General features: G+C 43.9%; 2 protein-coding genes across 2 annotated transcripts; one reads left to right on the top strand and one right to left on the bottom strand.

Moving 5' to 3' along the window:
• Positions 1-42,574: 42,574 nt before the first annotated feature.
• TMEM11 (transmembrane protein 11) lies at positions 42,575-45,155 on the bottom strand. The gene is made up of 2 exons (XM_063428831.1): positions 45,056-45,155; positions 42,575-43,211 (listed from the first exon to the last, which is right to left on the bottom strand). Exons 1-2 carry the CDS (start codon positions 45,100-45,102, stop codon positions 42,695-42,697), a joined length of 564 nt encoding a protein of 187 aa, XP_063284901.1. The 5' UTR covers positions 45,103-45,155; the 3' UTR covers positions 42,575-42,694.
• Positions 45,156-45,302: 147 nt separating this feature from the next.
• On the top strand, positions 45,303-53,583 carry NATD1 (N-acetyltransferase domain containing 1). The gene is made up of 4 exons (XM_063428829.1): positions 45,303-45,553; positions 46,330-46,648; positions 52,311-52,429; positions 52,960-53,583. Exons 2-4 carry the CDS (start codon positions 46,369-46,371, stop codon positions 53,074-53,076), a joined length of 516 nt encoding a protein of 171 aa, XP_063284899.1. The 5' UTR covers positions 45,303-45,553; positions 46,330-46,368; the 3' UTR covers positions 53,077-53,583.
• Positions 53,584-72,089: the final 18,506 nt, after the last annotated feature.

Below are 72,089 nucleotides of genomic sequence, written 5' to 3'. Positions count from 1 at the left end.
TCTGCCAGTGCACAGTGCCACTCATATCTGGTGTCGCAATAGATTGCATTTAAAAACCCCAAAACTTTTTTCACTGTTATAGATTGAACAGCAGTTAGTTGTCTTCAAGCGGGTGTGTCAGGCCTACAGCGTCTACTCTGCCAACCTCTGCCAGTGCACAGTGCCACTCATATCTGGTGTCACAATAGCGTGCATTTAAAAACCCAAAAACTTTTTTCACTGTTATAGATTGAATAGCAGTTAATTGTCTTCAAGCGGGTGTGTCAGGCCTACAGCGTGTACTCTGCCAACCTCTGCCAGTGCACATTGCGACTCATATCTGGTGTCACAATAGCGTGCATTTAAAAACAAAAAAGTTTTTGACTGTAATATAATAGCAGTCAGTGTCCTTCATAAGTGTGTGTCAGGCCTACAGCGTCTACTCTGCAAACCTCTGCCAGTGTACAGTGCCACTCATATCTGGTGTCACAATAGCGTGCATTTATAAACAAAAGAAGTTTTTGACTGTAATCGAATAGCAGTCAGTGTCCTTCATAAGTGTGTGTCAGGCCCACAGCGTGTACTCTGCCAACCTCTGCCAGTGCACAGTGCCACTCATATCTGTTGTCACAATAGCGTGCATTTAAAAACAAAAAAAGTTTTTGACTGTAATATAATAGCAGTCAGTGTCCTTCATAAGTGTGTGTCAGGCCTACAGCGTCTACTCTGCAAACCTCTGCCAGTGTACAGTGCCACTCATATCTGGTGTCACAATAGCGTGCATTTATAAACAAAAGAAGTTTTTGACTGTAATCGAATAGCAGTCAGTGTCCTTCAAGCGGGTATCAGGCCTACAGCATGTTCTCTGCCAACTTCTGCCAGTGCACAGTGCCACTCATATCTGGTGTCAAAATAGCTTGCATTTAAAAACAAAAAAAGTTTTTGACTGTAATATAATAGCAGTCAGTGTCCTTCATAAGTGTGTGTCAGGCCTACAGCGTCTACTCTGCAAACCTCTGCCAGTGTACAGTGCCACTCATATCGGGTGTCACAATAGCGTGCATTTATAAACAAAATAAGTTTTTGACTGTAATCGAATAGCAGTCAGTGTCCTTCAAGCGGGTATCAGGCCTACAGCGTGTACTCTGCCAACTTCTGCCAGTGCACAGTGCCACTCATATCTGGTGTCACAATAGCTTGCATGTAAAAACAAATAAAGTTTTTGACTGTAATATAATAGCAGTCAGTGTCCTTCATAAGTGTGTGTCAGGCCTACAGCGTGTACTCTGCCAAACTCTGCCAGTGCACAGTGCCACTCATATCTGGTGTCACAATAGCTTGCATTTAAAAAAAAAACTTTTTTCACTGTTATAGATTGAATAGCAGTTAGTTGTCTTCAAGCGGATGTCAGGCCTACAGCGTGTACTCTGCCAACCTCTGCCAGTGCACAGTGCCACTCATATCTGGTGTCACAATAGCGTGCATTTAAAAACCCAAAAACTTTTTGACTGTTATAGATTGAATAGCAGTTAGTTGTCTTCAAGCGGGTGTGTCAGGCCTACAGCGTCTACTCTGCCAACCTCTGCCAGTGCACATTACCACTCTTATCTGGTGTCACAATAGCATGCATTTAAAAACCCAAAAACTTTTTTCACTGTTATAGATTGAATAGCAGTTAGTTGTCTTCAAGCGGGTGTGTCAGGCCTACAGCGTGTACTCTGCCAGCCTCTGCCAGTGCACAGTGCCACTCTTATCTGGTGTCGCAATAGATTGTATTTAAAAACCCAAAAACTTTTTTCACTGTTATAGATTGAATAGCAGTTAGTTGTCTTCAAGCGGGTGTGTCAGGCCTACAGTGTCTACTCTGCCAACCTCTGCCAGTGCACAGTGCCACTCTTATCTGGTGTCACAATAGCATGCATTTAAAAACCAAAAAAATTTTTTCACTGTTATAGATTGAATAGCAGTTAGTTGTCTTCAAGCGGGTGTGTCAGGCCTACAGCGTGTACTCTGCCAGCCTCTGCCAGTGCACAGTGCCACTCTTATCTGGTGACGCAATAGATTGTATTTAAAAACCCCAAAACTTTTTTCACTGTTATAGATTGAATAGCAGTTAGTTGTCTTCAAGCGGGTGTGTCAGGCCTACAGTGTCTACTCTGCCAACCTCTGCAAGTGCACAGTGCCACTCATATCTGGTGTCGCAATAGATTGCATTTAAAAAAAAAACTTTTTTCACTGTTATAGATTGAATAGCAGTTAGTTGTCTTCAAGCGGGTGTGTCAGGCCTACAGCGTGTACTCTGCCAGCCTCTGCCAGTGCACAGTGCCACTCTTATCTGGTGTCGCAATAGATTGTATTTAAAAACCCAAAAACTTTTTTCACTGTTATAGATTGAATAGCAGTTAGTTGTCTTCAAGCGGGTGTGTCAGGAATACAGTGTCTACTCTGCCAACCTCTGCCAGTGCACAGTGCCACTCATATCTGGTGTCGCAATAGATTGCATTTAAAAAAAAAAACTTTTTTCACTGTTATAGATTGAATAGCAGTTAGTTGTCTTCAAGCGGGTGTGTCAGGCCTACAGCGTCTACTCTGCCAACCTCTGCCAGTGCACAGTGCCACCACTCATATCTGGTGTCACAATAGTGTGCATTTAAAAACCCCAAAACTTTTTTCACTGTTATAGATTGAATAGCAGTTAGATGTCTTCAAGCGGGTGTGTCAGGCCTACAGCGTCTACTCTGCCAACCTCTGCCAGTGCACAGTGCCACTCATATCTGGTGTCACAATAGCGTGCATTTAAAAACCCAAAAACTTTTTTCACTGTTATAGATTGAATAGGAGTTAATTGTCTTCAAGCGGGTGTGTCAGGCCTACAGCGTGTACTCTGCCAACCTCTGCCAGTGCACATTGCGACTCATATCTGGTGTCACAATAGCGTGCATTTAAAAACAAAAAAGTTTTTAACTGTAATATAATAGCAGTCAGTGTCCTTCATAAGTGTGTGTCAGGCCCACAGCGTGTACTCTGCCAACCTCTGCCAGTGCACAGTGCTACTCATATCTGGTGTCACAATAGCGTGCATTTAAAAACAAAAAAGTTTTTGACTGTAATATAATAGCAGTCAGTGTCCTTCATAAGTGTGTGTCAGGCCTACAGCGTCTACTCTGCAAACCTCTGCCAGTGTACAGTGCCACTCATATCTGGTGTCACAATAGCGTGCATTTATAAACAAAATAAGTTTTTGACTGTAATCGAATAGCAGTCAGTGTCCTTCAAGCGGGTATCAGGCCTACAGCGTGTTCTCTGCCAACTTCTGCCAGTGCACAGTGCCACTCATATCTGGTGTCACAATAGCTTGCATTTAAAAACAAAAAAGTTTTTGACTGTAATATAATAGCAGTCAGTGTCCTTCATAAGTGTGTGTCAGGCCTACAGCGTGTACTCTGCCAACCTCTGCCAGTGCACAGTGCCACTCATATCTGGTGTCACAATATCGTGCATTTAAAAACAAAAAAAGTTTTTGACTGTAATATAATAGCAGTCAGTGTCCTTCATAAGTGTGTGTCAGGCCTACAGCGTGTACTCTGCCAACCTCTGCCAGTGCACAGTGCCACTCATATCTGGTGTCACAATATCGTGCATTTAAAAACCCAAAAACTTTTTTCACTGTTACAGATTGAATAGCAGTTAATTGTCTGCAAGCGTCTGTGTGTCAGGCCTACAGCGTGTACTCTGCCAACCTCTGCCAGTGCACAGTGCCACTCATATCTGGTGTCATAATAGCGTGCATAAAAAAAAAAAACTTTTTTCACTGTTATAGATTGAATAGCAGTTAGTTGTCTGCAAGCGTCTGTGTGTCAGGCCTACAGCGTGTACTCTGCCAACCTCTGGCAGTGCACAGTGCCACTCATATCTGGTGTCACAATAGCGTGCATTTAAAAACAAAAAATGTTTTTGACTGTAATTTAATAGCAGTCAGTGTCCTTCAAGCGGGTGTCAGGCCTACAGCGTGTACTCTGCCAACCTCTGTCAGTGCACAGTGCCACTCATATCTGGTGTCACAATAGCGTGCATTTAAAAACAAAAAAAGTTTTTGACTGTAATATAATAGCAGTCAGTGTCCTATATAAGTGTGTGTCAGGCCTACAGCGTGTACTCTGCCAACCTCTGCCAGTGCACAGTGCCACTCATATCTGGTGTCACAATAGCGTGCATTTAAAAACAAAAACGTTTTTGACTGTAATATAATAGCAGTCAGTGTCCTATATAAGTGTGTGTCAGGCCTACAGCGTCTACTCTGCAAACCTCTGCCAGTGTACAGTGCCACTCATATCTGGTGTCACAATAGCTTGCATTTAAAAACAAAAAAGTTTTTGACTGTAATATAATAGCAGTCAGTGTCCTTCATAAGTGTGTGTCAGGCCTACAGCGTGTACTCTGCCAACCTCTGCCAGTGCACAGTGCCACTCATATCTGGTGTCACAATATCGTGCATTTAAAAACAAAAAAAGTTTTTGACTGTAATATAATAGCAGTCAGTGTCCTTCATAAGTGTGTGTCAGGCCTACAGCGTGTACTCTGCCAACCTCTGCCAGTGCACAGTGCCACTCATATCTGGTGTCACAATATCGTGCATTTAAAAACCCAAAAACTTTTTTCACTGTTACAGATTGAATAGCAGTTAATTGTCTGCAAGCGTCTGTGTGTCAGGCCTACAGCGTGTACTCTGCCAACCTCTGCCAGTGCACAGTGCCACTCATATCTGGTGTCATAATAGCGTGCATAAAAAAAAAAAACTTTTTTCACTGTTATAGATTGAATAGCAGTTAGTTGTCTGCAAGCGTCTGTGTGTCAGGCCTACAGCGTGTACTCTGCCAACCTCTGGCAGTGCACAGTGCCACTCATATCTGGTGTCACAATAGCGTGCATTTAAAAACAAAAAATGTTTTTGACTGTAATTTAATAGCAGTCAGTGTCCTTCAAGCGGGTGTCAGGCCTACAGCGTGTACTCTGCCAACCTCTGTCAGTGCACAGTGCCACTCATATCTGGTGTCACAATAGCGTGCATTTAAAAACAAAAAAAGTTTTTGACTGTAATATAATAGCAGTCAGTGTCCTATATAAGTGTGTGTCAGGCCTACAGCGTGTACTCTGCCAACCTCTGCCAGTGCACAGTGCCACTCATATCTGGTGTCACAATAGCGTGCATTTAAAAACAAAAACGTTTTTGACTGTAATATAATAGCAGTCAGTGTCCTATATAAGTGTGTGTCAGGCCTACAGCGTCTACTCTGCAAACCTCTGCCAGTGTACAGTGCCACTCATATCTGGTCTCACAATAGCGTGCATTTATAAACAAAAAATGTTTTTGACTGTAATTTAATAGCAGTCAGTGTCCTTCAAGCGGGTGTCAGGCCTACAGCGTGTACTCTGCCAACTTCTGCCAGTGCACAGTGCCACTCATATCTGGTGTCACAATAGCTTGCATTTAAAAACAAAAAAAGTTTTTGACTGTAATATAATAGCAGTCAGTGTCCTTCATAAGTGTGTGTCAGGCCTACAGCGTGTACTCTGCCAACCTCTGCCAGTGCACAGTGCAACTCATATCTGGTGTCACAATAGCTTGCATTTAAAAACAACAAAACTTTTTGACTGTAATCTAATAGCAGTCAGTGTCCTTCAAGCGGGTGTCAGGCCTACAGCGTGTACTCTGCCAACCTCTGCCAGTTCACAGTGCCACTCATATCTGGTGTCACAATAGCGTGAATTTAAAAACAAAAACATTTTTTTCACTGTTATAGATTGAATAGCAGTTAGTTGTCTTCAAGCGGGTGTGTCAGGCCTACAGCGTGTACTCTGCCAACCTCTGCCAGTGCACAGTGCCACTCATATCTGGTGTCACAATAGCGTGCATTTAAAAACAAAAAAAGTTTTTGACTGTAATATAATAGCAGTCAGTGTCCTTCATAAGTGTGTGTCAGGCCTACAGCGTCTACTCTGCAAACCTCTGCCAGTGTACAGTGCCACTCATATCGGGTGTCACAATAGCGTGCATTTATAAACAAAAGAAGTTTTTGACTGTAATATAATAGCAGTCAGTGTCCTTCATAAGTGTGTGTCAGGCCTACAGCGTGTACTCTGCCAAACTCTGCCAGTGCACAGTGCCACTCATATCTGGTGTCACAATAGCTTGCATTTAAAAAAAAAAAACTTTTTTCACTGTTATAGATTGAATAGCAGTTAGTTGTCTTCAAGCGGATGTCAGGCCTACAGCGTGTACTCTGCCAACCTCTGCCAGTGCACAGTGCCACTCATATCTGGTGTCACAATAGCGTGCATTTAAAAACCCAAAAACTTTTTGACTGTTATAGATTGAATAGCAGTTAGTTGTCTTCAAGCGGGTGTGTCAGGCCTACAGCGTCTACTCTGCCAACCTCTGCCAGTGCACATTACCACTCTTATCTGGTGTCACAATAGCATGCATTTAAAAACCCAAAAACTTTGTTCACTGTTATAGATTGAATAGCAGTTAGTTGTCTTCAAGCGGGTGTGTCAGGCCTACAGCGTGTACTCTGCCAGCCTCTGCCAGTGCACAGTGCCACTCTTATCTGGTGTCGCAATAGATTGTATTTAAAAACCCAAAAACTTTTTTCACTGTTATAGATTGAATAGCAGTTAGTTGTCTTCAAGCGGGTGTGTCAGGCCTACAGTGTCTACTCTGCCAACCTCTGCCAGTGCACAGTGCCACTCTTATCTGGTGTCACAATAGCATGCATTTAAAAAACAAAAAACTTTTTTCACTGTTATAGATTGAATAGCAGTTAGTTGTCTTCAAGCGGGTGTGTCAGGCCTACAGCGTGTACTCTGCCAGCCTCTGCCAGTGCACAGTGCCACTCTTATCTGGTGTCGCAATAGCGTGCATTTAAAAACAAAAAATGTTTTTGACTGTAATTTAATAGCAGTCAGTGTCCTTCAAGCGGGTGTCAGGCCTACAGCGTGTACTCTGCCAACCTCTGTCAGTGCACAGTGCCACTCATATCTGGTGTCACAATAGCGTGCATTTAAAAACAGAAAAAGTTTTTGACTGTAATATAATAGCAGTCAGTGTCCTTCATAAGTGTGTGTCAGGCCTACAGCGTGTACTCTGCCAACCTCTGCCAGTGCACAGTGCCACTCATATCTGGTGTCACAATAGCTTGCATTTAAAAACAAAAAAACTTTTTGACTGTAATCTAATAGCAGTCAGTGTCCTTCATAAGTGTGTGTCAGGCCTACAGCGTATACTCTTCCAACCTCTGCCAGTGCACAGTGCCACTCTTATCTTGTGTCGCAATAGATTGCATTTAAAAAACAAAAAACTTTTTTCACTGTTATAGATTGAATAACAGTTAGTTGTCTGCAAGCGGGTGTCAGGCCTACAGCGTGTACTCTGCCAACCTCTGCCAGTGCACAGTGCCACTCATATCTGGTGTCACAATAGCGTGCATTTAAAAACAAAAAAGTTTTTGACTGTAATATAATAGCAGTCAGTGTTCTTCATAAGTGTGTGTCAGGCCTACAGCGTGTACTCTGCCAACCTCTGCCCTTGCACAGTGCCACTCATATCTGGTGTCACAATAGCTTGCATTTAAAAACAAAAAAACGTTTTTGACTCTAATCTACCTTCAAGCGGGTGTCAGGCCTACAGCGTTTAATCTGCCAACCTCTGCCAGTGCACAGTGCCACTCATATCTAGTGTCACAATAGCTTGCATTTAAAAACAAACAACGTTTTTGACTGTAATCTAATAGCAGTCAGTGTCCTTCAAGCGGATGTCAGGCCTACAGCGTTTACTCTGCCAACCTCTGCCAGTGCACAGTGCCACTCATATCTGGTGTCACAATAGCTTGCATTTAAAAACAAAAAAGGTTTTTGACTGTAATATAATAGCATTTAGTGTCCTTCATAAGTGTGTGTCAGGCCTACAGCGTGTACTCTGCCAACCTCTGCCAGTGCACAGGGACACTCTTATCTGGTGTCGCAATAGATTGCATTTAAAAACCCAAAAACTTTTTTCACTGTTATAGATTGAATAGCAGTTAGTTGTCTGCAAGCGGGTGTCAGGCCTACAGCGTGTACTCTGCCAACCTCTGCCAGTGCACAGTGCCACTCATATCTGGTGTCACAATAGTGTGCATTTAAAAACCCAAAAACTTTTTGACTGTTATAGATTGAATACCAGTTAGTTGTCTTCAAGCGGGTGTGTCAGGCCTACAGCGTCTACTCTGCCAACCTCTGCCAGTGCACATTACCACTCTTATCTGGTGTCACAATAGCATGCATTTAAAAAACAAAAAACTTTTTGACTGTTATAGATTGAATACCAGTTAGTTGTCTTCAAGCGGGTGTGTCAGGCCTACAGCGTCTACTCTGCCAACCTCTGCCAGTGCACAGTGCCACCACTCATATCTGGTGTCACAATAGCGTGCATTTAAAAACCCCAAAACTTTTTTCACTGTTATAGATTGAATAGCAGTTAGTTGTCTTCAAGCGGGTGTGTCAGGCCTACAGCGTCTACTCTGCCAACCTCTGCCAGTGCACAGTGCCACTCATATCTGGTGTCACAAAAGCGTGCATTTAAAAACCCAAAAACTTTTTTCACTGTTATAGATTGAATAGCAGTTAATTGTCTTCAAGCGGGTGTGTCAGGCCTACAGCGTGTACTCTGCCAACCTCTGCCAGTGCACATTGCCACTCATATCTGGTGTCACAATAGCGTGCATTTAAAAACAAAAATTTTTTTTTCACTGTTATACATTGAATAGCAGTTAGTTGTCTTCAAGCGGGTGTGTCAGGCCTACAGCGTCTACTCTGCCAACCTCTGCCAGTGCACAGTGCCACTCATATCTGGTGTCACAATAGCGTGCATTTAAAAACAAAATTTTTTTTTCACTGTTATAGATTGAATAGCAGTTAGTTGTCTTCAAGCGGATGTGTCAGGTCTACAGCGTGTACTCTGCCAACCTCTGCCACTGCACAGTGCCACTCATATCTGGTCTCACAGTGGCTTGCACGCATAGTACCACTAATCCCCCAAAAAATGACAGGCAGAGGCAGGCCACCCCGCAGGGGCCGTCGTTGTCGTGGTGCTGTGATTCCCTTTTGCCCTAGAAAAATGCCTAGTTTTCAGAGGCCACGTACCATGAACTTGAAAAGTTCTGGGGACATAGGTAACTGGCTAACACAGGACACCCAATCTTCTACAGCTTCCGCTCGGATCCTTGACGCACCATCCTCCTCCAGCTTAGCTTTGGGCACCTCTCAAGATACCACTCACCCGCCTGCTGCCACCATCAACACTAGCACCACAGCCGCTTCACTTTATCTGTCAGAGGAGTTATTTACACATCCGTTTGAAGAAATGAGTGATGCGCAACCATTATTGCCAGAGGATGTAGATAACAGGGATATGTCTCAGTCAGGCAGCATTACACACATGGACATACGGTGTGATGATGATGATGTTGTACCTGCTGCTGCTTCCTTTGCTGAGTTGTCAGATACAAGTGAAGCGGTTGATGATGACGATGCGTCCATGGATGTCACGTGGGTGCCAGCTTGGCAAGAACAAGAACAGGGCGAAAGTTCAGATGGGGAGACAGAGAGGAGGAGGAGACGAGTTGGAAGCAGGGGGAGGTCGTCGCAAGGAGCTAGTGGCACAGTCAGACAGCATGCATCGGCACCCGGGGTCAGCCCGACAGCACGCCAATCAACGCATGCTGTGTCCACCACCAGAATGCCGTCATTGCAGAGCTCAGCATTGTGGAATTTTTTTTGTGTGTCTGCCTCTGACAACAGCGATGCCATTTGCAACCTGTGCCAAAAGAAACTGAGTTGTGGGAAGTCCAACACCCACCCACAACTGCTTTGCGTAGGCACATGATCGCACATCACAAACGCCTATGGGATCAACACATGAGTACAAGCAGCACACAAACTCAAAGCCGCCATCCTCCTCCTGGTCCAGCATCTTCAGCCACATCAACCACTGCTGTCCTCCTTGCCCCCCTCAACCATCCGCCACTCCGTCTCTCGCCTTGAGCAGTTCCCGCTCATCTGCCCACAGTCAGGTGTCTGTCAAGGACATGTTTGAGCGTAAGAAGCCAATGTCAGAAAGTCACCCCCTTGCCCGGCGTCTGACAGCTGGCTTGTCTGAACTATTAGCCCGCCAGCTTTTACCATACACGCTGGTGGAGTCTGAGGTGTTCAAAAATTTGTAGCTATTGGGACACCACAGTGGAAGGTACCCAGACGAAATTTCTTTTCACAAAAGGCAATCCCCAACCTGTACTCGATTGTGCAAAAGGAAGTAATGGCATGTCTGGCACACAGTGTTGGGGCAAGGGTCCATCTGACCACTGATACCTGGTCTGCAAAGCATGGACAGGGCAGGTATATCACCTACACTGCGCATTGGTTAAACCTGCTGACGGCTGCCAAGCATGGAATGCGTGGCTCTGCAGAGGAGTTGGTGACACCGCCACGACTTGCAGGCAGGCCTGCTGCCACCTCCTCTACTCCCCCTACTCCATCCTCTTTCATAACCTCCTCGGCTGAGTCCTCTTCTGCTGCTGCGTCTTGCTCCACATCAACGGCACCCCCCCCCCCAGCTCCCCAGGTACTATTCCACATCCCGGATACGGCAGTGTCACGCCATCTTGGGTTTGACTTGCTGGAAAGCAGAGAGTCACACCGGACAAGCACTCCTGTCCGCCCTGAACGCACATGTGGAAAAGTGGCTGACGCCGCAGCAACTGGAGATCGGCAAAGTGGTTTGTGACAACGGAACAAATTTGTTGGCGGCATTGAAGTTGGGCAAGTTGACACATGTGCCGTGCATGGCACATGTGTGTAATCTGATCGTACAACGCTTTGTGCATAAGTACCCAGGCTTACAGGACGTCCTGAAGCAGGCCAGGAAGGTGTGTGGCCATTTCAGGCGTTCTTACACGCCCATGGCGCACTTTTCAGATATCCAGCTGCGAAACAACATGCCAGTGAGGCGCTTGATTTGCGACAGCCCGACACGTTGGAATTCAACACTCCTAATGTTTGACCGCCTGCTCCAACAAGAAAAAGCCGTTATCAACTATTTGTATGACCGGGGTGCTAGGACAGCCTCTGCGGAGCTGGGAATTTTTTTGCCACGTTACTGGACGCTCATGTGCAATGCCTGTAGGCTCATGCATCCTTTTGAGGAGGTAACAAACCTAGTCAGTCGCACCGAAGGCACCATCAGCGACATCATACCATTTGTTTTCTTCCTGGAGCGTGCCCTGCGAAGAGTGCTGGATCAGGCCGTAGATGAGCGTGAAGAGGAAGAGTTGTGGTCACCGTCACCACCAGAAACAGCCTTATCAGCATCGCTTGCTGGACCTGCGGCAACGCTGGAAGAGGATTGTGAGGAAGAGGAGTCAGAGGAGGAATGTGGCTTTGTGGAGGAGGAAGACCAACCACAACAGGCATCTCAGGGTGCTCGTTGTAACCTATCTGGTACCCGTGGTGTTGTACGTTGCTGGGGGGAAGAACATACCTTCATTGAGATCACTGAGGACGAGGAACGGGACATGAGTAGCTCGGCATCCAACCTTGTGCAAATGGGGTCTTTCATGCTGTCGTGCCTGTTGAGGGACCCTCGTATAAAAAGGCTGAAAGAGAACGACCTGTACTCGGTGTCCACGCTACTAGACCCCCGGTATAAGCAGAAAGTGCCTGCAATTACCGCAAGTCGGAAAGGATGCAGCAGTTCCAAAATAAATTAAAAAGTATGCTTTACACAGCGTATAAGGGTGATGTCACAGCACAATGGGAATCTAACAGGGGAAGAGGTGAAAGTAATCCTCCTCCTCCCATGACCACGCCGGCAAGGACAGGACACTTTACAGACGTGTTGTTGATGGAGGACATGCGGAGCTTTTTAAGTCCTACGCATCGCCACAGCCCTTCGGGGTCCATCCTCAGAGAACGACTCGACCGACAGGTAGCAGACTACCTCGCCTTAACTGCAGATATCGACACTCTGAGGAGCGATTAACCCCTTGACTACTGGGTGTGCAGGCTTGACCTGTGGCCTGAGCTATCCAAATTTGCGATAGAACTTCTGGCCTGCCCCGCTTTAAGTGTCCTGTCAGAAAGGACCTTCAGTGCAGCAGGAGGTATTGTCACTGAGAAGAGAAGTCGCCTAGGTCAAAAAAGTCTAGATTACCTCACCTTTATTAAGATGAATGAGGGATGGATCCCGAAGGGACTGACAGTGGACAATACATTCGACTAAAAAAGGCCTGATGAGTGGGACGTAACAGGGATTAAACTGATAAGAATAGTACTACTTAACACACCACTCCTATCTGGTGGCACATTAGATTGCACGCGTAGTGCCCCAAATTTGAAGTAGGAGGACCGACCAAGCATCTTTTTCCATCTCCCGGTTCCTAAAATCGATGCCATATACACGTCCACTGATAGGGGACGTAACAGGGATTAAACTGATAGGAATAGTACTACTTAACACACCTTATAATAATGCAGAGAGAGGCAACGCAAAGAGAGGAGTCTGAAGAAGAGGAGTCAGAGGAGGAAGGTGACTTTGAGGAGGTGGAATACCAAACACAGCAGGCATCCCAAGGGGCTTGTTGTCACCTTTTGGGGACCCTTGGTGTTGTACGTGGCTGGGTGGAGGAAGAGACCTTCAATGACATCAGTGAGGACAAGGAAAGGGACATGGCTAGCTTGGTATCCAACCTTGTGCAAATGGGGAGTTTGCGGTTGTGCAAATGGACTGTTTGCGGTTGTTTGCGGTGCGTTAAACGGGGAGTTTGGTCTGTCACTGTGAAGCGGGCATAACCCTTACACTACCTGATCGATACAACATCATACCTGATGTTTTAAAGCACGTTATTCCAAACAATTTAGGAATGTTAGGTGATTTATGCCCTTTATGGATTAAAACCAGACTCTGCATCAACTATGTAATTTTCCATGGGAGTTTTGCCATGGATCCACCTCCGGCATGCCACAGTCCAGGTGTTAGTCCCCTTGAAACAACTTTTCCATCACTATTGTGGCCAGAAAGAGTCCCTGTGGGTTTTAAAATTTGCCTGCCTATTGAAGCCTATGGCGGTTCGCCCGGTTCGCCCGTTCGGGAACATTTACGGAAATTCGCGTTCGCCGTTCGCGAACGGAAAATTTTATGTTCGCGACATCTCTAGCTACGTTGCCTTTGAGACCGTATGGTAGCCCAGGAATGAGAATTATCCACATGATGGCATACTATTTGCAATAGTAGACAACCCAAGGTTTTGCAAATGGGGTATGTTCAGTCTTTTTTAGAAGCCACGTTCAAATTATTTTTTTGCATTTTTCATACACAAACAAATATTAACGCTAACTTTGGCTGGTGTTTGGTCACAAACACTAGCCAAAGTTAGCGTTAATATTTGTTTGTGTATGAAAAATGCAAAAAACTAATTTAAACGCCAATTTTGGCCAGTGTTTGTGACTAAGGGGCTACTAAAAAATACTGGACATATCCCATTTGCAATACCTTGGGTTGTCTACTATTGCAAATGGCATGCCATCATGGGGGTAATTTTCATTCCTGGGCTACCATACGGTCTCAAAGGCAACGTAACCCATCTGGCGAATTTCAATGTGAAAAAACTGAAATGCAAGCCTTATAGTTGACTCTGTAACTTTGGAAAACACCTTAAAACACGTACACGAGGGGTAGTGTTATACTCAGGAGACTTCACTGAGCACAAATATTGCTCAAATATTGCACAAAAGATTAGTGTTCAAACTCAAGGAAATCGGTCTAGATTAAAATGCTTGTTCTTGGGTAGAACATTGCTTAAAAACAGAATACAAAGAGTTGTCGTTAATGGTAAATTTTCAAGCTGGACAGAGGTGGCAAGTGGTGTCCCTCAAGGGTCTGTTCTGGGACCCCTTCTATTTAACATGTTTATAAATGATCTTGAAGACAGCATTGAAAGTCATGTTTCAGTGTTTGCAGATGACACAAAACTTTGTAAAAATAATACAATGTGAGCAAGATATTACTTTGCTGCAGAGGGATTTAGATAGACTGGAGGACTGGGCACTCAAATTGCAGATGAAATTTAATGCACTTCGGCGTAAAGAATACACAAGCAACGTATACCCTTAATGGAAGTGAATTAGGGATAACAACACACGAAAAGGACTTGGGAATTGTTATAGACAACAAACTATGCAACAATGTGCAATGTCAATCAGCAGTGGCCAAGGCCAGTAAGGTATTGTCATGCATGAAAAAGGGCATTCATTCTCGGGACGAGAATATTATTTTGCCTCTTTATAAATCACTGGTAAGACCACATATTGAATATGCTGTGCAATTTTGGGCACCTGTTCTAAAGAAGGATATTATGGCACTAGAAAAAGTGCAGAGGCGGGCTACAAAATTAATAAAAGGAATGTAACATATCAGCTATGAAAAAAGGTTAACAAATTTAAACCTATTTAGTTTAGAAAAACGTTGCCTGAGAGGGGATATGATAACATTATACAAATTTATTCGGGGCCAATACAAACCATTGTGTGGAAATCTATTCACAAACCAGACTTTACATAGGACACGAGGCCATGCGTTTAGACTGGAAGAAAGAAGATTTCGTCTAAGGCAAAGGAAAGGTTTTTTTACTGTAAGAACAATCAGGATGTGGAATTCTCTGCCTGAAGAAGTGGTTTTATTAGAGTCCATACATAGTTACATAGTTAGATAGCTGAAAAGAGACTTGCGTCCATCAAGTTCAGCCTTCCTCACATTTGTTTTTTTGCTGTTGATCCAAAAGGCAAAAAAAAAATTAAAAAAAAAACCCAGTTTGAAGCACAATTTTGCAACAAGCTGGGACAAAAATTCCTTCTTGACCCCAGAATGTCAGTCATATTTATCCTTGAATCAAGCAGTTATTACCCTACATTGAAAGATTATATCCTTGAATATTCTGTCTTTGCAAGTATGCATCTAGTAGCTGTTTGAACATCTGTATGGACTCTGATAAAACCACTTCTTCAGGCAGAGAATTCCACATCCTGATTGTTCTTACAGTAAAAAAACCTTTCCTTTGCCTTAGACGAAATCTTCTTTCTTCCAGTCTAAACATACAGATGTTCAAACAGCTACTAGATGCATACTTGCAAAAATAGAATATTTAAGGATATAATCTTTCAATGTAGGGTAATAACTGCTTGATCCAAGGATAAATCTGACTGCCATTCTGGGGTCAAGAAGACATTTTTTTTCCTAGCTTGTTGCAAAATTGTGCTTCAAACTGGGTTTTTTTGCCTTCTTTTGGATCAAAAAAATAAATGTGAGGAAGGCTGAACTTGATGGACGCAAGTCTCTTTTCAGCTATGTAACTATGTAACTATGTTTCAAAATGTTGAAAAGTATCACAGAAATAATATCGTCAGTGTAAGTGCCGTTTGTGTGTAATGTCACTTTCACTGACAATATCATCGTTCTAATACATTTTACTGTTTTGAAGCACTAATATTTGTGTTCAGCGAAGTCTCCCGTATAAAACATGTACAGGTTTTATGGTGTGTTGGAAAGTTACAGGGTTAAATATAGTGCTAGCCAATTAAATTCTGTATACTTTCTGCCTGGGTTGTCAGGCAGGTCCCAGAAATTGTAATTAATAAAATGACCTAATTATGTAAAAATATTACATAAATATATACGTAGAATTAATATATATGTATATATATATAAAAATGTAACAATTAATATATAGGTATATATATAGTGATATATACTTATGTATATAGATGTATATATTATTTTGTTCTACGTGTATTTTGATATCAATATATATATATATTAATATCAAAATACAGTTATAGTGAAATTAAACACATGTATATATTTTTTAATTATTTATTTTGTATTATTTTCTTTATTTTTTAACGTATTTACTTTTTCTATATTATATATAAATATAATTACATATATTTAATCAATATTATTGTGCGTGTATTTTGATAATAATATATATAATTATATATATATATTAATATTAAAATACACTTATACAGTGTATGTGTATGTATGTATATATACTTAGATCATATATATATATATATATATATATATATAATAAATATATATATATGATCTACGTATATATTTTATTTTAAACTGTGTTTCAACTTTTTTTTTTTTTTTTTTTACCAATTACAGGTAGCAGAGGGAGTACCTGTCATTACAGGCACTCCCCCTGCTGGCATTGCTATGGACGGCTATGCAAGGTCCTTGCGATCACATGGCCCGGGAGGGCCAGATCGGAAGCAGGGGGCCTCCCTGGGATGCTAGGTAAGTCCCCCCACCACGATCGCCGGCAATCCTTAAGGAGTTAAATGGCCTACAGTACATTTTTACAATAAAACATGAATACTATGAAACTCTAACATCAACATTTTAAGCTGTAAAAAGTTTAAGATACCAGTCCTGGAGACTTCTGAAAAACGGGGTTGTTGAGTTTGGGTGGTTTGGTGTGGAGGGTCTTTGTAACAGAACCCTACCTTTTGCCTGGGAATAATTATTGCTACTGGCCCTTTAAAAGCTAACCGGGCACATATGCAGCAACAGAGACCATGGATATAATGGAATATGCTTACCTGGTTCATGGGGATTATTCATCATCACAGTTCGGGACTTTTACCAGCATTCGTTTATTTATGCGACTCATACGGTATGGACTCAGCCTTCATAAATACAAATGCAAACTACCGAACACCGGACCACCCTGATACCCAATTATGTGGTATTTTACCTCCCTGATCGGCACATACAATCCCTGTGAGAAACGCACAAACTCTTTGTTTCAGTTCCTGGGTGGCCACCATTTCGGGACTTTTACACATGTTCGCGGCCATCTTAACTCCCGAACAGTGGTGAATTGCCATTGAGTGTCTGGAACTAAAATCGGACACTCGAGTAGGCGAACACCGCTGTGACCTCCATAACACCGTAAATTTGTGCTGAAACTACCGATCGTCCTGCCGTTCAGTAGAAAGACTATACAACATACAGGGATTCTAGCGACCATCAAGATATCCACGGATGGCAAGCTTTTCGTGACTTTTTACCGCACGAACGAGGCCAAATCTTATGGAACAATTTTCGGCTAGTGTGCCTGTGCAGTCGGTCAAAACTTTAAAGCTCCATAACTCCAGAACCCCTTAACCGAATGGGATGATTTTTCAATATGCTGCTCCCCCAGATTAGGGCTATCTGGGGATACTAGATTTATGAATGTAACCCAAGTATTTGGGGTACATCCAAAAACTAGGATAAAAATGTGTGCTGTTAACTATGTTAAAGGTTTATCTGAGGGGAGGAGATGTGTGGGTTGTACCCTGTCTGTTATTGGTTACTGTACTAATTATGTAGGTGTCTCCCTTGCATGGGCAGAATCACATAAAAGGAGAATCCTTGTCATTAAAATTTAGTTCTTCTTGACCCTTCAAAACGTAGCCTTGTCTAGTTCTTGGAAGGGGATTTACTGCATAACCACCTTGCTCTTTTAATAGCTATGCCTGACCCTTCTCTTGGATCTTGTGGATGAGAATAAGTAACTCCACTACTACACAGCAGCTTGCCGGGAAAAAGGACGTCTCCAACGGCTGATACACTCTCACTACCTGGGTAGCCGTTACAGTCTTCATCTGTGTTTGAAGACAAATGTACATAGTTCTTGCTTCTTTTTTTCTGCTTGTAGAGGGATACAGTCCCTGTGAGTCGTAGATGTTCCCTGGGATTTATGTCCCGCTTGAAGCCATATTTTATTTTATCTTAGCTCGAGTCTTCTCCAGTTATGGAATAGTTCGCAGGGTGGTAAGTCAATGAACTTAGATGTGGAGTGGAGTACAGTGCCTTGCAAAAGTATTCACCCACCTTGACTTTTTAACAATTTGTTACATTACAGCCTTAAGTTCAATGTTTTATTAATCTGAATTTTATGTGGTGGATCAGAACACAATAGTCTAAGTTGGTGAAGTGAAATGAGAAAAATATATACAATTTTAAAAATATAAAACAGAAAATTGTCATGTGCGTATTTATTCACAAGTAAGGGACAATGTTGTTGAGAAGTACAAGTCAGGGTTAGGTTATAAAAAAATATGATTCCCAGGAGCACCATCAAATCTATCATAACCAAATGGAAAGAACATGGCACAACAGCAAATCGGAAAAAAGAGACGGCCGCCCACCAAAACTCACGGACCGGGCAAGGAGGGCATTAATCAGAGAGGCAGCACAGAGACCTAAGGTAACCCTGGAGGAGCTGCAGAGTTCCACAGCAGAGACTGGAGTATCTGTACATAGGACGACAATAAGCCGTACGCTCCATAAAGTTGGGCTTTATGGCAGATTGGCCAGAAGAAAGCCATTACTTTCAGAAAAAAACAAAATGGCACGTTTTGAGTTTGCGAAAAGGCATGTGGAAGACTCCCAAAATGTATGGAGGAAGGAGCTCTGGTCTGATGAGACTAAAATTGAACTTTTCAGCCTTTAAAGAAATGTTATGTCTGGCGCAAACCCAACACATCACATCACCCAAAGAACACCATCCCCACAGTGAAACATGGTGATGGCAGCATCATGCTGTGGGGATGTTTTTCAGCAGCCGGGACTGGGAAACTGGTCAGAGTTGAGGGAAAGATGGATGGTGCTAAATACAGGGATATTCTTGAGCAAAACCTGTACCACTCTGTGCGTGATTTGAGGCTAGGATCGAGGTTCACCTTCCAGCATGACAATGACCCCAAACACACTGCTAAAGCAACACTTGAGTGGTTTAAGCCCAGACCTCAATCCAATAGAAAATCTGTGGTCAGACTTCAAGATTGCTGTTCACAAGCGCAGACCATCCAACTTGAAGGAGCTGGAGCAGTTTTGCAAGGAGGAATGGGCAAAAATCCCAGTGGTAAGATGTGGCAAGACTTATCCAAAGCGACTTGGAGCTGTGATTGCCGCAAAAGGTGGCTCTACAAAGTATTGACTTTAGGGGGGTGAATAGTTATGCACATTGACTTTTTCTGTTATTTTGTCCTATTTGTTGTTTGCTTCACAATAAAAAAAATCTTCAAAGTTGTAGGCATGTTCTGTAAATTAAACGATGCAAATTCTCAAACAATGTTAATTCCAGGTTGTGAGGCAACAAAACACGAAAAAAATGCCAAAGGGGGTGAATACTTTTGCAGGGCACTGTAGGTCGATAATGTGAGGACGATCCTGCCATCTTCCATTTTGGTTGGATTTTTGGGGGGATGTGGATGCAGCAGAGTTGGAATATGGTGTATGCCATAGGCCTCATTCTTTGAGTGTGGTGATTCTGCCTTCTGGGTCCACAATAATATTCATCTTGCCACTGTGCCAGATCATTAGTTATGTGAGATATCCCCACTGATAGGGTATTTTGTGGTTGTGAAGGTTTTTTTTTATAGTGGAAAGTAGGGATGTGCATGGGCAAAATAATTTGGTTAGGTTAGGCACTTCCAAAATTCGAGACTTCGGACATACGTAAGCATCCCTCTCTTGCCACCACAACCGCTTACACATCTGTAGGGCTCCCTAACCCCTACCCCTACATCTACCCCTACCCACCACAACCACTTACACATCTAGGGTTAGGTGCCCGGACTGCCACCACAACCACTTACACATCTATAGGGCTACCAGTGTTGGAAATTAGCTTATTGGTCTAGATTCCTGTCATCAGTCATGTAATTTTCCCTCCCTCTCTTGTTTTGCCACTTTTCAGAAATCTGAAGCATTTCCGAAATTCGGCACTTGGTTCAGTTTGGCACTTCCGCAGCATCCGAAGGGCCGAATTGCCGAAATTCGTCCGAATTTACATTCAGAATGAAATAAATTGCACACGTCTAGTGGAAAGCTCTCTCCTTCTGGCCATTGTTAAGGGCCGAGAGGTTTGCAAATATGGATATCCCTTCATATGGTGTTGGCAGAGCGGTTACTGTTCTGGCCTCGGTGAGAAGGGCTTCTTTAGATTTATAGTAGTGAAAACAAACTATTATGTCTCATGGAGTATTTGCTGTGAAGCGAGGTGGTCTCGGCAGGCGGTGAGCTCAATCCACTGACCATGTCTTTTCATCTAAGTTAGGGACCAGAGATGAGCACATGGCTGTTATGTAGGTTGGAATCTGCTCAGTCATGACTGAGTCGATGATGCAGCAGAACCACACATTGTTTCGGTGCAACCTATCTTCTATGTCGCCCTTCTTGTGCCACAGTTTGGTGTTTTTTTCCTCTAGCTTGTGGGGCTGGTCCACGACCTCGTTGTGGGCCGTACAAAGTTCCTCCGACTTTTTTTCTAGGTGGTCTGTGGAATCTCCAATCTCTGCCAACTCTTTATGTATATTGGCCTGGATTCTGGTAAAGTCTTCCTTGATAGTAGCTCTCAGGTCTTGGAGAATTTGTTTCAGTTAATCTTTCATTATATGGCCATCTCCTGTGTTGTTTTGAGGAAGATCTTGTTCCGATGGGCCTTCGGAGGCCGGAGAGTGGGTGTCAGTCTCCTATCTTGCTACATAGGTGTTCGCATCATTTATCTCACTACAATGTCAAGAGGCCAGCAGCCTTAGCTACCCCTTAACAGACTACATTAACTACCTAGACAACTACTTCATTATATATAAAACTCTTGATCCATACATACTAGCTATGATACCAATGGTATGTTGCTCCAATTCTGTACAATGTCTATTACTTAATTTCATCAAAGGAGGCTTTACCTGAAGATTCTTGAATAAACTCATGGTAAGCCTGGGTGTGCCTCATGGCCTCTGCAGGATATGGAAAGTCTAATAATAATGTAGATCACTCCTGTCTGGAAAGTCTGCAGCTTTGTGGCCAGTCAAATTAGAAACGCCATCCAGTTTCCACCCACTAAATACAGGAAAGGTTTCCCTGGGTCAAAGAACTCCAGTACTCCTCTTAGTCAAAACAAATCAGTTTTAGCCTTCAATATCTGAATTATTGCTCAGTTTAACTGTTTAAGTCAGGCGATAGCTTTTACAAATCTTCCCTGCTCTCTACATCTAGAATATATTTCAGAGAGAAAGTCCTTTTTACTTTGTTTTCAGAGAAAAGGCAGTGTTTACATTAAAGCCTAGGGACACCTCCAGTGGTCACTCCTCAGATGCCCTCTGGAGGTGCTTCCTTGGGCAGTGTTGCACGTTCAGTGTCTCCATGCTCTACATCTCTATGAGGAGATGCTGATTGGCCAAGGGGGTGTTTGGCCCTGTCCCTGCCTGATCCTTGACGATCTTGGCCAATACAATACTTTCCTTGGGCGGGGCTAGCATTTGCAGACCAGTGGAGAGCTGGAAATAAGGTAAATTGTAACCCTTTCTAAGAAGGCAGGGGGAGTCAGGAGATAGGAGAGGGAAAGCCACCTCAATGGTAGTTTTAACCCTATAAGATCAGGAATACATGATCCTGTCCCATTAGTATTCCTTTAACATTTTTGCTGCTTCACTTATAAATGTGTATGTCTGAATATCTATTTGATTCAATGCCAGTGTTGTACCTGTAATTTTTCATTGAATATATACCATCTCATTTTTATATTTTTATTAAAACAATTACATGTACTGTTTTTTCATCTTTGTAAATTGAGATAACTTCCAGCAACAACATCCATCATAATCTAACGCAACATCCAGCTGGGTGGCATCTTGTCCAAAGACACAACCTACAGATGAATGTGACTGTTATAGGTTTTAAAAAAACTGTTGCTATGTTCCTCTATCAATCATAATGGACAACCATGAAATGCCAATAGGCATCAATAGATGTACTGTGTGCAGATTCATAGACAGATTCACTGCGCTAGAAGAACACAGAAAGATACACACAAAGCCGACAGGCACTGAAGGGAAAACATTAGGATTAGAGGGATTCCACAAGACATAACATTGGACAAACTGTCCAGATTTCTGTGCTCATTCTTTAAAACCCTTGTCCCTACTACCCCTATAAACGAGTGGCTCTTGGGTAGATTTCACGGACTCCCACATCCAAAGAATATCCCATCAAAATCATTAGGAGATGTAAGACGACTACATTATTACCATGCTAAGTAGGCTCATCAGCTAACGGCTGCTAGAAAGTTGAAACAGTTTCCAGACACATACGACAACCTGGCAATTTACGCAGACCTATCAGCATCCACAATGGCCAGGAGGAAAGAATTTGACACAGTTACAAAGTCGCTGAGACAAGACAATTTTTCATACCAATGGGGCTACCCTACTAAACTACTGGTGTGGAGAAAGTAGCAACACACTTGGGAACATATGCATTCAGTGAGAGGTGCTTACTCTGGAAACGGCCAACCCATCTCCTGGAACAGTTTGCGAGCAGTGGCGAAACCAGGGGCGGATCCAGGGGCGGATCCAGAACCTAATCTCGGGTGGGGCACTGGTAGATTATTTAAAGGAACAGTACAGGCACAATAAACACTAAAGCCCTATGTAGTGGTTATGGTGCCAGAAGTGCCATGGTGCCCCCCCAGAGTAAGTAGCCAAACTATTTCAGAACAGTTTGACAACTTACTTGGGGTCTTCCAGTATAAATCAAGGGGTGTATCAATTTTTTTTCACAAAAGTGTAGCCTGTCACACTGAAGAAGTTTCTGTGGACAATAAATGTAGGTTTATAAATTGGAGAGGTACGCTAAATAGTGTGGAATATACTTTGGCAAACGTTTACTCCCCTAACTCTGGGCAACTTCAGTTTTTGAAAACAATTGATAGTAGAGTTTCTAAAAATGCAAAAGGCAGAATGATTATAGGAGATACCAATTTTGTTCTAGACTGCGAAAGGGACATTGTCAGAGAAAATTAACGCGTTGTTAAAATTTACAATAGGGAAAGATTGGCTAACCAGTGCTCCAAATTTATTTTTTCACAAGGATTATTCGATTGTTGGCGCATATTACATGAAGGAGAGAGAGACTATACCTATCACTCGACCATATGTATAATATGTACTCTCGGATTGACATGTTCTTGGCAGGTGAGAGCAAAATTCTGTGCATTATAAGGTCCGATATTTTGGATGCTAACTGGTCTGATCATGCCCCCATAGTTATATTTGGAGGAGTCCTTCCAGTCGAATCCATGCAGATTCAGTGACCATTTAGTCACAGAGCTTGAAAATAAGACACTTGCTGAAAAGGAGTTTAATAACTATTTCAGGGAAAATTTGAATCTGAATTTACTTGTTACTTCATTATGGAACCAGGGCCGCCATCAGAAATTGTGGGGCCCCTAACACAGCTCAAGGTCTGGGCCCCCGGGTGCCCGCTTCCAAATCCCACCCACAGGAATACACACACACAGACACAAAAGGACACAGACACACACATACTAACAGACACAAATACTGAAACAGACATACACACATATAGATACATACACAGATACAGATACACTAAACACACACACACACACACACATACATACATACATACAGACATACATACATACAAACTGACATACAGACATACATACATACACATACATACATAATGGAATTCTTACTGATATACATACAGACATACACACACACACACACACACACAGATAGATAGATATATACATACACAGATACATACAGACATGCATGCATACTGACATACATACTGATAGATACATGCACACATACATGCACACACATTCATACTGACATACACACACACACACACACACACACACACCGAGACATACATACATACATACATACATACACACAGACATATATACATACTGACATACACACACACACACACATACAGATAGACACATACACACAGACATACTGACATACACACACATACATGCATGCCTACTGACATACATACTGACACAAACACAGACATATATACATACTGACACACACACAGACATACATGCATACTGACATACACACACACAGACATACATGCATACTGACATACATACACACATAGATACTGACACACACACACAGACATATATACATACTGAAATACACACACACATACATACAGACATACACACACACAGACATACATACTTGCAGACACATACACTTCATTTATTAGCCACCCTCCTCTTACCTTTAAGTTGCAGGAGGGTGGCTGGGGATGATGGGAGCGGATGCCACTGGTGTGGTGTCCTCTCCTGTCCTTTCCTCTCCCCCCCCCCCCCCCCCGCGGAGTAAGCTGGGAGGAAGTGACCGGCCATCACTTCCTCCCAGCAGCACTTGCGGTGCAGCCACAATTTTTTTTTAAAGGGCCCCGGTCGCGCAATTACACACCCGCAGCGCTGACCGGGCCCCTGAAAATATAGGGCCCATCGGGTGGCCCGTTATGGTTGTCACCCCGTGATATAAGATCACCAACATCACATAACATCACCAACATCACAAGACAGCTTTATGGAACGCTCATAAAGCTGTCTTGTGAGGACACTTTATACAAAGTGCTTCATATTTGAAGAAAATTAGATTGAAAAATTTAAGAATTGGAAAAAGAATTGTATAACTTAAATCTGGCAAACAAATTTGGCCCTTCCTCGCTCCTCGCTGTAATGATCCTTGATTTTAAAAATAAGATTAACACTCTTCAGTTCGAATACAAAGCCTTGATGGTAAAGAAATTAAAACTATTGGAAGAATTGGAAAAATAATTGTCTAACTTAAATCTGGCAAACAAATTTGGCCCTTCCTCGCTCCTCGCTGTAATGATCCTCGATTTTAAAAATAAGATTAACACTCTTCAGTTCGAATACACAGCCTTGATGGTAAAGAAAGTAAAACTATTTTTAGATTAAAGATAACAATGCCTCATCTTTGTTGGCCTCTAAATTATGCCACAGAATCTCCCAATCTAGAATTGAGCATTTAAAGGACCACTCTAGTGCCAGGAAAACATACTCGTTTTCCTGGCACTAGAGTACCCTGAGGGTGCCCCCACCCTCAGGGACCCCCTCCCGCCGGGCTCTGGAGAGAGGAAGGGGTTAAACTTACCTCTTTTTCCAGCGCCGGGCGGGGAGCTTTCCTCCTCCTCTCCATCTTGATCGCGACGTCATCGGCTGAATGCGCATGCGCGGCAGGAGCCGCGCTCGCATTCAGCCGGTCGCATAGGAAAGCATTTACAATGCTTTCCTATGGACGCTTGCGTGCTCTCACTGTGATTTTCACAGTGAGAAGCACGCAAGCGCCTCTAGCGGCTGTCAATGAGACAGCCACTAGAGGATTTGGAGGCTGGATTAACCCTCATTATAAACATAGCAGTTTCTCTGAAACTGCTATGTTTATAAAAAAAAAGGGTTAATCCTAGAGGTACCTGGCACCCAGACCACTTCATTAAGCTGAAGTCGTCTGGGTGCCTAGAGTGGTCCTTTAATTGATGACGAGTGAGTTAAGTTAACCACCCTGTTGAAATTAGCAATATGTTTGCAGACTATTATAAAAAAATTATACAATTTGGCCATTGATCCTAACATAACATCACCAACATCTGAAAAAATATGCTAATTTTTGGATAGGGTCCCTTTGAAACAAATTTCAACAGACAAATTGAACATACTAAATTCACCCATCTCTTCAACAGAAATTGTTGACGCTATGAATATGATCCCAACTGGCAAGGCCCCGGGTCCTGACGGGTTCACAATGTCATATTATAAATCTTTCTCTGGCCTTTTAACTCCGCACGTGACACAAGTATTTAATAATTATTGGAACACAGGAAAAATGCTGGGAGAGGTCTTAAACGTCCAAATAGTGACATTTCTTAAACCTGACAAAGCACCCATTGCGTGCTCAAATTTTCATCTCATCTCATTAATAAACAATGATACCGAAATATACTCTAAGATTCTGGCAAATAGACTAAATCAAATTCTCCCGTCCCTGATTGGCAAAGACCAGGTGGGCTTTATTGTAAATCGTCAGGCACCAAATGGCACGCGTCGTTTTAATATATTCCACCAAATTAGGATAAAGCGAATGCCTTCTCTGCTCCTCTCTTTATAAAAACGTAGAATGTGATGGCAAATAAGAACCATTCGGCCCATCTAGTCTGCCCAAATTTTCTAAATCTTTGGATGCGCAGAAGGCATTTGATAGAATTAATTGGCATTACCTTAGGAAAGTTCTGTCGCAATTCAATTTACCTGATCCTTTCATCAAGGCTGTGTTCGCATTATACGGTCAACCAATGGCAATAGTATCTGCAGCGGGATATATGTCAAATAATGTTATGCTATCTAATGGAACCAGACAGGGTTGTCTGTTGTCACTAGTGATGTCGCAAACATAAAATTTTCCATTCGCGAACGGCGAACGCGAACTTCCGCAAATGTTCGCAAACGGGCGAACCGCCATAGACTTCAATAGGCAGGCGAATTTTAAAACCCACATGGACTCTTTCTGGCCACAATAGTGATGGAAAAGTTGTTTCAAGAGGACTAAAACCTGGACTGTGGCATGCCGCAGGGGATCCATGGCAAAACTCCCATGGAAATTTACATAGTTGATGCAGAGTCTGCTTTTAATCCATAAAGGGCATAAATCACCTAACATTCCTAAATTGTTTGGAATAACGTGCTTTAAAACATCAGGTATGATGTTGTATCGATCAGGTAGTGTAAGGGTTACGCCCGCTTCACAGTGACAGACCAAACTCCCCGTTTAACGCACCGCAAACAACCGCAAACAGTCTATTTGCACAACCGCAAACTCCCCATTTGCACAAGGTTGGATACCAATCGATGGTTCGATATTCTGAGCCCTCTCTGATTTACTGTACACGACTATTCGATATTACCACAAATTTTATATAGCATTTTATGTTTGTTTGAGACCACCTTAAAAATATTGGATATCGCTAAAAATCATGATCACTATATACTTTCTGTACAAACCTCTAAAACGAACCAAACTACTCATCCATCCGCTATACCACTTTATCCCACCTAGAACTAGTGCCCAGTTAAAATACTTGACTCTTACTTACCCACACTTTAAAACCTGGACTGTGGCATGCCGGAGGGGGTTCCATGGCAAAACTCCCATGGAAAATTACATAGTTGATGCAGAGTCTGGTTTTAATCCATAAAGGGCATAAATCACCTAACATTCCTAAATTGTTTGGAATAACATGCTTTAAAACATCAGGTATGATGTTGTATTGATCAGGTAGTGTAAGGGTTACGCCCGCTTCACAGTGACAGACCAAACTCCCCGTTTAACGCACTGCAAACAACCGCAAACAGTCCATTTGCACAACCGCAATCTCCCCATTTGCACAAGGTTGGATACCAATCGATGGTTCGATATTCTGAGCCCTCTCTGATTTACTGTACACGACTATTCGATATTCCCACAAATTTTAAATAGCATTTTATGTTTGTTTGAGACCACCTTAAAAATATTGGATATCGCTAAAAATCATGATCGCTATATACTTTCTGTACAAACCTCTAAAACGAACCAAACTACTCATCCATCTGCTATACCACTTTATCCCACCTAGAACTAGTGCCCAGTTAAAATACTTGACTCTTACTTACCCACACTCAATCATGCCACACACATTTCACCACTACTCTCACTGAATCCCTCTGACTACGGCTAAATTCATCTTCTACATCAGAACACTACTCCTAAGATTGATTTGTATCCATGTCTCGGGTCTTTCATTTAGAATAGGGGCAGCTTTGGTCTCCTTCAACACTGACACTCCAGTGCATATTATTAAAAGATTGGGCAGATGGAAATCCTCAGTCTACAACCGATATATTCCTCATCCCGAGAAAGAAATGAGGAAAGCTTTTAAAAGTTTGGCTTTGTAAATTTGATGCAATAAGTGTGTTTTTCTTTAATACCTTTTCACCCTCTTTGCATGAACCCGATTTACATATATTACTAATATGTTTCTGAACATATATATTATATTATTCACTCACTCACTCACTCTCTGGGCCGGCCTAAGACATCATGCTGCCTAGGTCCATGATAAAAGACTATGGGGGATAATGTATAATAAACACAGGTTACTGGCTATGGGGGGGGGGGGGGGGGGGATAATGTATAATAAACACAGGTTACTGGCTATGGGAGGATAATGTATAATAAGCACAGGTTACTGGCTATGGGGGGATAATGTATATTAAACACAGGTTACTGGCTATGGGAGGATAATGTATATTAAACACAGGTTACTGGCTATGGGGGGATAATGTATATTAAACACAGGTTACTGGCTATGGGAGGATAATGTATAATAAACACAGGTTAGTGGCTATGGGGGGATAATGTATAATAAACACAGGTTACTGGCTATGGGGGGGATAATGTATAATAAACACAGGTTACTGGCTATGGGAGGGATAATGTATAATAAACACAGGTTACTGGCTATGGGAGGATAATGTATAATAAACACAGGTTACTGGCTATGGGGGGGATAATGTATAATAAGCACAGGTTACTGGCTATGGGAGGATAATGTATAATAAACACAGGTTACTGGCTATGGGAGGGATAATGTATAATAAACACAGGTTACTGGCTATGGGGGGGGATAATGTATAATAAACACAGGTTACTGGCTATGGGAGGGATAATGTATGATAAATGCAGGTTACTGGCTATGGGAGGGATAATGTATAATAAACACAGGTTACTGGCTATGGGGGGTAATGTATAATAAACACAGGTTACTGGCTATGGGGGGGTAATGTATGATAAACACAGGTTACTGGCTATGGGGGATAATGTATAATAAACACAGGTTACTGGCTATGGAGGGATAATGTATAATAAACACAGGTTACTGGCTATGGGAGGGATAATGTATAATAAACACAGGTTACTGGCTATGGGAGGATAATGTGTAACAAACACAGGTTACTGGCTATGGGGGGTAATGTATAATAAACACAGGTTACTGGTTGTGGGGGGATAATGTATAATAAACACAGGTTACTGGCTATGGGGGGTAATGTATAATAAACACAGGTTACTGGCTATGGGGGTAATGTATGATAAACACAGGTTACTGGCTATGGGGGGATAATGTATAATAAACACAGGTTACTGGCTATGGAGGGATAATGTATAATAAACACAGGTTACTGGCTATGGGAGGGATAATGTATAATAAACACAGGTTACTGGCTATGGGAGGATAATGTGTAACAAACACAGGTTACTGGCTATGGGGGGTAATGTATAATAAACACAGGTTACTGGTTGTGGGGGGATAATGTATAATAAACACAGGTTACTGGCTATGGGAGGATAATGTATAATAAACACAGGTTAGTGGCTATGGGGGGATAATGTATAATAAACACAGGTTACTGGCTATGGGGGGATATTGTATAATAAACACAGGTTACTGGCTATGGGAGGGATAATGTATAATAAACACAGGTTACTGGCTATGGGAGGATAATGTATAATAAACACAGGTTACTGGCTATGGGGGGATAATGTATAATAAGCACAGGTTACTGGCTATGGGAGGATAATGTATAATAAACACAGGTTACTGGCTATGGGAGGGATAATGTATAATAAACACAGGTTACTGGCTATGGGGGGATAATGTATAATAAACACAGGTTACTGGCTATGGGAGGGATAATGTATAATAAACACAGGTTACTGGCTATGGGAGGGATAATGTATAATAAACACAGGTTACTGGCTATGGGGGGGATAATGTATAATAAACACAGGTTACTGGCTATGGGGGGGATAATGTATAATAAACACAGGTTACTGGCTATGGGGGGATAATGTATAATAAACACAGGTTACTGGCTATGGGGGGGGATAATGTATAATAAACACAGGTTACTGGCTATGGGGGGATAATGTATAATAAACACAGGTTACTTGCTATGGGGGGATAATGTATAATAAACACAGGTTACTGGCTATGGGGGGATAATGTATAATAAACACAGGTTGCTGGCTATAGGGGGGATAATGTATAGTAAACACATGTTACTGGCTATGGGGGGTTAATGTATGATAAACACAGGTTACTGGCTATGGGGGGATAATGTATAATAAACACAGGTTAGTGGCTATGGGGGGATAATGTATAATAAACACAGGTTACTGGCTATGGGAGGGATAATGTATAATAAACACAGGTTACTGGCTATGGGGGGGATAATGTATAATAAACACAGGTTACTGGCTATGGGAGGATAATGTGTAACAAACACAGGTTACTGGCTATGGGGGGTAATGTATAATAAACACAGGTTACTGGTTGTGGGGGGATAATGTATAATAAACACAGGTTACTGGTTGTCTATGGAACTGTTTTGGGCAGGAAAATGTTCTTGCGGTCGGTCATAAAGGACTTCCACCTTACTTTTTAACCTTCGGATGGAATTGGCTGAATTTTGGATACCATATATACTCGAGTATAAGTCAACCCGAATATAAGTCGAGACCTCTAATTTTACCCCAAAAAACTGGGAAAACTTATTGACTCGAGTATAAGACTAGGGTGGGAAATGCAGCAGCTACTGGTAAATTTCTAAATAAAATTATATCCCAAAAAAATTATATTAATTGAATATTTATTTACAGTGTAATGTGCAGTGTGTGTGTGCATGAGTGCAGTGTGTGTATGAGTGCAGTGTGTGTATGAGTGTGTATGATGCAGTGTGTGTGTGTGTGATGTGCAGAGTGTGTTTGTGTATGTGATGCAGAGCCTTGGTGGGGGGTGGGCATTTTTATTATTATTATTTTTTTTAATTATTATTTAATTTATTTTTTTTCTGTTATATTAATATTTTTTATTGTTATTATTTTTAATATTATTATTTTATTATTATTTAAATTTGTATTCGTCCCCCCCTCCCTGCTTGTTAGCTGTCAGGGAGGGGGGCTCTCATTCACTGGTGGTCCAGTGGATTGGGCTGTGGTAGGAGGGGGCTGGCAGGAAGCTGTTACTTGCCTTTCCTGCAGCTCCTGTCAGCTCCCTTCTCTCACCTGCGGTCCGTGCAGCTCCCTTCTCCTCCAGTGTAAATCATGCGGCCGCGCGGAGCGTTGCCATGGCAATGCTCTGACCCCGCAGCTCTCGCGAGATTTACAGTGGAGGAGAAGGGAGCTGCGCGGACCGGAGGAGAGAGAAGGGAGCTGAAAGGAGCTGCTGTGAATGTAAGTTACAGCTCTCTGCCAGCCCCAAACAGGACCGCCAGGCTTGTAATGAGCCCAGCAGTCCTGGTCTGTATTATGGCAATGTAAGTTGCCATAATACAGACATTGACTCGAGTATAAGTCGAGTTGGGGTTTTTCAGCACAAAAAATGTGCTGAAAAACTCGACTTATACTCGAGTATATATGGTATGTTTGTAAATAAAGTGTGCTGAGTTTTTATGAAGATTGAATGTATATTTTTTTTAAGTTACAGTGTATGTGTAAAATGTATATTTTTCCTGCCTGTGATAATTACATTAACCCATTGTGTTCAGTAATTATATCACAGGCAGAGGGGAGGATTTTGTGTGTAATTGATGTGATTGAGTGTTTGTACTGTATACTACGTGTTTATTGGTTATTCTGCAAAACCCTGTGGGCGGTCCTGTATGTGTAAGACCTCCATAAAAGAAGGCCCTTTGGTGCTAATTAAACACAGTTCTTCTTGACCCTCAACACGTAGTCTTGTCTCGTGATTGGAGGGGACAGCTATATTCACACTGGGGATGGCTATGCTCTGCATACTCCCCTGAGCTTTAATCACTTAGCTCTTTTAAGAGCTTGTTCCATATATGCTCTCCTGGAGGAGAGGTCTTTCCACATGGTCCTGGAGGACAGAAGCTGATCCAGGGTGGACAGAAGACGGCGAGACTCCAGTTAAGCTACGGCAGTTGTAGAGTCTGCGGTGGTTGTGGTGTCCGGTGCGGTGCTTGTGGTCCTCAGCGCAGGCTAGGAAGTGCCCATCAATGGAAGGTACTCGGTTCTTGCTCCTCACTGCTCCCTCGCACCGTCTGTATTGAAGCCGGACGCCAGAATATGACGTCATATTCCGGCACCCGGCATCACTAAACTGCGCGCGACCCCAGGGAATGATGTGAGTTAGTGTGTTTATGTCTGTCAATGTGTGTGTATGTCTGTCAGTGTGTGTATGTCAGTGAGTGTCTGTCAGTGTGTCTGTCTGTATGTCTGAGTGTGTGTGCCTCTGTCAGTGAGTGTGTGTCTGTGTGTGTGTGTCTGTCTGTATGTCTGAGTGTGTGTGCCTCTGTCAGTGTGTGTGTATTTCTGTCTGTGTGTATGTCTGTGTGTGTGTATGTATAAGCCTCTGTCAGTAAGTGTGTGTCAGTCAGTGTTTTGATGGCCGCAGCTGGACAGTGGAGTACCTGGAGGTGCACGGAGGCACGCCACATCACATTCCGACGTGAAGTCCACGTGCTCCACCTTCACAGGGTTTCAAGAAGTAGCGGGAGTATCTGCTTTGGCACATGGTGCGGACGGTGCCTTTTGGGGAATACCAGAGGCTGGCAGCGGCAAGGTAAGTGGAGCCTGCTTGTTGGCTAGAGGGGGGTGTTGGGATTTAGTAGAGGGAGAAGGACTGGGATTTAGTTGAGGGGGAAACTAGGATTTAGTATATGGGGGGGACTGGGATTTAGTAGAGGGGGTGCGGTATAAAAATAAACCTACGTTTCTATGGAAATGTAAGTGGGTTTTTTTGGCGGCCCACATAAACTTAAGCTTTGTTTATGTGGCCCGTGCTAGACTTTGAGTTTGACATGCTTGGTCTAAAACAATTGGTGCAGCGGCGTACATACCGCGGTCGCAGGGGTCGCAGCTGCGACCAGGGCCCGTCACTCCAGGGGGCCAGGCCCCCCTGTGACCGGGTGCCTGCCGCCAGGTGTTGTGGCCCCGGCCGCACAGTGTAATTGCCGAGGCCGCAGGTGAACGGGCCCATTGGGTGGCCCTGTTAAGGCCACACGATGGAAATGAAGATCATCATCAGAGTGGGCCCGGTAACATCGCGACCGGGCCCCCTGTGATCACATCACATGCTGGGAGGAAGTGACTGCCACAGTCACTCCTCCCAGCAACCACCAGGAGCCACGCGGGAGGAAGCCATGGGAACTCTGACTCCCATCAACCTGAGCCACCACTGGACCCCAGGGAAGCCACCTCCTGCACCTCAAAGGTAGGTAATGGCTATAATATTTTGCATGTGTGTGTGTTAGTGTATGTGTGTGTCTCTGTGTATGTGTCTGTATGCAGGGCCGCCATCAGGGCATGACAACCGCAACGGTTGTCATGGGCCCGGCGGTCCTGGGGGGCCCGGACTGCTCAAGTCGTCCGGGCCCCACATTCAGTGGGTACATACCGGGTCGCAGGGGGCCCTGCGACCCCGGTATGTACCCACTGGGCCAGCCTCTTCTCCTGGGGGGCCCAGTAGCCGGTCACCTCGGGGCCCCCCAGAGGCTGGCCCTGCTGACACCAGGCGGGCGCGCGAGGGAGCACTCTCCTCTGAGTGCTTCCTCTTCAGCTCCCTCGCGCACCGTACTGATGCCGGAGCCGGAAGATGACGTCATCTTCCGGCTCCGGCATCAGTACGCGGCGCGCGAGGGAGCTGAAGAGGAAGCACTCAGCCAGGGAGAGTGCTCCCTCGCGCGCCCGCCGGGTGTCAGGGAGAAATTTGAGTGAGTGGGGGTGGGGGAGAGGGAGGGAGACATTTGAGTGAGTGGGGGTGGGGGAGAGGGAGGGAGAAATTTGAGTGAGTGGGGGTGAGGGAGAGGGAGGGAGAAATTTGAGTGAGTGGGGGTAGGGGAGAGGGAGGGAGAAATTTGAGTGAGTGGTGTGGGGGAGAGGGAGGGAGAAATTTGAGTGAGTGGGGGTGGGGGAGAGGGAGGGAGAAATTTGAGAGAGTGGGTTGGGGGACAGGGAGGGAGACATTTGAGTGAGTGGGGGTGGGGGGGAGGGAGGGAGAAATTTGAGTGAGTGGGGTGGGGGAGAGGAAGGGAGAAATTTGAGTGAGTGGGGTGGGGTGGGGGAGAGGGAGGGAGACATTTGAGTGAGTGGGGGTGGGGGAGAGGGAGGGAGAAATTTGAGTGAGTGGGTTGGGGGAGAGGGAGGGAGAAATTTGAGTGAGTGGGGTGGGGGAGAGGGAGGGAGAAATTTGAGTGAGTGGGGTGGGGTGGGGGAGAGGGAGGGAGACATTTGAGTGAGTGGGGGTGGGGGAGAGGGAGGGAGAAATTTGAGTGAGTGGGTTGGGGAGAGGGAGGGAGAAATTTGAGTGAGTGGGGGTGGGGGAGAGGGAGGGAGAAATTTGAGTGAGTGGGGGTGGGGGGGAGGGAGGGAGAAATTTGAGTGAGTGGGGTGGGGGAGAGGAAGGGAGAAATTTGAGTGAGTGGGGTGGGGTGGGGGAGAGGGAGTGAGAAATTTGAGTGAGTGGGGGTGGGGGAGAGGGAGGGAGAAATTTGAGTGAGTGGGTTGGGGGAGAGGGAGGGAGAAATTTGAGTGAGTGGGGGTGGGGGGGAGGGAGAAATTTGAGTGAGTGGGGTGGGGGAGAGGAAGGGAGAAATTTGAGTGAGTGGGGGTGGGGGGAGAGGGAGGGAGAAATTTGATTGAGTGGGGTGGGGGTGAGGGAGGGAGAAATTTGAGTGAGTGGGGGTGGGGGGGAGGGAGGGAGAAATTTGAGTGAGTGGGGTGGGGGAGAGGAAGGGAGAAATTTGAGTGAGTGGGGGTGGGGGAGAGGGAGGGAGAAATTTGATTGAGTGGGGTGGGGGAGAGAGGGAGGGAGAAATTTGAGTGAGTGGGGGTGGGGGGAGGGAGAAATTTGAGTGAGTGGGGTGGGGGAGAGGGAGGGAGAAATTTGAGTGAGTGGGGTGGGGGAGAGGGAGGGAGAAATTTGAGTGAGTGTGGGGGAGAGGGAGGAAATTTGAGTGAGTGGGGGTGGGGGAGAGGGAGGGAAATTTGAGTGAGTGGGGTGGGGGAGAGGGAGGGAGAAATTTGAGTGAGTGGGGGTGGGGGAGAGGGAGGGAGAAATTTGAGTGAGTGGGGTGGGGGAGAGGGAGGGGGAAATTTGAGTGAGTGGGGTGGGGGAGAGGGAGGGAGAAATTTGAGTAAGTGGGGTGGGGGAGAGGGAGGGAGAATTTGATTGAGTGTGGGGGGGGAGAGGGAGGACATTTGAGTGGGTGGGGGTGGGGGTAGGGGGGAGAGGGAGGACATTTGAGTGGGTGGGTGGGGGGGGAGAGGGAGGAAATTTGAGTGGGGGGAGAGGGAGGAAATTTGAGTGAGTGGAGGGAGAGGGAGGAAATTTGAGTGAGTGGGGGTGGGGGGGAGGGAGGAAATTTGAGTGAGTGGGGGTGGAGGAGGGGGAGAGGGAGGGAGGAAATTTGAATGAGTGGGGGGGAGAGGGAGGGAAGGGAGGAAATTTGAGGGGGGGGAGGAAGGGAGGAAATTTTTGGGGGGGGGAAGGAAATTTGAGGGAAGGGAGGAAATTTGAGGGAGGGGGGAGAGGAAGGGAGGAAATTTGAGGGGGGAGAGGAAGGAAATTTGAGGGGGAGAGGAAGGAAATTTGAGGGGGGAGGGAGGAAGGAAATTTAAGGGGGAGAGGAAGGAAATTGGAGGGGGGAGAGGAAGGAAATTGGAGGGGGGGGAAGAAGGAAATTGACGGGGGTAGGGGCAGAGATTGACATCCATCACACACACACACAATGCACCCCTCGCACACAGAAAAACACACAATGCATTACACACAGACACACATACACAAGCAATGCATCCCTTACACACAGCAACACACACTGCATCCCTTACAGACACACACACTGCATCCCATACATACACAAACTCGCCTTGCAGCCCTTACACATACAAACACAGATTCACACAATGCATTCCTTACACACATCAGGACACCCCCACACACACACACACACACACCCCTGTGAACAAACTCATTGGTGGAACATGAAGGTGGACCCTGGGACCCAGACCTTGAGCTGTGTAAAGGGCCCAGAACATTGATTTTTGTGACCACAGTTACAAACCGCCTCCAGAGAGCCTGTTCTACACCAGACCAGTGGAGCCAGACGGCAGCTGAAGCCATCATCCTCATCTGGTTGTAAGTAGGCAATCTAGTATATTATTCGTGGCACTAATCTCTAATTTACCTCACATTAAAGGGACACTATAGTCCCCAGAACACTGCAGCTTAATGTAGTGGTTCTGGTGTCTATAGCCTGTCCCTGCAGGCCTTTTATTGTAAACACGGCGGCACTGCAGCACTGTGTTAGTTAACATGGCAGATCATATGGGTGGGACACTGTGATGTCACATGGGGGGCGGCAAACTTAACTTTTGCCTAGGGCGGCAAAAATCCTTGCACCGGCCCTGCAGACACTGCATCACTGTGGGCGGACTCAGGGGGGGGAGGGGACTCGGGTGCAGGAGCCGGGGGGCCCAGACCTTGAGCTGTGTCAGGGGCCCCACAATTTCTGATGGCAGCCCTGTCTGTATGTATCTGTGTGTGTGTCTGTATGTATGTGTGTCTATGTGTGTCTCTGTATGTGTGTCTGTGTCTATGTATGTGTGTCTATGTAAGTCTGTATTTATCTGTGTGTGTCTGTATGTCTCTGTATGTGTTTCTGTATGTATGTGTCTGTATGTGTGTGTCTGTGTCTATTTATGTGTCTGTATGTATCTGTGTGTGTGTCTATGTATGTGTCTGTGTGTATGTGTCTGTATGTATGTGTGTATGTGTATGTATGTATGTGTCTGTACGTATGTGTGTGTGTGTGTGTGTGTGTATGGGGTGGCGGTTGGGTGGGGGGTGGTCCCATGGATTGTGTGTACGCCACTGAATAGGCGCACAAATAGCTAAACCTAAGAAAGAACTGCAGACTACTGAACGCCATCTAAAGAAATGAGAATAATAGAATTACTGCCAGGGGTATAAGACAGGTAAACTTAGCACAGAAACTCAAAACTATATATTTGCAGATAAAAATTTCCCTCATCATAAAAGACAAAAAACACAAAAGGAAGAAGAAAACATATAGGAAACCCTCATAAAAAAAAGGTGTGATCTATTTGTAACTAGGTGAAAGTTGTTATTAATGTTTAGGGGATTGTATAACTAATTAGAACAATATTAGATAGCTCTTCCAATTCCCTAGAGTAAACATATAATGGTTATGTATTAATTTTGGGCAAATAGGTATCTCTGAATGGGGAGCAATGAGTAAATCCAAAAATCAAGTTAGGTTAACTGCTCCTTTTGGTTTATTTATTCCTAACCTCCAAGAGGCTGTAAACTAAATTTCACAGGTTTTGTAAACCTTTTCTTTAGAAGTTGCACTACCGCCAAAAATGAGTAGCAAAAGAACGTCAAGCAGAGTAACATAGGTCAGTGAGATGGTAAATAATCATAATGAAAACAATCAGATATAGCAAATGCATTAGATATAGCTAAATCAACTGCTTGGTACATTGATAGGCACCAACCCACTTGTGCGCTTCAGAATAGCAAGGAAAACTGCAGTAGTAGATGCCTGAAAAATGCTTGCAGTTTTGATGAATAAGGTTTTCAACAACATCCTGCATTGTGTAGGCAAAAAAAAAAAAAGATTAACCTTGCATTCCAGAGAGAACCCCACACTAACCTCTAAACACAGGATGATTAATATTAATACATTTCAAGAACAGAGTGGGTCTATTTTCACTTTGCAAAAAAGCACCCCCCAGGTATTGAGATCCCCCCCCCCAAAAAAAAAAAAAACTAACTATGATCAAAGGTAAGTGGCATGGGAGGGATCATAATCAGTAAGATATAAGAAAAGAACAAACTAAAGAAATACAACTGCCAGAGCCACTTGAAAGATAACCTGTCATTTCTCAAGATTGCACCCTATGTCCTATATTTAACAAAATATGTATTTATAAGGTGTGAAAACATTAGATGTATAAAGAACATCTCTTCATCCGGCAGCATCTCCATCATAGCTTCTTGTCAATCATGGTTAGAATGTCTGTCCTTTGCATCTGGCAGTCATCATACAGAAAGTCAGAAGAGAAATGAAAATGTATCTATTTAACCCCTTAAGGACACATGACATGTGTGACATGTTATGATTCCCTTTTATTCCAGAAGTTTGGTCCTTAAGGGGTTAACCTTCCTTGCTTTGAGCTGTTCCCTGGCATTGACTGGCCTGTACTGGATTATTTTTGCTAAATACGTAATATAAAAAATAAAAGAGAAAAAAGAAAAAAGAGAAAAAGAGTACCGCATGAAAAAAGTTAATACAAGTTCTAAGTCATTTTAAATGTTTTATTCTCTCGTGTAATATTCAGAGGTGATAGTTCCCCTTTTAATGTTTGCCCGAGGAAAGGAAACTGTAATTTTCTAAAGCATACCATTTAATACATGCATTAAGAATGTATAGCTGGGAACTAAGCTCTTGAATTTATTGATATGAGCAGCCAAGTGCAAGTAGCAGATATAGTCTGAGGTGTATCTAATGTGGTTAAATCAAATGTTTAAAAAATCCTTTGGAATTGCATTTTATCGTGCTTCAGGGAACATACCATGTCTAATTAACCAATGAGTTTTATAATAATGCCATGTTCTTATTTAGCAAAATCACTCACAATACATGAATCCAATTAAATACGCAATTCACTAACAGAAAATGCGTAATTTGAACAAACTGAACATGAGAGCCATGGCAAAGCCTCTCCAGAGAAGATACCCAGAGACTGAAGGTTTCTTTGCATCCAAAGCAGAGTGAACTTGATTTAAATCTCAAGTTGGTAAGACTCATGATTTTTAAACGTAAGGAATCATTCTTACTGGTTGTTAAAATCTTGAATATTTGCAACCAGATTTAATATTTAGAATAACTTTTCCGATTAGCTTAAAGGGATACTATAATCACCAGAACAACTACAGCTTATTGAATTTGTTCAGGCTTTTTGCTGTAAACACTGTCAAAGATGCAGTGTTTACATTACAGCCTAGTGATAACTTCACTGGCCACTCCTCAGATGGCTGTTAGAGATCCTTCCTGGGTCATGGCTGCCTAAATTGCATCCAAACATTCAGTATCTCCTCCCTTTGTATGCTGGGCCGGTGCAAGGATTTTTGCCGCCCTAGGCAAAATAAAGATTTGCCCCCCCCCCCCTGTTGTGTGTAAGGGATGCATTGTGTGAATCTGTGTTTGTATGCATAAGGAATGCAAAGTGTGTATGTAAGGGATGCAGTGTGTGTGTAAGAGAAGCAATGTGTTTCTGTGTGTGTGTAAGAGAAGCAGTGTGTGTAAGGGATGCATCATGTGTTTCTGTGTATATGTGCAAAGGATGCATTGTCTTTACGTGTAAGGGTTGCAGTGTGTGTGTGTGTGTGTGTGTGTGTGTGTGTAATGGATGCATTGTGTGTTTCTCTGTGTGTAAGGGAAGCATGTTGTGTTTCAGTGTGTATAGGGAATGATTTGTGTGTGTGTGTGTGTGTGTGTGTGTAGTGTGAAAGAGCTCCCTGCCCTGCCCCCTGTCCTATAGAGCTCTCCCTTCCATCCCTTAGAGATCTCCCCTGCCCCTTAGTGGTCTTTCCTCTCGCCCCCACCTCCCTTAGTGGTCTCCTTTTCTCCCCGACTTTCCATTAGTGATCTCTCGTCTCCCCCCACCCTTCCCTAGTGGTCTATCCTCCACCCCCCTCCCCTCCCTTAGCAGTCTCTCCTCCCCCCCCCCTTCCCCTAATGGTCTCTCGTCTCTCCACCATCCCTCCCTCCTTTAGTGGTCTCTCCCTCCCCCAAGTTCTCCTCATCTCCCCCCCCCATGTTCTCCTCTTATTCCCCCCTCCCTGTGTTCTCCTCTTCTTCTCCCACCTGTAAACTTCTCTTCTCCCCCCTCCATGTAATCTTCTCTTCTTCTCCCCTCCCCCCTGTAATTTTCTTTTCTTCTCCCCCTTCCCTCCCTGTAATCTCTTCTCCTCCTCCTCCCCTAATCTTCTCTTGTCCCCCCCTCCCGGTAATCTTCTCCCCCCCATAATCTTTTCTTCTTCTCCCCCCCTGTAACTTTCTCCACTCCCCCCTCCCTCCCTGTAATCTTCTCTTCTTCTCCCCCTCCCTCCAATCTTCTCCACTCCCCCCTCATTCCCTGTAATCTTCTCTTCTTCTCCCTCCAATCTTCTCCACTCCCCCCTCCCTGTTATATTGTCCCCCCTCCCTCCCTGTAATATTGTTCCCCCCTCCATCCCTGTAATATTGTTCCCCCCTCCATCCCTGTAATATTGTTCCCCCCCCTCCATCCCTGTAATATTGTTCCCCCCTCCCTCCCTGTAATATTGTTCCCCCTTCCCTCCCTGTAATATTGTTGCCCCCCTTCCTCCCTGTAATATTGTTCCCCCCTCCCTCCCTGTAATATTGTTCCCCTCCCCTTCCCTGTAATATTGTTCCCCTCCCCTGTAGCGTGGCCGAGCTCCTCTCCGGTCCGCGACCCGCCCGGACTGACAGGAAGCGCACACACTTCCTGTCAGTCCGGGCCGGTCGTGGACCAGAGAGGAGCTCGGCCGCGCTACAGGGAAGGGGAGATGAGGCAGTGCGGCAGCCGCCTGAGCGCTCTCTATAGAGCGCTCAGGCAGCTGTGGCATTTAAAGGGCCGGCGATGGGGGCGCAGGGCGCCCCCTCCTGTATGGCGCCCAAGGCGGCTGCCTAATTCGCCTTATAGGAAGCTCCGGCCCTGTTTGCATGCAGACACTGAACTTTCCTCATAGAGATTAATTGATTCAATTAATTTCTATGAGGAGATGCTGATTGGCCAGGGCTGTGTTTGAATCATGCTGGCTCTGCCCCTGATCTGCCTCTGTCAGTCTCAGCCAATCGTAGAGGGAAGCACTGTGATTGGATCAGGCTACCACTTCTGATGTCAGCAGACTGCTTGTTTTTCTGAGTCCAACAGCATGCAGAGTTACAGCTTCAGGCTTGAATATAGTAAGATTTTTACTATATTTATGGAGGCATGAGGGGCTAGATGGTGATTTTAACACTATAGGGTCAAGAATACATGTTTGTGTTCCTGACCCTATAGTGATCCTTTAACCATTATATGAGAACTGATTTTGTTATATACCATTAGAATGCATAGGTGGGTAATGATGACATATCTGGAGAACTTAAAACAATGGGATTATGGTCTTTTTCTTTAATTTGTCTATTTTATTACATTTTTGCTGTGAAAAAGTGCATGTTATCTCTGCAGACTTAAGTTCATTTAATATTGGATCCCTTCACCTAAAATGTAAATATTGCATGAATATACAGACTACATAACTGATTCATATTTAATGTTAACCTTTTCACTACACTGTATCATAAACAGAAAACTCTCTCTAGATTAATTTTTGTCCTTCAAAAAGCATTATATTAAAAATAAAAAAATAAAATAAAAATCTAATAAAGAAAACAAAATACAATTTATCTTTATCCACCCTGGTGACAAGAAGTTATCAAATTCAGAGGATCTAGTAGTTCATGTACCCTCCCCCTCCCCCTGAAAAACATGTTGAGAAACGCGTGTCACTTTCAGGCCTTTTGAATGAACTAAGCCATAAATGTATAAATTGTTTACTCGTGCAACATTAAGCTGTGGTGCACTGACACATGAATGTGTATATTTTAAGCCAAAGTAACCAGATTGGTAAGGTGCCAATCTTCAGGTTAATATAACACCTGCATACATTCCAAAAGAAAAAGTGAAAGGCAGACATTATTATAATTGTCTAAATGGCCATCTTTGTAGTTTACAACATCACGCTGTATTGGATATAATGCCTGCAATCCATGGGTGCTGTCCGACGGTATTCTGTCAATCCGGCAGCTAACTGATGTCTTAGATCACACAATGTGCATTTATGTACTGAAAATGAATACAATAAGGTACTTATTTTTTTATTTAGAGTAGTGCTTCCCAATCCACTCAATGAGGCACAGCAATGGTACAAGTTTTTGCGAAAGAAATAGAAAATGTCAACATTTGCACTGCTAATGCTCCTTGAGGAATGGTTTGGGAAACACTGATACAGAGTCCATACACATCACCGAAAGAAATCTGTGCTGGTCAAAGCTAAATTAGCAAAGATATATATCTTTCTGGTACACTTGTAAATAAATTTCACGATTACAAGATAAGTGCAGTTCTTCGAAGTGTATATAAATTTTGCATCCTTCAAGATGGCCAACTATAAGTATTTATTTTTACAGAATGAAAACAGGAAATACAAACAGTTTGGTTTAGATTTTAATGGTCATATGGGACATCTGGCTGGTTTAGTATGGAACAACAAACATTATACGTAAATGTTTTTTTTTTCTGGGGGGAAAACATCCTCATACCATTTTTTTCCTGTAGATATTCATGTTAGTTTGCAATTTGTATCCTGGGTAATCAACTGCAGGTCCTCACCATCCAGTTGTAAAAACTGAAAATAAATCAGTGCAGCAGTATTGTAAGGTTTCTTTTTTTGTGTTTTTTTGTTTTTTGTGTATTTAACCAAACTACCCCCATCAATATTCAAAGGGAGAAACAAAAGCGTTAATGTTGTGTCTTTTCTCTTTGAAATACACAGTGGCAATCAGAGAGCATACAGTTCATAAAGCTTCTTGAAACAGTATGCCAGAGCAGCAAGAGCTATCGTGTTATGGAGTCTCTTTCTATGTACGTCATCCTTTCTTACAAGCACCACAGGGGTAGAGGAGGTGAGTGTGTGTAGCGGCAGTCTTGACAGTTTATATGCATCATACTCCACCTGATATTTACAGCAAGGGTCGAATTGCCACGATATTCCGTAAAGGGTAGAGCAAGCCAAGCTGACCACACCAGCGGGAAGAGACACGTAGTGTGAATACTCTGATGGCAAAGCCAGTGGGGTTAAGAGGCAGGCAGTGCCGGAGAGAACTGCAGTTTTGTGCAGGCAGTTCCCCACGGATATCCAGCGCGCAGTTTCATCTCCAATGCGTGTGGGCTCAATCACAATGTATTTGTACTGAGCTTCCAGGGCTTGCTCCAGTTCGTACTCAAACTGGTCCTGTGCATTCTCTCCATTGTAAATTTCATGCACGATGTAGCACTCACTCACTGAAAGGGGCACCCTGATAAAGAGAGAAGTGTTTTTTTTTATACAGTCAGAATTTTAACAGTGAAAAAAAACAAAAAACTTTTTTCCTAAATGCAATATACATTTTTGCTATAAACTTGCCTTCCAAACAATAGTAAAAATTATTCTTGTTTTTGTGTATGAGTTATTGTACAGAGCAAAAGTCAAAAAGGATTCTGGAATATGGTGTATAAATGTAGTGAAAATGTAAGGTGTGTAACAGACATGGGTAAAGGATGAAGTTCTGCATGGTGAAATGCAAACAAGTAGTACCCCTTATAACACAAACAGAAGTGCCAATTTTTGTTTTCGGAAAAAAAATATTTTGTGTCTGTAGAAGCAAGTAGTGTCACGTAATGAATGAGGTATCCAACAGGCTTTCTCAGATTTCTCATAAGTACTGCGGTTGGTTGGAGTAATCTGCACTTTTGTGCCAGGTTTGTGTTGTTCTATCGGCACGTTTATGTTAATTCTGTGCCAAACTTACGTCTGTCGGCAGCACGCACTGCGTGCTAGTGACCGTCGTAATCAGCTTTTACCCTTGCAGGATGCACTGTGAGCATGCCTGCAAGAAGAAACATGCATATATCCTTCCTCCGTATATTATTAATTTTAATTCAATCCCTCACTCTCCTCCTCGAACACATGTTCTCTTAACATGGAGATTAGTTGAATCAAAGGCTTTTCTATGAGAAAAATTTGATTAGACCACAGAAAGGAAAGCAGCAACAATGGTCAGGGAGTCGGAAGCCTTGAGAAGAGCTTGACCCTGCGCTTAATTCCAGGTAGTTCATGCTTATTTAGCAATGTATTTTGTGAAAAAATAAAGGGGGAAGTAAACTAATGCCAAATCTGTTATTCGTAATTTAAAAGGAAAAAGGTCATAATGAAAAACTTTTTCGACAAGAAACTAATTCACATGCATTACATTAGCATGAAGACTCACTCTATAATTTGTATTGCAAGATTGTTTAAGCAGGGCACCCATCACTTCTGGTTCCTTTACAGCAAACTTGTATTTTACTTGTATGTGAAACGTGTAGTGCTGCAAAAAATGCTATATATATATATATATATATATATATATATATATATATATAAAATTCTATAATTAGAGCCACATTCAAGAGTAACAAGCACTTTTAAATAAAAACACTAAACTCTAGTTTATAACCTGTCTCAGGGGAGTTTTCAGTGAAGGTAAGGCAATACAACTAGAGTAAACTTCACGCTTGTTCTAGCCACTGGTGTCCCAAATTCAGATCCAACACAGGATTTAGGAACCAATCTATTAGCCATATAATAAACATCAGTAAAAATGCCCACAACAGCTAGAACTGCATACAGCTGGATGAGCATCAGGGAGTGTCAAGAGATAACCATCACTTGGGAAATGAGTCATTTTCTATTAAGCTCCTACAATTCCGAGCAAGGACCTAAAAACTCATTAGCTCAACTACACCCCCAGGCTTGACGTTTACTTTAAGACGTTTACCCATACAGGCTTGCCAGCTCCACTTCCCACAGTAGTGGTGATGGCTAACCTTGGCACCCCAGATCCTTCTAACCGCATTACCCATGAACCTCATTCAGCAGAGTATCATGGGAAATGTAGTTAAGAAACATATGGGCTGCCAGGATTGCCTACTCTTATACCTTGTCGTATCCTTGGCATTGGCCTTCACTCCCACCCTTTCAATGCTCGCCCTCCTTCCAGATAGCCGGATTTGCAGAGGCAGCCCGCGGACAGACACTGACAGACCCGCTCCTCCTCCAGATACCTACCTCAGGGATAAAAAACCTCCTGACACCCGAGGGCGCAGCGCCCCTGACACTCACCTTTCTCTGCCGCCCGGCCCAGCGCGCCTTCTTCCCCAAGTGGCCATCTTGGACACTCGGCTAGCAAAGCGATAATCCCAGGGCGCCGTGCGCCTCTCGAAGGATGACGGGAAGTGAAGTCCTGAGCCTCGAAGCACTGGCAGGCGGGAAGGGGGCGCGGGGACTACAACTCCCACAGTGCTTCGGGTGCGGCGCCTGTGCGTCAGCTCGCTGAGCAGCACGGGACATGTAGTGCCGGGGCGCCCTGTGCGTGTTAGTGAATGTCACGGGGACGCAAAGGGCAGTGAAATGGAGTTTCTCGGTGAAAAGCCACACGTCAGCATTTTTAGTAGGGCATTAGGATAGACTTACAGAGTGTACTGACTGACTGAACTAAAGAAACCAGCTACTGTATCAGAGGGACAACCCGCAAGCTAATCTGTGTACAGTATGTACAGTAGGCTTGGTGACTAATCCCTCCCCCAGCTTAAAGGAGGCCTGACACCCTGCAGAACACAGGTGAAAGCCACAGCATCACCATTCAGAGACATAATGTAACACAGGCCACAGCATCACCATTCAGAGACATAATGTAACAGGACACACAGCATCACAATTCAGACACACAATGTAACACAAGCCACAGCATCACCATTCAGAGACATAATGTAACACAAGCCACAGCATCACCATTCAGAGACACAATGTAACACAGGCCACAGCATCACCATTCAGACACACAATGTAACACAAGCCACAGCATCACCATTCAGATACACAATGTAACACAGGCCACAGCATCACCATTCAGACACACAATGTAACACAAGCCACAGCATCACCATTCAGAGACACAATGTAACACAGGCCACAGCATCACCATTCAGACACACAATGTAACACAAGCCACAGCATCACCAGAGACACAATGCAACACAGGCCACAGCATCACCATTCAGAGACACAGTGTAACACAGGCCACAGCCTCACCATTCAGACACACAGTGTAACACAGGCCACACAGCATCACCATTCAGACACACAATGTAACACAAGTAACTTTAACCCCTTAAGGACACGACATGTGTGACATGTCATGATTCCCTTTTATTCCAGAAGTTTGGTCCTTAAAGGGTTAACGATGTTTCACTAGCCAATATTGAGCTAAAATAATACTACACAATGGGGTTTAATTAATGCATAAGTGTCATGTAATGTACACAGAGCTTCTATCCTGAAGGTTCTGACCTCGGAATTCTGGCTAATTTTTTTTTTTGTGTGTGTGTTCTAACTAGAATCTTTATGAACCCTACGATCTGATTGGCTGCCTAGGAATGTTGGCGCTGCGGCTATTGGTTACACAGCGAGCTGATTGGCTGCGATTGGCCGCCTTGCTCCGTGCTTGGAGCTGCGGCCGGGTGCCATCTGTTTCTCCCTCGCTGATTGGCCAGGCGAGGCATGTGACCCCACAGCTGATTTCCTGGCCGTGTTTTGGGGTTGAATATTTGTGCCTGCACATGTCGCACCCATCTGTCCCGCAAAGTATGGAACAAATCGGTTCTATTCGGGTAGAGCACGACAGGAACAGGAGGCAGTTTTCAGTTCGCCTCAACGGTAAGCTGGAGGAGATACTTCTCACAATATGAAGGGAAGGGGGAAGGGGGAATTGGGAAAAACAACCCCAATGGGATTACAGTATGATGTGAAATTCTCGGGCAAGGACAATGTCAAACTGCAAATATTACATTCAGCTGAAATCTAGAGACTTTAGGGATCGTTGGATTAAGGGCTTTTGTAACAATATCCGGTTTAGGGCTGTATATTCAGTCATTATGGTCCTGAAGAATTCCTATTCCATATATGTCCCTCAGTAAAGTCATCTGGCAGTACTAGATCATGCAGGGAACAGTTGGTAACAAAGGAAAAATAATCACAATTGCAGATGGATGTCTTATAACCAGCAAGAGTTATTCACTAGTATGAAGTTGTGACGAATTCACCAGAGAATCGCACAATTTAAAACACAATTATTAAATGAGAAAAAAAAAAAAAAACAGTAATAATCCCTTGCCCAGTAACATATTCAGCTCAGCAATTTTGGTCTACAATTCCCAGTTTAGTCAGTGTATGCTTCCATGTAAATTGTATGGAATTCAAAGTGACAAAGTCAAATTTTAGGGAAAAATAAACAAATTGGAAACTGTCCAACTGTAATTGTGTTTTTGCTGTTTTGTATTGTTCTGCTAATTTGGTTTAAAATCTAACATTCACTTTAAAGATGAAGTAAACAAATAGTGTAATTATGCCCCCAAGAGTCTAATATCTCAATATCAAAGTAACATCTAAAGTGTCTGTGTATTTAGGAATAGAAGGCATAATAAGACAAACGAACAGAGGCATCACCCACGGAAAGAGCCAAACAGTAGACGTTATTGGTCCAATAAGCCTTACTGGACTCAAACATTCCATATTTTTATTTATTTTTTTAAATGTGTTAAATATCGTAATGTATGTAATCTAAATCCTGTTACAGGAACTGAAGTAACCAAAACTACTAGGCAGATCTGTAGAAAAATGTTGGTGCCTGAGCCCCTGATAAGAGATATCTTGTCGTATTAGAAATTCCCTGCTCCAGTTCAGTGATCCCGAAGCTAGCCATGCAATTAGAAATAATTAGTCAGACAAAATCTAGGATTCACTAGAGAGTTCAGCAAGATGTTGTGTGACATTGGGAGTAACCTTGATGTGTCCTATTCATTCACAACAATTGATGGAACCGTGGTTGAGCCAGCCATTAGGGGGTTATGAGGACCAGTGTCATGCTTGGCAAGGAAGTTTGAAGTAAAAACAGAGGAATCTTAGCAAATGGAGGGAAAGCATAATTGGTCACCAACGACCAATCTTGAAGTAGCCTCTGGATATGGTCTCCTACTGAAAAATATTAGAAGGCAATGATCGCGACGCAAAGAGATCTATTCAAAGACAATTTTATTTAATGTTACACAATTTCATGATACATAGTCCAGAGTCCATTTACTGTAATCAGTCGGGTATCTAGAGTTGGAGAATGATATCCTGATATGATTCACAAATGCCCAAATTCTTTGGACAAATCTGCAAGAGGTTTTTATTATGTATCTGTCAGGTTCACATCCAATACTGATACGCCTGCATCAAAACCAAGAAAAAGTACCACAAGGCATATTCCTATTATTGTATCTGCTTCAAAATTGGACTCCCCAAAACCAGCAGCATCTCGGCCCCTTATAAAACTAATCCTCTTAAATTGACCAGTACGCAGCCAAGTTATTTCATACAAGAGCACTCCTATTATTTCTATTATTACTAGGTCACAATCATGTCATGCTTGCCATAATCATAGTTAACTGATGCAAACCACGTTTTAAATTTTTTTCATTTGCAGTGTTCAGTGCATTGCACATGCGTCAATGACACACATTGATGCAAAGGGCCCAGGCCTATTTTAAACTTGTTGAAACACAAGTCTTGTGCTCTTTCAAAGTTTCTTGACCCTTAAACATTTTATTCCGTTCATGTTTGTGATTTTTCCAGTGTACCACATGTACCACACACTTTATTGTTCCCAACTTCTCATTTGTCTAACCCATTGTATTGTTCTCAGTGTTCTGTGTACAAGACCCGGCCTGTATTTTATTCTGACTTTGCCAAGCCCATTGTTCCTGTGTACCAGTCTTCTGCTAGTTCTTGACTTTGAATTGCCTTGTCTTTTGTACCTGAGTTCCAGTGTACCAGACAGGCTTCCTTGACTTTGCTACCTCTTTGGCCTATGTGAATTGTTAGTTTTAGCACTGATATTTTGCGTGTTATCTAAGCATTAATCTGGCCACTGTAATATCCGGTAATATGCCTGTCTAAACCTTTCCTATTATTATTTATATAGCGCCATCAGATTCCACTTGTACCTGCCCCTCTACTTTTAACATACTACCTTCATCTTGAGATTAATACAGCAGTTAATGTTGTCTTTCACTGAATTTTAAGGTGAAAGAACCAGTTAAAAGTTTTAGGCAGTTGATATGAAGGCAAGATTGAAAATCCTAGATCTGTTAGAATAGATACTTCCAACTCATGTGGTATTGCAACACAAGCAAAATGTATTCTAGAAGATCTATAATTTCACAGCTCTGAAGGAGCAAAACTGATGGCTTCAGAAGCTTTGTGAAATTACCAAGGATAGGTCAAATTGAAGAAAGTGAATTGTCATTTCTGGCCTTGCCATAGAAACTTGAGAAAGCATTGGTGTGTCATATTAGAAGCATCCTTCAGGTCGATCTTTATCATCCAAATGTCCTCAAGGAGTAGTATATAACGGATAATATATTAATTTCATTTTGAAATGTCGATACTGTACTTTAAAAATGGATATAGGGATGTTAAGTTTATAACAGATGGCCAACATCTATCTTTATTTACTAAGAAAATGTTGCTGATGAACCCAAGAAGATAACACAGCTTGGTCCACAAGAACTTGGTCTTGTGTCATATAATTCAGAGGAGCAGGTATTTCAGTTTGAATAGGAGGAACATAAATTGTGATTAGATAACCACTGACCATATTTAATATCCAAGCATCTGAAGTAATTCTCAGCCAAGTCTGAGGGGAAAAGGTACACTTACCTAAGGGTTCTTGGATAAATATTCACTCCTCTGTCTTCTATACCTTTAAGGACTTCTCCATGGAGGTAATAAAGGGTAGTCTGATATTGAAAAGTTGTCATGTCATATCTTCCTGAGCACAATGCTAATTGGACCCTGGCTAGTGAATGCAGAAAGTCTATGCTGATGAAAATTAAATCCAAATAAGGTACGCTGAACCTGAACCGAGGAATTATTTTTTGGGGGATGATTTCATTAAATCAATAAGTGCATTAGTGTCTTCATATCCCATGACAAATGTTTCATTCCAAGATTTTGGGGAGGGCTGGAAAGGAAAGGACTGTTTTTCCAGCCACTCCTTTCACAACATCTGAAAGGTCACCTTCAGGTAGGTATACCTATAGTCGAAACAATGAGGAAATTACCAACAAATATATTAGATGGTAATAATTTTCTGATTTATATAGTTGCTGGCAGTTTGATTAGTACACATTTTTTTTAGTGGTTGCTGCTACAATGGAGGGAAAAACATGCAACTGCTATAATGTTTACATTTGTATTTGACCATAGCTCGTTGTATGTACTTTAAATATCCAGTATTGATGTTAATTTGCTGATGTTGTAGTTCTGCTTCATGTCACTATGATGTTACATGTTTTTACGTTAGTGGTGTCAATCAGCATGTATACTTTTGACAAAAATACATTGTTTCACATTTGTTCTAGAACCCCTGAACAAATGTATTCATTAAAATCTTTGTTCAAGGACCACTAAAGGCACTTTATCTTTAACCCCTTAAGGACACATGACATGTCTGACACGTCATGATTCCTTTTTATTCCAGAAGCTTGGTCCTTAAGGGGTTAAAGGGACACTATAGTCACCAAAACAACTTTAGCTTAATGAGTCAGTTTTGGTGTTTAGATCATGCCCCTACAGTCTCACTGCTCAATTCTCTGCCATTTAGGAGTCAAATCACTTAAAATAGGAGACTCCTGCAGGATCTAGCAAGCTTTTAACAGAGCAGAAGATTAGAAATTCTAAATTAAACAGAACTTTCAATAAAGGAAGTATAAACATTAGATGACTTTTTACAGGAAGTGGTTAGGAAGGCTGTACAAATCACATGCTGGGAGGTGTGACTAGTGCTGCATAAACAAAGTGATTTAACTTCTAAAGAGAATTGAGCAGTGAGACTGCAGGGCCACTGCTTTATCAAGCTAAAGTTGTTTTGGCGACTATAGTATCTGTTGCGGACCGTTTCGCTCAGAAGGGGATAAAAAACGTTTAGGCGATAATCCGCTTTCAGATAGACCAACAGCTATTGTAATCACCAACCTCCCGAACTCCAAACTGCACGTATTCACCAACTCTCGAACAGCAGACACACGAACCCTGGAAGCAGCCGAACAGGAAAAGCAATACAAACAGCTTACACTCCTGGCAATCGGCCTACAGTCAAATTCCCCCCAAGAATGAGACAACACTTCAGCTTCAGGGTTAAACAGCAACAACACTGATTTATTCACACAGCGGGCTTATATGGGATTCTCCCATGCAAGGGAGGGATTTACAGTAATTACACAATACACCAATCACACATGAGTTGCCTCACAATCCCTCCTCTCTGCCCTGGAGATAATTGGGGAAGGAATCTAATTATCTCCAAGGACAGGCAAAACTCCATTACCCACATGGCAGACAAAAGGACAGTAAAAGACATAAAATTTACCTATTGATGCATTTAGTACACAAAACACATACATGCAATATATCCCCAGATAGCTTAGATCTGAGTGTACATTATTACCGAATGGCGCTCAGATCACATACATATAGTTCAATCGCCATGGAGCCAAAGTCTTTCACATAGTTTTTCGTTACACGAATAGGCTCCATGGCATGGCTATCTGGGGTGAGGCTGTTCATACGGTCAAACTACCGAATGAACAGCCAGTCGGTTCCACTACCAAATGCCGAGGTAAGGAGGCTGGCGGCTCAGCGGTGTTCGCGCAATAAAGTGCCTGTTTTAAGTTCCATAGTTTGAGCGCTGAAAACCGTTGGCCGCTCGGGAGTTAAAATGGCCACTGCCACGTGTTCGGCAAAGGAACAGAGGCCACCCAGCGTTCATCAATTAAGCTGCGTTAACCGCAGCTTCTGGGCGGTCAATTGACGGCACACTCCAGCTCCCAGGTGTTCGCGCATTCGTCAGTTTGTTCGGTAGATAAAATCTACCGAACACCCTGGCAGAAAAGGCACGAATAAGCCTTTCTGCAGGGAAAATAAGTATTTTAAAGTCTGGTCCATAGTCCAAAGGAAGCAGGCGAGCAACCAGGCTTCTCCAGTTCACAGTAGCGAGATTGGTTTCGCCACAGTATCCCTTTAATTTTATAGTCCAACTTGTAGACATTGTTATAATTAGAAGATACAAAATTGCTTATTGACATTCCAAATTACCGGGAACAAACAGTCTTCACATCTATTCAGTTCTTCATTTCCTAAGCAGAATGTGCTAAGCAGTAGGCCTTAAAACTTGTTTTAAATAGTACATTGATTGAGAAAAGATTCACCAAGTCCACCAAGTTTAACCTTTTTATATATATTTATATATATATATATATATGTTCAATTACAATAGGATGCCATGACCGAGCAGTTTTGCTGTATGAGTATGTGGGGAAGAAGATTGTCGATCTGCAGCACACTGAAGTCCCAGATGCTTTTCGAGGGAGAGGAATTGCCAAACACCTTGCTAAGGTAAGACCATAAAAAGTCTTCCCACTGGAAGTGTGTTGGTAACACTACATGAAATCTAACATGCACTGTCCGTGCCATGCCTTGGAATGTCACGCATGCACAAAGTCTCATCTTGATTGGTACACATGAACTATCAATTTGTGATTAGTAAGACACTGTATAATTTTTGAGATAATTACTCCAACATTGAGTCTATTGTTACATCTGCAGGGGGCTGGCTTCTTGGGGAGAGCCCTTTGTTTCGTCAGACCACACCAAAACAGTCTGACAGAACTTCCAGAGGGCAGTTGACATGTAATCATAGCACCATAACCAGTATAATGATCTGTAGTGCCATGCTTAAAGTGCATACTTAATTTTTTAAATAGATTTTTCTTAAAACATTATCCTGCTCCATTTCTACTTGATGTTACATACTAAAAAATGATCTAATTTGTATTTATTTTATGGTTTCAGATCTATTTATGGTATGCACTACTTCTGTGTTATTTGAACAAATTAATTTTTGTTTTTCTGTCTTACCTCATCAGGCTGCTATGGACTTTGTGGTTGAGGAGGATTTAAGGGCTCACCTTACCTGCTGGTACATTCAAAAATATGTGAAGGAGAATCCTCTTCCCCAGTACCTGGAACGGTTGCAGCCTTAACCTTGACTCCCCTGCGATTATTTTTTTTTTCAATACAGCAAAAGAAGCTTGAGGCAATGCCACTGGAGTAAACAGAATGCTGTATTCACACGGGCAATGTGACACATATGCAGCAAGAGCATTGCTGTACATGAAAGCATGCAAGGACTTGCAGCTCCCTACTTGCAATCTGATTTTTGAAGTGGATACAGACTGTTTTGCTTCTCCTGGAGTTTTTATAGAGCAGGTCAGGTCACTCACTGTGAGCTTGGCTGTGTTTGCTCCTACTATGGATTCATAGATAATTATGGTCCTTGAGAACTTCTGTGCAGGAAATGAAAATGTACTGTATATTTTTTTTCCTCTTTCTATGTGGGACACACTCTCCACTGCATGGGAAATATTTGGGTTGAACTGAAGATCCGTTGGAAATCTATCCGTAGTTTAAACTACCAGTTCTAGATAACAAAGCAACTACATATACTAGAGATGTCTGTAGTAACTGGGTGAAGAGGATGGATCCAAGAAGTCATAGTCCTTAAATAGGGGAGTAGAAAAACACATTGTCCTGTGGCATAGTGGCTGGATCCACATTGCTGTGTTGCAAGTTGCAAGTCTCTCCAACACAAGTGTTTCCTTCCATTCAGCGTTCGATGAAAGTTAAAGAGGTTTTGGATTTTTTATTTTATTTTTTTTTTTCATGTTAGTCAACGTGTGTCTGGCAACTCGAGTTTCTTTGTGCAAACACTTTTGGTAAAAGTAATTAAATAATGAGGAAAGATGCCAAACTGACAGAGGTCAGACCTGCACAAGAAATGTCCATGTACAAAAATACTTCTAAAACGCAGATTGGTTGGCATAACGCCTTTTTGAATCTATAATACAGATTACTTCTTAGATAATCCATAGTTAAATAAACCACTACATGCACCACAGACATTACAGCTTTTAGTGGTGGTTTTGTCACAGGGAGCCTGTTGCAGTTCATCAGCACTAGAGGCATTTATAGTGCTTAAAATGTTAAATATTCTAATAGCCAAGTGATTTAGCGCTCACAGAAGAAGCAGAGACAATTTAGATTTGGTAAGAAAGTAATACAAAATGTAGGGAATAAAGTTTTCATTTATGCAGCATAACGTGTTACCAAGGTAAAATCACTTGATAATGTTTTTTTTTTTTTTTAAACTTGCAAGCATACACTTTTGCAGGAATCTACAAACTTAAAAACAGCAAGAAAAGTTGGAAAGTATGTAATAAACATGTTAAAACATATTATACACTTTCTCAGTTTTCTTTGTCTGGCACACCTCTCAGCTAGGGGAGTCCCCCAACCCCCACCCTCTCACAAACCCAATAATCCATTAATGTCTATTTCACCATAACACTAACCATGCATCAGAAATATTGTGTTTAGAGATGGCTGGATTATTGAGTTTGTGAAAGGCAGGGGTGCGAGGAATTTTATATTTGTATAATTTCCCCCCTTTTCCTTTTTTTTTTCCTCTCTTTCCTGTTATCTCTGTTAAGTTTGTTAAAAACCTATGTTATTCTATGTTTTAAAAATTTGCAAAACTTTAAATAAAAAAAAAAAATCTGAAAAGACACCATGTGCATACTTATGACTTTTGCAAACAAAGAACAAAGGATGCTGAGAGACAGGAAAACAATGACACTAATTCTCTACATACAGACAGGAAAGTGTAACAATTGCTTGTGTGTGTATATGTATGCATATACATACATACATACATACATACATACATACATACATACATACATACATACACACACACACACACACACACACACACACACACACACTTTTACACATGTACACCTTATATTGAGGGTTTCATTGTGTGTCACTCAGTATACAGACCAGTGTGTGTCACTTAGTGTGTGTATATATAGAGGGATTTTCTGTGCAGAGTATGTAATGCACAGTACACAGAAGAACACATTGTGCAGTTTTTGTCACTCAGTATATAGAAGGTTTCAATGCAGATCATTGTGTGCCACTCAGTATATTGAGAAATTCACTGTGCAGAGCATTCTGAGAGACACACTGCTCTGCACAGTAAATCTGTCTGTATATGAGTGGCACATAGAATGTTGTGTTTATCATTGGTATATACTATTAAAGTGAATGTGTTGCTGTATGATAGACAAGGGGCGCGTTTCTGTGCTCTATACTTCATCCACAAAACGCTAAGGAGTTTATTTGCTAAACAGTGAGCTGCACTATTTTATTTTTTAATGGGTATGAAAAAATAAAGCCCAAATAATCGTCAGAATAAAATCTGTTTAAACGACTTGATTCTGTGTTACAATCTAGTTAGATCAGATTACATCTTGTACACCATTCAGTGAATAATTCCCACAAGCCATGGCTATTCTTAATTGATCCTTTCGCAAATTTTACAAATAGTCAAGGTTATTCAATAAACTGTGAATCACCCAGAATTCAAATAGCATTTTAGACTAAAATAGCTGACCTGGAAACATAACTGAATTGTAGAAATGTATTTGGTTATTTTGCCCTAAAACTTGACTTCTAAATTGTTTCCAGTTTAGTGAATGACCATGCTTTCAGAGGCGGCTCTCTAATTAGGCAGCCGCCTAAGGCCTCGTGCTGGCTGGGGCCTCGCGGCCGCCTAAACCGCCTGTGGGCAGACTGTGTCAGGTCCTCAGTCACTGACACCAGGAGGGGGCCCGGCGGCTTGCCCGGTATGCCGCCGGGTGCGAGGCCCCTCCTGGCTTCCCGGCCAGCCACCGCAGACACCGGTCTGCAGCTCCGCAGTGAGCAGAGCTGCAGACCATGTGTCTCGCGAGAACTGGCCAATCAGAGCGTTGCCGCGGGTAACCACGGCAACGCTCTGACATCTCGCGAGATGACATGGTCTACAGCTCTGCGGAGCTGCAGACCGGAAGCAATGGCCACCGGACCACCAGGGAGCCCACTGGACCACCAGGGAGTACAGGTAGGCCTTCTCTCACCCCCCTCAGCCCCACTACCCCCCACACCACCCTCAGCCTCACTACCCCCACACCACCCTCAGCCTCACTACCCCCCCCACACCAGCCTCAGCCTCACTACCCCCACACCACCCTCTGTCTCACCACCCTCAACTTCACCACCCTCAGCCTCACTACCCCCCCACCACCCTCAGCATAGTCTCACCACCCTCAGCCTCACCACCACCCACAGCTTTACCACACCCCACCACCACCCTCAGCATCAACCCTCACCATCCCCCACCACACTCAGCATCACCCCCACCACCCTCACCATCAACCTCCTTCTCACATTACCCCCTCTCCTTCTCACATTACCCCCCCCCCCCCCACTCTCCCATACCATCACCCCTGTAACCATCACCCCCTCTCACCATCACCCGCCTCTCCTTCTCACCATCACCCCCATACACACAACACATTTCAAGCAGCTACCCCATACACATAGGGTCTCAGACAAAAACGCAAACATGCTCACAGAGACATACATTCACACACAAGGATACTCTGTCAGACACAGTTACACCTCCAGTAACAAACGGGTGAAATTCACTCTTTTACAGATAAAATTGGATCTGAAAATGCTATAATTTTAACTCCCCATTAATTATTTTGGTGATCTTTACCTGATTGATAAATAATTTGCATGCTTTTTTTTTTTTTTTTTCTGGAACCAGGCTGTATTTGAATGCTGCTTTCTATCCAATGGGTTGCTGATTTAAAATCACATTCTGGAATTGTTCTGGACAACAAACTAGGCAGCAATGTCAATCAGCAGTAGCTAAGGCCAGTAAGGTATTGTCATGAATAAAAAAAAGGGACATTAATTCTCAGGATGAGAATATAATTTTGCCTCTTTCTAAATCACTGGTAAGACCACATCTTGAATATGCTGTGCAATTTTGGGCACTTGTTCTAAAGAAGGATGATATGGCACTAGATAAAAAAAGTGCAGAGGTGGGATCCAAAATTAATAAATGGAACATTTTAGCTATGAAGAAAAGTAAACCAATTTAAACCTCTTTAGTCTAGAAAAACATTGACTCAGAGGGGATATTATAATATTATACAAACTATTGTGCTGAAATATATTCACAAATAGGATTGTATATAGGACACGCGGTCATGCGTTTAGACTGGAAGAAAAAGATTTAGTCTAAGACAAAGAAAGTTTTTTTTATTTTATTTTTTTTTACAGTAAGAACAATAAGGATGTGGAATTATCTGACTGAAAATGTGGCTTTATCACAGTCTGTACATATGTTTAAACAGTAACTAGATCAGGGCTCGACAAATCCCGGTCACCATGGCGATAAAATATATTGCCCTGGCACGTAGGATTGGTAAGCCCGTTTCCCCCGTCCTCCTCCTCTCTCATTTCCAATGCAGCTCTCTATGCACCAGGAGGAAGTGAAGAACTGTAATTACTTCCTCCTGTTGCAGAGGCAGCGCAGGGGATTGGCAAGCTAACTTGGCAGGACACCAGGGATGACCCATGCAACATAGCCAACTATGCTCCCAGCCCCAATGCCGCAGAGCTGGTTGGCCGCCCTTTACTGTGCGTGACCTCAGCACCAGGAGGAATTATTCCAGTTCCCTTCACTTCCTCCTTGCACACACGGGGCTGGAGAGAAAGGAGGAGGTGGAAGGAGGGAGTCTGGAACAGCGGCTGCCTACTCCCATTAGCCGCAGCCAGCCCTACTAACAGATGTCAACTGCTGCTGCCCAGTCCCACTGAACCCCAGGGAAGCCACCCTCCTGAGCCGAAAAGGTAGGAGGGTGGCTATAAATATGTATTTTTCTTTTTTTACATTTCTGTGTATTTGTCATGTGTGTATGTATGAATGTGTGTGTGTGTGTGTGTATATGTATGTGTGTGTATATATATATATATATATGAGTGTATCAAAATAAATATACTTTGTGTGTCTGTCTGTTTGCGTGACTCTCTGTCTGTCAGTGTGTGTCTGTCTCTCTAAATGGGTGTGTGTCTCTGTCAGTATGTGTGTCAGTCCGGGTGTCTGTCAGTGAATGTGTATGTTTAGGTCACCAGCCCCCTCCGATCGCAGTGGGAATTATGTTTTTACTCATCTTTTTTTCCAGTACCATGGCGGGCTCCCTGTAGATGGCCATCGCCGTGGCTGAGATTACCAATTACCAATCAGCATTCCTTGTAGAGATGCATTAAATCAATTAAAAGCATCTCTATGGGGAACGTTCAGTGCCTCCATGTAGAGCGTGGAGACGCTGAATGTAGGTGCTGCACATTGTGGACTAAGACAGGAGACATTTTAGTGGCCATCTGAGTGAAAGCCACTAGAAACGGCCTTATCTCCGAAAAGGTAGCTTTTAGATTGGAAAGTCTGCAGGGACAGGCTATATACACCAGAGCCATTACATTAAGCAGTAGTGGTTCTGGTGACTATAGTGTTCCTTTAAGAATTGTATTTATATCGTTGTGGGTAAAACTGGCTCCCAACTTTTTTTTAGCTGACTCCTAGATTGAAAGCAAATTTGTCAAGCCCTGAAATAGATGCATACTTGCAAAAATAAAATATTCAGTGATATAGTTTTTCAAAACTAGCATAATAGCTTCTTGATCCAAGGATAGATCTGACTGCCATTCTTGGGTCAAGAAGGATTTTTTTTCCTACTTTGTTGCAAAATAGAAAGTTCTTCAAACTGGATTTTTTGCCTTCTTTTGGATCAACAGCACAAAACAGATGTGAGGAAGGCTGAACTTGATGGATACATGTCTCTTTTCATCTTATGTAACCAACTAACTATGTAAAATAATCCAATCGGTGTAAGATTAACATCAGTATGATGAGGTAGGCCAATTATATTCTGCGACTAGTGTAATTCAGCTTAGTGGACATGTCCCATTGTAGATGGACCCAAAGAATTACTTGTATATAAAGATACAGTATGTTAAATCATAGAAAATGTGCTAAATTGGCATTGGTTTTTGCAATATCATCTTGGTGTTGCCTTTTCATCAATGCCTTCATTCTGGGACTGGCTGAACGATTAACCATATGGGTTTTGGGTATTTGTTTTTAAAAGGTTACTCAAACACCATGGTTGTAACAGTGATTTAAAGTGGTCACGTGCAGCATATCAATGAGTCACACTGCACATGCAGAGTTGAATCCCTCAGCTGTAGGAGGTGTATCTCCACCTCCAGCAGCGTAATTGGGGTGTCATCAGCCAGCCCGGAACAAGAGAGCAAATCAAGAATAAAACCGGCAAAGCTTAATAGGTGCAAATCATGAGTATAAATTCTATTGTTAGCCCGGAACAAGATTTCTGATCTAATATCACTTTTTGTGCATATTTCTATGCACAGAATTACATTCTTATGATGCTTGGAGTAACCCATTAAAGCGTTGTTCACTAAAGTGTGAATTATTGTTAATTAGGCCACATTAGGCAAATTCGACAAAGCAAACTAGTTTTGTTTACAGTTTGGCTAGAATCTAAAATTCACTGAGAATTCCATTGGTTTCCATGGAAACTGCTCCATAAGAATTTGCACCGCCACTTACCTTTATACAAAGCACAAATACATACACTGCATTAGATACACCTGCTTGTTGATGTAAACACTTGCGTGTGCAAGACCGAGCCACAGATGCTCAATTTGGCTCTCCGCCGATTGGATAGATTAGTGTCCCAAACTCAATGGGCATGCAAATTGCAAGCAAGAAGAAGCAAGTAAATCTGAAAATGAGACAACTGACAGTTGTCTCAAAGTGATGCATATCCCTTTAATGTCATTAATGCCTTGAAGACAATGTTTTTTTTGTTTTTTGTTTTTTTTTATATGAAATTGCACATTGGCAATTTCAAATTTGTAAATGTTCTGGAACCTAGTAAAGAAAAAAAGGGGAATTGGGGACACACCTGGAACATGCAATTCTCAACAATAGTGCTGCCGTAGAGACCAACATTTATATATAATACAGATTAAGGAACAGAGCACACATAAAAAAAAATACAGTGTTAAATTTCATAAGGCTACTTAAAATTAACTATCTCCGCAAACAAATATGGGTATTCATTTCCACTATATGGCCATATTGTATTAGGCTCTCCACTTCTTCACAATATCCCATCAGTGGGTCCTACACTAATTCCAACATGGGAGACAGATTAAATAGTGCTAGTGCTAAATAAACGAAAATTAATTTAATTAATCTGTTATAGGGCAATTGTGAATATATATAATGCAAAATTAATGTGATAAAAACTATTTTTTTTTTAAATGCAGTGTCAAAACTAAACAAACTGATAATTGTTATATACTCACAATTCATATCATATATCTGTTCTATACCGAATGAAAATTATAATGAAATGACATGATCCAAAACCTCCTAACATTTATCATTTGCTGTGATCACTTCCAAAGGGACATCTGCACCACCACCACCACCACCACTTCCCTTTATACATAAAACAAATACATACTGCATTAGATACACCTCTTGTTTTTTTTTTTTTTGTAAATCTGTTTTATTGGTGTAACATGAAGTTAAAGGTCTAAGTACGCATACATATTCGTCGGTGAGGACTCGCAGGTCCCAAATGCACCGTACAGAATAAAGATGCATACAAATAGAGTGGAACAGTTATCACACAGAATTATACATGACACTTGGAGATTCGGTAAGGCATATGTAGTATCGTAAACAGCACTTAACATCCAACAACGTTATCTGCTTTCGTTTTGTGGTGGTGCGTACATCTAGAGGTCAACTTTTAATGCACAGTGTGTCTAAAGTGTAACTTGTGATCCGTGGAGTTTCACATGAGGTGTTGTAAAGGGTGTCACCAAAGTGGGACATAACCCAGACCGGGTACAACTGGTTGTCATGGATCCTCGCGTGAACGTGAAGCTCCGTGCCACCGGAATATGCGTGTGTGTGGTAACGGTCACGAGGTCCGTTGGCAGTTTACCGACCACTTCAGCCTCTCGTATGTCAGGTGTGCGAGGATCCTTAAGCTGTCAAAAGGTCCCGTGGGAAGTGGTGTGGGGTAAATGAGGTGCCCACTGTTCGCAGTCATATCGCTTGGTCCTTCCCGAGGTGTGAGCATATAGCCACAGCTAGTGTGTCATAGTTATGTGCTCGTAGTAATTAAGTTCTCAGAAAAAAATCTAGAATAAGTGGATAGAGAGAGAAGAAGAGTTGAAGAAGAATAGAAGAGCCGCCCCCAGGTCCGGGTACAGGTGGCCAGGTGCTCCCCCCCCCCGTGTCCCTAACGGTTACGTGAGATAAATGCGAACCATGGTCGCCAGAGCTCCGAGTGTCTGTCCGCCCTACCAAGCAGCGAGGCCCTAATTGCTTCAGCTCCCTGAATATCCTCCACTCTACGGATCCATTCCTCCATTTTGGGAGGCTCAGTCTTCTTCCAATATTGCGGGATCAGTGCTTTGGCCGCATTGAGTAGGTGGCGCAGGATCGACTTTTTGTACCCAGCAATTGACATTGTGGAGATATGCAAAAGGGACAGCGCCGCCGACCATTCTGCCGTCTCCCCCAAGATGTCGGCTATCTTGTTCCTGATCATTTCCCAGTATGGGGTTATAAGGTGACATTCCCACCAAATATGCAAGAGTGTGCCTCTTTCTTCGAGGCACCTCCAGCATGTTGGGGGCGTCGTTGGGAAGATCCTATGAAGTAATACAGGCGTCTGGTACCATAGTGCTAGTAGTTTATAATTCGTCTCCTGATATTGAGTGCAAATGGAGCTCTTGTGCTGCCAGAGTAGCGCGGTTTCCCATTGCTGGGATGTGAAGGAGGTGTCTAATAATGTCTCCCACTGCCTGTGGAAGACATTATTCTCTGCCAAGTGTCCCATCAACAGATGTTGGTAGAGGGTGGATATAGTTTTTCTCAGCAATGAGCCCCTCTCGCATCTCTTTTCGAACCAGGTGAGGTCTCTGTGTAGTTTGTCCCTGTTGCGCACATTGTCGTAGTAGTGTTTTACTTGCATATAGCGTAGCGTGAGTAGAGGTGTACGGGGCGAATTACCCAGCAGGGAGTCCAAGGCCATTACGTAGGACGGTGGAGATGGGAACGTGGGTGCGGCCCTCTGCAAAGGGCCATGCTCTCGGTGGGAAGCCCCCGCCTATCGCCGGGTTGTAGGTGATGGGGAGTAAAGGACTGGGTATGGGCCAAATATGCGGCAGGTTTCTCATGAGTTTCCAGCTGGTAAGCGTTTGTGTTATGATGCCTTCCGGGTCCTCCTTGTCAATAACCTGAGAGCTACCCGCCCATATAGCGGATTTCAGGTGCGCCTCCCGCCCATCTCTGGTCAGAGTCACCCATTGTTTCTGGTGCGTGTTCGTATGCCATTCCAGGATGCGCTGGAGGACCGTGGCCTGGTGGTACTTTTTAAAATCCGGTAGTGCCAGTCCCCCACGACATCGTGGTAAGCAAAGTAGATTGTGTCAGAGTCTCGATCTCTCTCCTTTCCAAACATAGCGGATAACTGCCGACCTCAATGTGGAGAAGAAGTGTGTGGGCACGGCCCAAGGGAGTGTCTGAAATGCGTACAAGAGCCTGGGCAGGACATTCATTTTAAGGACTGCTATTCGTCCAAACCATGAAATGTGCGGATAAGCCCATCTCTCTAAGTCCGCCAGGATCGTCTTCAGGAGTGGAGGGAAGTTTTGAGGGTATAGGTCACTCGGGTTTGATGTGATCCATATCCCGAGATATTTCATTTTATCCGGGCACCAGCGAAAGGGGAACAGGGTATCCAGGGCCCAGTATTCAGCTTCCGGGACGGTGATATTAAGTACCTCACACTTGGATAGGTTGAGTTTGAAACCCGATATCGTGCCGAATTGTTCAAGCGTGGCCATCAAGCAAGGCATTGTAGTTCGGGGAGAGGAGATGAAGAACAAGAGGTCATCCGCATATGCAGCCACTTTATGTTCCACCCCTTGCCATGAGTATCCCCGAACGTCCGGGTGTTGTCTGATAGTTTGGAGCAGGGGTGCTAAGTGTCAGGATCGGGACAGGGATCCAACACGCAGAGTACAAAGAGTGGAATAGTACGTATACCGGGCCTTAGAATGGCCGGACTAACGTACCGAGAGTGATAGAGAATAGTCAGAGACAAGCCGAGGTCGAGGGAACGAGAAGACAGATAAGCGAGGGACAAGCCGGGTCAAGGGATAACAGAGAAGCAGGAAAGTACAACAAGCCGAGTCAAAACCAAATAGAGCAAACGAGAATACCAGAGCACTGAGTGACTAGACAAGCTAGAACCACGACAGGGCAATGAGCTGAAGGGAGAAGTAAGCTTAAATACCCTGGCTCCGGATGGTAAGCACGCCTCTGACAAGTACCGATTGGATATCGGACACTTGAGTGACAGGTCGCTCGTGATAGCGTCATGACGTCACGTATTGAGCGTCCTGCTAGAAAAGGACGTGGATTCCTCGCGGCCGGTGTTTAAGTGACTGGATGAACCGCGAGGAACGGAGGGAGCAGCTCGCCTGGACGGATAAACCACCAAGTCTCTACCTCCCTTAGAGGTAGAGGCCTCAGGTACCCTGACAGTACCCCCCCTCTCAGATACGCCCACCGGGCGGAAGGAACCGGGGCGAGATGGGAAGCGGAGGTGAAATGCTCTGCGAAGGCGAGAAGCATGAACGTCCTCCTGAGGTACCCAACTCCTCTCCTCAGGACCATATCCCTTCCAGTTGACCAGATATTGCAATTTTCCCCTCGAAATTCTGGAATCAATGATGGAGCTGACCTCGTACTCCTCCCGACCCTCCACCTGAACAGGACGAGGTGAGGAAACCTTAGAGGAGAATTTGTTGCAAATAAGAGGTTTCAACAAGGAGACATGAAATGAGTTAGGAATGCGTAAGGCAGGTGGCAGAGCCAGGCGATACGCAACCGGATTGATACGAGTGAGAACCCTGTAAGGGCCTATGTAGCGAGGAGCAAATTTCATAGATGGAACTTTTAGGCGAACATTCTTAGTACTCAACCATACCCTATCCCCAGGAACAAAAACAGGAGCCGCTCTTCTATGCTTGTCAGCGTGTTTCTTGAACAACGAGGAACTATGTAACAGAATTTGCCGAGTCTGATCCCATAATTTCTTCAGGTTGGCGACATGATCATCAACCGACGGTATCCCCTGAGAAGAGGAAACCGAAGGAAAAATCGAAGGATGAAAGCCATAGTTCATGAAGAAAGGGCTAGAGCGAGTTGAATCGCAAACAAGGTTATTGTGTGCGAACTCCGCCCAAGGAATCAGACCGACCCAATCGTCCTGGTGTTCGGAAACAAAGCAACGCAGATATTGTTCGATCTTTTGGTTGGTACGTTCAGCAGCTCCGTTAGACTGAGGGTGATAGGCAGAGGAAAAGTTCAATTTGATGCCCATTTGAGAACAAAAGGATCTCCAGAAACGTGAGACAAATTGAGAGCCTCTATCAGAAACAATCTCCGAAGGAATCCCATGTAGACGAAAAACCTCTCTCGCAAAAATCTCCGCCAATTCAGGAGAAGTCGGAAGTTTAGGTAATGGCACGAAATGAGCCATCTTAGTAAATCTATCCACCACCGTGAGAATAACAGTCTGTCTCTTGGAAGCAGGCAAATCAACGATAAAGTCTATGGACAAGCAGGACCAAGGTCTCTCAGGAATGTCCAAGGGGTGTAACAGGCCACATGGAGAAGCATGAGGTAGTTTAGTCTTGGCACAAATTTCACAAGCTGCGACGAACTCCTCAATATCTTTTCGAAGTGAAGGCCACCAGAAATCCTTGGATATCAGAGAGTATGTCTTGCGAATACCAGGATGACCAGCTACTTTACTTTCGTGAAAACATTGTAAGAGCTCCAGTTGAAGTTCAGGAGGAACAAAGTTTCTTCCCTCAGGAGTGTTTCCGGGAGCTAGATGTTGCGACTTCAAGATCTGGTCAAGTAGCGGGGAATGAATTTTGAGACTGGTATTAGCAATAATATTGCATTTGGGTACAATGGAGGACATAAGTGGTTCAACTGAAGCAGAGGGCTCATATTGGCGAGAAAGCGCATCGGCTTTAGAATTCTTTGACCCAGGTCTGTAAGTCAGAACGTAATTGAAATGGGTAAGAAACAACGACCAACGAGCCTGCCTGGAGGACAAACGCTTGGCCTCTCCGATATAAGACAAATTTTTGTGGTCAGTTAGAATGGTAACAGGATGTAATGTACCCTCCAATAAATGTCTCCACTCTTTCAAAGCCTTGATAACCGCTAGTAATTCTCTGTCACCAATGTCATATCTGCTTTCAGTACCGGTCAATTTTTTAGAGAAAAATCCACATGGATGTAATGGTTTATCAACACCCAACCTTTGAGATAGGACAGCACCTAAACCAGTCTCTGATGCGTCTACCTCAAGTAGAAAAGGCAGAGAAGTGTCGGGGTGAACTAAAATTGGAGCGGAAGCGAAAAGCTCCTTGAGAGTTTTGAAGGCAAGGAGAGCTTCAGTAGTCCAATTCTTAGTATCAGCCCCCTGTTTGGTCATATTAGTGATAGGTGCGATAATGGAAGAATAGCCCTTAATAAAGCGCCTATAATAATTAGAAAAACCAATAAATCTCTGTACGGCTTTAAGACCTTTGGGTAAAGGCCACTCTAGAATGGATTGGAGCTTATCCGGATCCATCTTAAATCCCTCCCCAGAGATCACATAGCCGAGAAAGGTTACCTGGGTTTGATCAAAGCTACATTTCTCCAACTTGCAGTACAAGCCATGCTGGAGGAGCTTGTGCAAAACCCTCCTGACTTGCTTGTGATGAGTCTCAATCTCACTAGAATGAATGAGGATATCATCTAGGTATACAATGACGCAATCTTGCTGAAATTCCCTAAGAACCTCATTTATCAGATCCTGGAATACAGCTGGCGCATTGCATAACCCAAAAGGCATAACAGTATATTCATAGTGACCATATCGAGTATTGAATGCCGTCATCCACTCATGTCCCTGCTGGATTCTCACCAAGTTATATGCCCCTCTGAGGTCTAACTTGGTGAAAATTGTAGAGCCCTTCAAACGATCGAAGAGTTCGGTGATCAAGGGAATCGGGTAGGCATTTTTAATGGTTATCTTATTTAGGCCTCGATAGTCAATACAAGGTCTCAAAGAACCATCCTTCTTTTTAACAAAAAAAAATCCAGCCCCGGCAGGGGAGGAGGACCTCCTAATGAATCCCTTGTCTAAATTTTCGTGAATATACTCCTCTAGAACTGAGTTCTCTTTCGTAGATAACGGGTATACATGACCTCTGGGCGGCATGGTACCAGGAAGTAAATTAATTTTGCAATCAAAGGACCTGTGTGGGGGTAAGGTATCGGCTTTCTTTTTGTCAAATACAGCCTTTAAATCTAGATACTGAGACGGAATTTGTGTCTCTGTAGGATTGTCAGAGTTAGTCGATGTGTTGGTCAAGCCGAGAGGTGAGACCTTCCGCAAGCATCTCTCTTGACAATTCTGTCCCCACGAAACCATCTCCCCTGACTCCCAATTAATAATAGGGTTATGCCTCCTCAACCAGGAGTACCCCAGAACTATGGGAATAGACGGAGAAGAAATGAGCAGTAAGGATATGTCCTCTCTATGTAGGATGCCAACAGTTAAGTTAATCGGTATGGTCTCATGGAAAATAACAGGCTCAAGTAACGGTCTACCATCGATGGCCTCAACAGCCAGTGGTGTCTCTTTTAACTGGGATGGAATAGCATGCTTGGCAGCAAAACCCTGATCTATAAAGCTCTCAGCAGCTCCAGAATCGATTAGTGCCATAGTCTTAACTACTCCCTTCTCCCACTTTAAAGAAACGGGTAACAGAAGCCTGAGCTCTTTGTAGTTGTGAATAGAGGACAAAGTAGAAACACCCAAGGCCTGTCCTCTAGAGGAACTTAGGTGCGAGCGTTTCCCGAACGATTGGGACAATTTAGGCGTAAATGACCTCTGACTCCACAATACATACATAAACCCTCCCTTCTCCTGTACTGTCTCTCCCTCTCTGTGAGATGAGTACTGCCTATCTGCATAGGTTCAGGAATACGTAAGTCCTCGAACTCAGAATTTTGAAAGGTAGGCGCTAGTTTAAAGGAGGGTCTACGGGTCCTATCTCGAGTGTTCTGCCTCTCTCTTAAGCGTTCATCAATGCGAGATATAAAAGAGATTAAATCCTCCAAATTTTCAGGGAGTTCTCTAGTAGCGACCTCGTCAAGAATTACATCTGATAACCCATTCAGAAACACATCTATATAAGCCTGTTCGTTCCACTTAACTTCTGCCGCCAAGGATCTGAACTCTAGTGCATAATCCACAAGTGTTCGATTGTCCTGTCTAAGGCGCAACAGTAATCTAGCTGCATTGACCCTTCTACCAGGAGGGTCAAAAGTTCTTCTAAACGCAGCTACAAAGGCATTATAATTATAGACTAGTGGATTATCATTCTCCCATAAAGGATTGGCCCATCTCAAAGCTTTTTCAATGAGTAAAGTAATAACAAATCCAACCTTCGCTCTATCTGTAGGATAAGAGCGGGGTTGTAATTCGAAATGGATGCTAATCTGGTTCAGAAAGCCACGACACCTCTCCGGTGACCCGCCATAACGTACTGGTGGGGTAATACGGGAAGAAGCACCTACAGTGGCCACCTCTAGACCTGAGACTGCAGGAGAAATAGACGGAGTACGTGTCTCCTCAGGTGGATTACTAGCACGAGACAAAAGTGCCTGTAGTGCCAAAGCCATCTGATCCATCCTATGCTCCATGGCGTCAAACCTGGGATCCGAAGAACCAAGCTGACTGTTTGTACCTGCAGGATCCATTGGCCCTGTCGTAATGTCAGGATCGGGACAGGGATCCAACACGCAGAGTACAAAGAGTGGAATAGTACGTATACCGGGCCTTAGAATGGCCGGACTAACGTACCGAGAGTGATAGAGAATAGTCAGAGACAAGCCGAGGTCGAGGGAACGAGAAGACAGATAAGCGAGGGACAAGCCGGGTCAAGGGATAACAGAGAAGCAGGAAAGTACAACAAGCCGAGTCAAAACCAAATAGAGCAAACGAGAATACCAGAGCACTGAGTGACTAGACAAGCTAGAACCACGACAGGGCAATGAGCTGAAGGGAGAAGTAAGCTTAAATACCCTGGCTCCGGATGGTAAGCACGCCTCTGACAAGTACCGATTGGATATCGGACACTTGAGTGACAGGTCGCTCGTGATAGCGTCATGACGTCACGTATTGAGCGTCCTGCTAGAAAAGGACGTGGATTCCTCGCGGCCGGTGTTTAAGTGACTGGATGAACCGCGAGGAACGGAGGGAGCAGCTCGCCTGGACGGATAAACCACCAAGTCTCTACCTCCCTTAGAGGTAGAGGCCTCAGGTACCCTGACACTAAGGACATGGCAAATAGCAGGGGTGACAGTGGGCATCCCTGCCTTGTGCCATTAGAGATTGCAAAATCCGTTGTAAGCCCCGTTCACACGCAACGTGGCCCGCGGATTGTGGTACAACGCCCGTATCCATGTGAGGAGTCTCTGTCCCAGCCCCATTTTACCAAGAGTGGCGAGCATGTATCGCCATTTCACTCGATCGAACGCCTTTTCAGCGTCTGTGGAGAGGAGGAGGAGTGGCTGTCGCTGCGTGCGCGCTCGATGTTGTATCACGAATACTCTCAGGGTATTATCTTGTGCCTCTCGGCCGGGGATGAATCCCGATTGGTCCATGTGTATGAGGGCCGGTAGGACGGATCTGAGTCTAGTCGCCAGTGCCTTAGTAAACAGTTTTGCATCTACATTGAGTAGGGATATAGGGTGATAGTTGCCACATATCGCAGGGTCCTTCCTTGGTTTCGGTATAACAGTTATTATAGCTGCCTGGGATTCCGTACCGAAAGTCTCTCCTGCAGCGACCGCATTCAGAGCCTTCGTGAACCATGGTAACAATATGGCAGAGAATGTTTTATAGTACCCCACGGAGAAGCCGTCCGGGCCTGGTGCTCTGCCCGCTTTGGTCGACTTTAGGGCCGCTCTTAGTTCCTCCTCAGTGATTAGAGCGTCCAGTGTCTCTGCCGTGTCGAGGTTGATCGTCTTTGTGATAGACCCTTGTAAATAGGCACGCGTTAGGGATTCTTCGTCGATCGCAGCATCAGGGCCTCCTGTCGCATGTATATTATAGAGTGAATGATAGTATTTCCTAAATTCTTCAGCTATCTCATTCGGGAAGATCGTCGAGGCGCCCGAGGATAGGGGCAGTTTGCGGACCTGTGAGCGGGGGGGTATTCCCTTTCAGGAGATGAGCTAGGTATTTCCCCCCCTTGTTGGCATGAGTATAAAAGAATCCCCTGTTGTATTGTAGGGATCTGAGGTAGCGTCTGTTTTGTGAGAAGATCTTTCAGTTGCTGCCTGGCCTGCATGAGTTCCCCATATGTCTCCAGTAAGTGGGACCGTTTATGTTGCTGTTCCAGATTCGATATTGATTTGTATAGGTCCGCCATTTCCCGTGCAGCTATTTTCTTTTTATGGGACGCTATTCGGATAAGTGTGCCTCTAATAACGCTCTTATGTGCCTCCCAGATAGAGACCGGAGAGGTTTCTTGTGTGGCGTTGTCCTGGAAATACTGTTCCAATGCCCGGGTAATTTGGGTTCGCGTCTCAGGGTCGAGGAGGAGGGCCTCATTCAGCCTCCACGACCACACCAATGGTCGATAGAGAGGCGACTCAAGCTCCACGGTGACCGCGTTGTGGTCTGACCAGGTAGCCGGATCTATTTCTATAATGAAAATGTAATCAATGCGGGAGTAGCGGTCATGTAATGCCGAGTAATATGTGAAGTCTTTAGTGGAGGGGTGAAGGGTCCTCCAGCAGTCAACCAGCCCCATATCTCCCAGCGACCTCTTCATAGAGCGTAGGTGCAGTTGGGAAATGCTGCTATGCCCCGTCGAGGTGTCCACTATGGGGTCTAGGGAAGCATTGAAGTCCCCCCCCAAGACGAGTGCGCCTTCTGAGAAGCTACCCAACTTATTTAGCAGTCCTCTGAGAAACTGGGCTTGTCGGTTATTAGGCTGTGGCGAATGTGTACATCATGCCCGAGATCGTCCTATACAGACTATCCAACTTTTGGAAGTCAAGGTGCGCTGCAATGAGGATGGCTACCCCTGCTTTCGTGCCGTTGGATGATCGCAAAAATAATTCGTCGGGTATTGTTTGTTATGCAATTTGGGAGCGGCCCCTGTCCAGAAGTGCGTTTCCTGCAATAACGCCACTGAGATATGGTCCCTCTCTAATTCCCGAAGTAGATGGGTCCGTCGTTCCGTTATATTCAGGCCTCTGCAGTTGATAGTGCGGACAGACAAGGGAGCGGGGCGATATGCGCCAGGGTCTCTAAGCCCGTTTCTGGGGTCCATTACGGTGATTTACGCCGTCTCGTCGCTACTGTGGGGTGAATTCCAGAAGGGTCACAACCTCCTGGTGCGAGCTAAGGAGAGGCCCAGAGGGACAAAACGCCTTGGGTGTGGGCAAAAGGGGGAATAGGCCAGGTGAGGGAGGGGGGGGGTAAGGGGGCGAGCAAAGGAGAGTAGAGAAGATAAGTAAGCGCCCGCAACAAAGGGTGTTGCAGCTGAGACAAGAGGTGTCCCAGAGGAACCACCTCCGTAAGGGAGGTGACTCGTGCTAGGGTCAGAAACTCGGGGGCCCTGTCCGGGCAACCAGGCCAGGTATCACGAGACCCCCAGGTGCTGCCGTGTAGGGTAAGCACGAGTGTGGGTCGAGGTGTGCGGTTCGGCACCAGTCAAGTGTGTAAAAAGTATGTAGGCGGTCGGGAGAGTCTCCACACCTCATCCCCGGACATTGTGTTGCTTTATATACAAGTTAGAGTGATCCATTACAAATGTTAGTATGCATAAACAATAGAACAGCCACGAGGGCACAACCGCGGCCCCAGAGATGTGAGCATCTGGCATTATAATCAAAGAAACAACAACATGGTGATTAACCAGTAGTGATAACAAAGCTTTCCAAGTTTCTGTCCTGTATCCCACCCCGGTCAGGCCCCAAGGAGCCACAGCGGTGTGGCCCACCCTCCCCTCTGCGTTTTGTGTCATCGATGGGACCCCCTCCCCCGTCCTCCTCATTTGGTGTCAGTATACCATCACATCTGGGTGAGGGAGGAGATGCGATGTAGGCCCGGTCGTTGTCAGGGAGTTTGGTATCTATGGGCACGTCAGTGGGAGCTGTCTCTACCTCCCTGGGACGGTGGGGGGGGGGGTGTGAAGTTGTGTGGCAAGCAATATCTTTCCCCGTGGGACGTGGAAGAGTCGGTCCTGTTAGGCGTCCGTGTATAGGACATGGCATAAGTTGTGACATCCTCTGTACCCAGGGCCGATATAAGTGAGTCAGGGGGGGCCGCAGGCCCAGTGACAGGGACAGGGAGGTAGGGGGGATGATAGTCCCTGAGCCCGGGTGAGTGGGCATAGCGTGAATGTGAAGTGTGGAGTAACATGAATAAATATCCAAGTTGCATTAAGGAGCGGTAGCGTCCGTATATAAGGCAAAACACAGCAAACATGAATCCCCTTACCACCCACTCCATTTGACATAGTTCAGCTTGCATCAACTCATCCCAGGACCCCCCACCCAAGGCCCCACCGTCCAGATGCGTGAACAGTTATTTCAGAATATGGGTACCCCTATGCTGAAGTCGTGCTGGCATAGACAATGACATAAAAATTGGGAATGGAAGGTCCCCGCGATACCCCAGCCCCCCCCCCCCAAAACCCACGCTGTGAGAAAAAACTTATGGTCATCACCCCATCGCTCCATGGTGACTTTGCATTCCTGGGGGAGTGTCCATTAAAAGTTATGTCGGGGAGTGAAGGAGAGGAGCAGGGCCCAAGGGGTGCTTTGTTGGTATAGAGAATGCTGTATAGGGGTTGTCCCCCGATCCCCCCATCACCCACTCCCCCCCAAACA

This window comes from Pelobates fuscus, chromosome 8 (genome assembly GCF_036172605.1).
Source record: "Pelobates fuscus isolate aPelFus1 chromosome 8, aPelFus1.pri, whole genome shotgun sequence".
In the NCBI taxonomy this organism is placed as follows: Eukaryota; Metazoa; Chordata; class Amphibia; order Anura; family Pelobatidae; genus Pelobates; species Pelobates fuscus.
Note: the sequence above shows the minus strand (reverse complement) of the source record. Positions and strands in the feature narration are given on the sequence as shown.

Bases quoted from the DNA above. Each gene is read 5' to 3' on its own strand.
- TMEM11 (XM_063428831.1), bottom strand. From the start codon at position 45,102: ATGGCCACTTGGGGAAGAAGGCGCGCTGGGCCGGGCGGCAGAGAAAG. The intron at 43,212-45,055 runs GTGAGTGTCAGG...TCTCTTTATCAG, and splicing joins GGGCCGGGCGGCAGAGAAAG to GGTGCCCCTTTCAGTGAGTG.
- NATD1 (XM_063428829.1), top strand. From the start codon at position 46,369: ATGTTGGCGCTGCGGCTATTGGTTACACAGCGAGCTGATTGGCTGCGA. The intron at 46,649-52,310 runs GTAAGCTGGAGG...CAATTACAATAG, and splicing joins GTTTTCAGTTCGCCTCAACG to GATGCCATGACCGAGCAGTT. The intron at 52,430-52,959 runs GTAAGACCATAA...TTACCTCATCAG, and splicing joins TTGCCAAACACCTTGCTAAG to GCTGCTATGGACTTTGTGGT.